We start from the raw sequence: 72,089 nt of genomic DNA, 5'->3' as shown, positions 1-72,089 counted from the left end.
TTAAAATTTTGTTATAGTCATAATCTAAGGTATTTAAGTTTATAACTGCAAATAATGTTTTCACAATTCTTCAAATTCTAGAAACTTTCGTAAAGTTATAATAAATTTCATTTTATTTACTAAGTACTTTTTATTTCATGGTTTTAAATAATATTTTTTTCGAGGTCGAAGTACGTCTTGAAAATTGTTTTTAAGTTGAGGTTCATTTTAGAACCAAAATGAAAAAATAAATTGTCTATTTTAATTTTGAGAAATTTTCCCTCCCAAAATCTTTTTTTTGGTTCTATTCTTAGTAAACTTTATACTTTTCGTTAATTTTCAGTATTATTACTATGTTATATTAACAATTTTATCTTAGTAAGCAATTCAAACGTTTTTAAATTCGTAATAATTTAAATTCTTGTTTCTGAAGCTAGTATGTATTTTGTACTAAAATTAATTTAAAAAAAATGTATATTATCTAACTAAGGAACTATTATAATTTTGTTATAAATATACTGATAGTATAATATTAAAAATACGGAAAAGATATCTTACAAAAGCAATATTTTTAATTTTCGTTTCAATTTATTTTCTTTTGTTTCGTTTAATTGATTATTTTATTACTAAAGATTTAAATATTAAGATAATAAAAAAAATGTATACTAGTTCGTAAAAAATTTATAAGCACGAGGTGTACGACTTGATAACCGAAAAGTTTTTTTTGTACACCAGGTCCTTAAAATAAACTTTTTAAGCGCTTATTCTGTATTGTTCAATAAACAATACAATTCAAAATTAGTTCCTTTAAACAATTGAGAAGCTTTTATTTTGAACTTTAAATGTCGAAACTTGTTAACTTTGTGCAAGATTACAATATTCGTTTGAATAACTTCACTTTAGTAAATTTCAATAAAAGTATGTATCAAATAAATCAGTATTTTGTTCTTATACTATTTAAAGGACAATATATCTACTGTAATTCTATTGCATTTAACTAGTAGTACTTTACTTATTTTTTATAAGAAATCACAATACACAATAAATAGTAAAGTTAGGAGAATATTTTTTTTTTACTCACCAACGATTAGTTGTGTAAGTTACAATTCTCTTATAATTTATTTTGTTTACTCTTAATCATTTCCTATCAAAAGATATATTGCTAAAAATTTTGATAAAATTGTAAAATAAGTTTGGAGTTGTTTTCAACAGTTACATTCCAATCAAATGTATTTTACTGTTTAATTTATTAGTTGTAAGATCTTTAACATTTTTAAGTTTAGTTTAGTAGAGTAAGTAGCTATTTTCAACACATTTTGCAGTTGTAGCATGATAAATGACAAAAGATTTTTTTATTTATTTACATCAATTACTTTTATCCATTTTACATTTATTTAATTTTTTTTTAAGTAAAAGGAGACTTAATTGGTTACCTAAAAAATACAGCACTTACTTATTCAGTAAAACAGTCACAACAGACTAACAATAATTTAATTTTTCTTGTTTTACAACCTTGTAAGAATAATATACAAAATGGATAATTAACTAAAGGTAAAAGATGGTGATTTTTTTGGATGTTACTAAAATTTAAATGTTTGTTTTTGAACTTAAACGTAAAAAGCATTGTGTGAAACAAAACAGGAGTATTTTAACCTGAAAACACGTCAATTAAAAGATAAAAAGAATAAAAACTTGTAATCTAACTAAATTATAATCATACCTTACAGTAGAATTGCCAAGATTTTAAAAACAAAAGGATCTGAATACCGAGTATACGATTGTAATTACTTCATTTATAAAAAAAGTTTTGAATAATTATTTAACCAGTTTCTGATAGAAATATGGTAACTAAAATTTAAACTTTCACAATTCTAACTATTTTTCTAAAGTATTTTTGATGTTTAATTAAATGTTAAATGAAAATGCATAAATGGATTAAAGGTACTTGAAGTAATTGTTAAATACAATCGTAAAAAATAAATATGATTTATATAAGATTATACCGTTATTGTTCAGTTTTAATGTATAAAATCTATAAAAAAAAATATTTTATAATTTTGGTGTGTTTTTATAAAACATACTTTACTAGTTATTATATTTATAAATGTTTAGTATTTGACAGAAATATTTATACCTTCACTAACAGATATAAGTAGTATTTAATAGTAATTTTTTTTTCTAGTTGTGACTTATATTATAATTTATTTTACGACATAAAAAAAGACGCTAAAGATAGTTAGTCCTAGGACCTGGTGCACGAAAAATCTTTTGGTTATCGACACACCACGGAAACCTTTCTAGTCGAGTCGCACTATATTTGAAACGCCTTGTCCAGGACAATATTATAAACTTTAAATATTAGGTGAAATTAATTCACCTACGCTAGCAGACATAAGTATTATTTTTTAGTTAAGATTTTTTTTTCTCAGTAGTCATTTACTCAATAACTAACACAGTATCAGTATGATTTTTAAAAGTAAAAAGATAGTTTAAAGTTTTAAAACTTTCTGTAGAAATTCTTATTTCTTATTCTTACTATGTTTGCACCATTTGAAAAATCAATATAAGTATACTTATAAACAAGTTACTTAAGTAGTCCCTAATGACGTAAAATATGGAATTTACATTTTTTGACGTTTTTACAATACAATGACAATATATTGATTTATAATCTTTGTTTACGAGAAAATATTTTCCAGGGCAGAAATCATTATTACGTCATAATGCGGTAATATGCGTCAAAAAATCAATAAATTGGACTATATAGTAATATAAAATATGTACATTAAATTATTATTTTACTTTTTTTAACATTTTATTGTTATTCAAACGATGGTAAGTAACAGTTTTTATTTTGATATTACTTTTACAGAAAACTATATAAGCTTTACATAATAAATAAGCTATATATGAATCTAATTCATTTATTGATTTGGTTAAAAATTCAAAATAGGTGTTTTTATACAAATCTTTAAAAAACTTACAAACTTATTAAAGTTGCCTGTACCTAGACTATTTGCCAAACTTGTTTTAGCATCTAGCATTTTGTAGAATGTTAATTTTTTTTTAGCTTTTATGGATTCAGAATACAAATGCAATATAGTTTCATTATGTTTATAACTTGATTAAGATTTATATTTGTTTTAGGTGTAATTATGGTTTAATAAAAATTTTAATGAATAGTTGATTTTTAAAATCCAAATAACGACAAGATTAACTTAAAACTATATTTAACAAACTTGATTTTTTATGATATGCTTTTTATAAAAACATTTGTGTTGGTTTTTTTCAAAACGACTACAAAATGACAGTTATATTTAATATGCGATATAAAAACTAATCTGTATTTATTAAGAAAACCTAAAAGTTCAAACTTATTGAAATCATTATTAAATTTTTCTTACATAATTTAGTTTTTTTTACATGAAAAATTTAAAAATATTGTTTGTAAATTAAACTATGTACAAAGCTTCTGCGAATAACGCATTTAGTTAAGAGGATTTTGAGCTTATATGTCAGCTTACATTTGTTTATGTAAACCAGGGTTTCCCAAAGTGGGCGATATCGCCCCCCTGGGGGCGATTTTAGTAATTCGGGGGGCGATAATTAGTAAGGGGGCGAAAGGGTGGGCGATAACTAGTAAGGGGGCGAAAAGGGGGCGATTTTAAAATTTTGGGCTGTCATAAAATTTTTACTTTTTATATTGCTATTTTACTAAATTTTAGCTTGCTATTAAATATTTGACCCTGAGGTAAAAATTTAACAGAAAAATTTTATTTTGTTATGTAAAATATAGAGAAAGAAATTCAAGTGTTTATGACTCCTACTTTTAAGTAAATTACATATTTTCACTGTATATTATACATTTTCTTATTTAACAAATACATAGATCATAGACGATCAGAATCCCTCTCACCATTTTATAACCTGATATATATGTTATTTGGGATCATAAATGGTTTGTAAAAATGTATGTTATACATTACTAAATTTTTAGGTAAACTGGCAACCCTGTATACTTTTATTTTTATTGGAATTATCATGAGGTGATAGTTATATCACCTCATTATATTTCCAATTTTGTTTTGAAAAGTCACTAAGTTAGACTAAAAATTAAAACTATTTATTTAGTTTTATATTTTAGTTGAAACTAATTTACCTAGTAACCTGGAAAAACTTAAAATTTGACAATTTAGGCAAAAAAAACCTAAAAAATCTGGAATTTTTAACATCAACATATTACAGTAGACTACCGCTAAGTACGCACTTTTTTTGGTACGCACCTCGCCTTAAGTACGCACTTACCTAGAAAGACAAAAAAAAATTAAATTTTCTTAGACTTATATTTTTTCTAAAGACTTGTTCCATAGAGTCATATTTTGGCGCTTTCCATCCATTTTTTTAAATTTCTAATTTTTTTTTTATTCAAAAACGTTCAGAATATCTGCAAAATAAAGGCTAATTTTAATGTGACATAATATAAAACTAGTTAACCACAAAAAATAGTTACAATTTTTATTAATTCAAAATAAACATATAAAAAGAAGCAACAACAAAAAAAAACTAAAGTTAAAAAAATTAATGAGCATCTTATCATTGTGCACTTATACTATAAATGTTTCTACTGATATAAACTTTCTCACAAAAACAGTCCTGAAAAGTTTTTCTTTCATATAAAAAAATCAAACACTTTTTAGCTAATGGAAAATTATAGTAAATGTATTAACTAAACTAAACTTAGCTTGACTAGCATTATGTAGAAACTTTTTATAAGAAAATTTATCCTTTTAAAATATATTAAAAATTTTTGCAGTTTTGAATTATTTATCAAATTTTAATTAAAATAAAACTACTTTTTATTTGGTTTAATTATTTGGTAGCTAGTTGTAAGAAAGAAAACAAACAACTAAATTTCATATTATACTATATCGTCAAAAAGTACGCACTACCCGTGCTAAGTACGCACTTTTTGGTCGGGTTCAATTTGCGTACTTAAGCAGTAGTCTACTGTAAGTAGGTAAGTTTTGGTTTGACACAAAAAAGCTATCATATAGATAAAAATATGGATCCCTTTGAGGCAGATCTTTTTGAAGTAAACGACTTACAGGAGACTTCTCAGACTTACAAACTGACCTTGAACTTAAAGTAAATTTTTCCAAAGAACGATATGAAAGCTTTTTGACTCAACATAAACTAAGGCAAAAGTATCCAATCATTTGAGAGGAATTTAGATTGTTGTTTGTAGTTTTTCATTATAGCTATGTTGTTGAGAAAGCTCAGTTATCAACATCTTGAGCAAAAGGTCTAATCTATATATTTGTAAAGGAGGCTTTATTTTACTGATTAAGAATCAGATTAAGAAAATTGCAAATAGTCATGAATCCTTCAGATTTTATTAGACTTCAGTAGCAGACATTATTTTATAAAATTTATTTTATGTTATTTGATCTTTTAAAATACTTCTAATTTAATCTGGTTTGTTTTGTATTTAAGTAGTCTTTTTAAATAAAAAACTTATTAAGTTATTTATTATACAACAAGTTTGCATATTGCCTAATGAGTAATAATTACGGTAGACTTCCTCTTGAGTTCGCACTTTTTACCCAAAATAAAGTGCAAATTTATATTTTCTAAAATTTAACTTAAATAAAGTCTATTGCTATCTAAGTATTAATAAAACAAAAAATACATAATATTTGATAGCTTATATAGATCTATTTTTTTAATGAATGTTTGTTTTATATTTTAGTTGATTTCACGTTTATGCATAACGTTATTGCATATAACATATTTAAACTTATCAAATTGTAGAAAAATTTGGGATTATTTTTTGAGTTTGCACTTTTTGATTTTGTTCAAAGATTTTATAAATTTGATGTCTCTGTTTGAAATGACTTCAAATGTTTCATTTAAAATATTCTCATACTCAATTTTATTTTCTACCTTGATTTATTATTGTTAAAAAGTTTATATATCAAGGAACTTTAAACTATTTATACAACTATTTTTTGTTTTATCTTAATTTTTAATATGTTAGCAATTAGAATGTGTTGTTTATTTTAATAGTTCAACACTAGCTTTTAGTTTTTCACTATTTTCCTCTGGTAAATTATTATAGGCTAATAACTAGAGAAAAAAAAATTAAACAATATTTAGTAAGATCAAAAAGACTGCTACAAGTACAAAACAAAATTTTTAGCTAACAAAGAGAATTTTTGATCGATTACTTTCTGTTGACAGAATTAACTGTAAAACTTTTGATTGTTTTTAAATTTAAATTAAGAAAATAGAAAATGTTTAAGTTAAGGTTTAGTTTCCTAAAGGTTATTCCAAGTCAATTACTATTTAATGGTATTCTACTACAATACATATAGTTAAAAAAGTTTAAAATTAAGTTTTTAACTTTACAACTAACTTGCTTATAATATATCTTAGCAATGAAATCAATAATTTTACTGCATTAACTGAAGCTGTTGATGAAACCACTTTTCATGTGAGATAATCAACCAGTCGGTTAAACTTCCTCGAACTAGATCAGAAATTATGTTTTAATAGTTATTTTGTTATGTGTAAAATAAACTGTTCATTCTTTTGTAGTTTTTAAATCTCTGGTATAGTAATTTTCGAATATGCCTATTTATAAAATTATTTAAGTATTTTGTGCGTCTTTAATAAGTTACTTAATATTAATTTCTAAATGTCAGAAATTCGTTATATGAGAGATTATTATAATGTCAGGTTTGAGTTAAGATTTCAGATGGGTAACGTACAGTTAAGATCCAGTTGAATTTCGACCCGCTAATTAACTTGAAAACTACTTGTGCAAAATAAACAAAATTTAGTTTTATGATACATAATATTTTAAAATACGCTTTCAATTTGGTTTTCGTTCACAATAGTATTTTCTAGATCACAATAATACTAAATCATTTTATCAAAATTTTGCTCGGGTTTTTTAATTTTCATATATGTTATTATTTTAAATTATTTAGCCCGCAATTTTATTTTTTAAACGAGTTGAAACTAGAAAAGATTTTTAGTAAATATGAATTGCTGATTACAAATATTGTCTACCACTACCCTAAAAGTTTCATTAGTTTCAAAACAATTCATATCTAAACAAGATTGATTACAGATTACACAAGGCTTTTTAATAATTAAGTATTTTAATACAATTTACTGGGCTTATAAGAAAACAAATGTAACTTATTTTCTCAAGCCCTGTAAACTACTTTGAACACAGCCCAAAAGTGCGTGCATAAGAAGTTCTAGACTAAATTACATTTTGAACACAACTTTTTCGGCTCAAAAGTTTGTACTTAATAGAAAAACTAATTTTTAAAATCATGGGGGGCGATTATTTTTCAAATTTCTGAAAAGGGGGCGATTTAGAAAATGAGTTTGGGAAGCCCTGATGTAAACAGTTTTGTAGTGTAAAAATTATGTAATTGTATTAAAAAAATTTTGTGCTTAATTACTTAAACTACTTAATAGGTTCGAGTTCATAAAATAGCAGAACATTTTTTTAAATTTTTACTTCACCTTGAAACTAAAAAAACATAGCACTTTAGTGCCATTAAAACTAAGCAGTTCAGAATATAGGTTGTTAGATAAAATTTAAGTATCTTTTTTAAGTTCAAACTATAACGAGCTAGCTCACTTTTGTTTTTAATTTCTTAGCAATTTAATTACAAGCCTGAAATGTTAGTTGGTCTATATAGTTAACTTGTAAATATTTGAAGTATCACATAATATATCGTAAAACTTAAATACTTGGTGTATTTAGTATAAAACATTTAAACGTTTTCATTTAGTTTATAACATACTTTATATAATTCAAATATCTTTTAACTAACAAAATAAAAATTTTGTTTTAAACAATGTAATTACGAATGTAATTTTTAAATAGTTTCTTAAAAGATTCTTATAAATTTAGTAAAACGTAAAAGCTTTTATGTATACATAAAATATTTTGTATACTCATATTATTTTAATTTCATTACATATTTTAAACGATTGCTTATCAAAACAAGATGTCAACAAGATGATCAAACATTAAAAATCTTTAAAACAACTTAAAGCAAATAAAGACTACTAGTTAAACAAAGATTGAACTGCTATAAAGCAAACAAATTACATAAAGAAAAATGTTTGTAACAATTTGATATTATTAAGGATTATCTACTAACTAAATAAATTTAAATTGATATTTATTAGAAAACAAGTTACATAAAGATTATATAATAAAACCTTCTCTCTAGTTTGCAAAAAGTGTGCAATAAAATTTGTATTGTCATGGGACGAAAAAGTTTTATTGTTGATATTGTTAAAGATCACAAGTTCAGTTTTACCTTTGCTTGATATAAAAACAAATTACATAATGAAATTATTCTATTTATATAATAATTTTTTGCTGTTTTGATTTTAACTGATTTTTTTGTCAATTCTTTTGTTCGAGTTTGTTAATTGTAACTTGTTGTTTTAAAATCCATCAAAAACTTTTTTTTTTACAAATAACCTAAGTTACTTTATTACCAAAATAATTTTTATTTTTAAACATATTTTGTTAGACATTAAACATTAAGTTTTGTTAAAACTTAGTAAAGAGTTTATCAATATTGTTCATAAAAATTCCACTTCTATAAGAAGTTTTTTGTGTATGAACAAAAATAAGCTTTTTTATTCATATTTATTTAACATATTGTGTTAGGCTTTAACTTACTTTATATTTAATAATAAAAACTGTAGTTGAAGCCAATGAAAGAGTTTAATTAGTTATTTTTTATTGTTAAAGCAATACTTTTTAAACCAATTTACTGCAAACATTCTTATTGACATAATAAAAAGATTTCACTTCATGGCTAGACTGTTATATTTTCAGTATTCTTGTACTCTTTAAAAACACACCCTCTTTATGTTTAATAATTGCAAGTATTAATGACAGACTAAATTTTTAAATACACAAATTTACAATAAAGCTAACATTCAGTTTTAAATCAAAACTAAAAAGACCGTTTAATATAGAAAAACTTAACATTTTTACAGAAACAAAGATTGTCAGCGTTTTATTTATTAATCGGCTAGTTATAGTTAAAAAAGTCTTGTTTGTTAATTTCTTTAGGGTTTAAAGGAGATATACGATATATAATATTCCTTTTTATGTATTAAACTTTTAACAGATATCTAAAGTAAAATAATTTTTATTTGTGACATTGTTAGTTTGTTAGACACAAATTTTAAAATAAACTAATTCTTAAAAAACAAGTATAAATTAAGTCAACATATTGTTAAGAAAAATTGAATATCACTAATCTACGTATAAAAAAAATTACGCAATTTATTTATGTTATACATTTACATATTTATTTAAGATCTAAAAGCAAGTTAAATTTATTATATTTCAACATATTTAGTACAATATCGATTCGTGAAAAGTGTACGATTTCAAACCTTTATATTTTATTTAAATTCAGCTGAATTTTGAAACTGTATAAAATAAAAGTTGTAATATATTTTACATAACCTACAAATTAAAATCTCATTTTTTGTGTTTCTGTAAAATCTTTTCTTTATAAGCTAGGGATGTTAAGTAACATTTGAACAAAACTTTTAGTTACGATGATAATTTATTCATTACTTTACTGGAAAAGTTTACTTTTGTTTTATGGTTACTACTAAAAACTTTTCCAGTTACTAAATTATATAAGGCTTAGTTTGCTGTGTAATGGTTTTAAGCTGTCAACTACTACATAATTTTTTGCTTAAACTCGATTAATATTAAAAACTTTTAATGATCTATTGTTTTAAGAATTTATGTACATTTTTTTACACAACCTTGACAAAACGGTCAGTTTTTAGAACGTTTTAGGTATTAAGTATCTGAGAAAAAAAAATTAAGTATCGATAAACGCATTTTTTACTACTGTGTAAGGCACTTTGTTACTAATAGATACGAAAATACAAATTTCAATTAAAAAAATAATACTACTGAAGTTTTAAATTTAAGATTAATAACATGTACTTTCACTGATTTAACAAACATACAAAACCGTTAAAACTTTATTACCAATTTTATTTTCCGTTAGTAAAATTGACTTACCCACGGTAAAACAAAATAATTGGAATTAAATAAAACTGTTTTAACTAGAATCTAAGTATATTTCAAATTTGAACTTTGTTTATGCTTTTTAAAACGAAAATGCCCAAAACGTTTAAATTTAAATTAATAAAAAGAAAACTTTGTTTACTTTAAGTTAAATTTTCTATTGTTGCTAGTTTTAACATAAATGTCATTACCATAGTTTTAAACTGAATAGTTATGTTTAATACTATTTTTTTTTAAAGTTAAGTGCAACATTTATAATATGAGATTTTTACTGTTGATTGTATTTAATTAATATTATTTTGTTGGTTACTAAACAATCTACTATTAAACTTTACTCTTTTAGTTTTTGTGCGTTTTATCTAACCTTTCTAATTACTAATAAATAAAATTTTAAAACTTGTCTTGAATTTATTTCGTCTTTTTTCCTCAAAACTTTTCCAGTTATTTTCAACGATTTATTTTAAATTGTAAAATCCGCTTGGTTCTGTAAAACAAAGTGACAAGTTAGAAGGAAATACCGAACTTTCGATCAAACTTTCTTTGAAATCCCTATAAGATAAAAAAAGCTTAATACCGGCCAAATAAACATAAATTGAAACTGTTAAAAGATATTGACTTAAAAAACAAATTATATAAAGACCTCCAAAAGCCATTTGTTTATTTTGTCATAAAAACGTAATAGGTTTTTAATGTCGTGGGGTGTAAAATTTTATTGTTGTTATTGTAAATAATCACAAATTGAATTTTTGATAAAAACAAATTACATAACAAAATATTGGTTTTGGTTTTAAAATTTTTTTTGTACTGTAGTTCTATTTTGAAAATAACTTATTTTTTTTAAACCATATAATACATTGATATCATTGTAAAAAAAACACCTTAATGTTTAAAACAAGTAGAATTGTTTAGAAATAGAAATAAAAGTTATTAATATACATTAATGCGTAACGAAAACGAAAATTAAATTTTGATAACGCGTTTACTTAAAAAAGTTCTTTTCTTATAGTACTTTATTATTTGAATTAAAGTAATTAGGTAATATTAAGTTAGAGTCAAACTCTGATAACTATTTTTTTGTTCAAAACCACAATCTTTTAAATAAACTGTTGCAAATATGTGTTGCAACCTGATTGTTTTATTATATGATTTCATACCATGCCAAGACATATGACAGTTTTATGTTAGATAATTGTTTTCTCTTTCAAACACACCCTTTTAAACGATTGTCCTTCGATAATCATGAGTTTTAGCGAAAAAGTATTTGTATTAACCAATAAATTTGTACTACAAATAAACTTGTGTTTTTTTTTTAATTTGTTTTTTGAGCTAAATCAGTCGGAGGCTAAAACTTATGTTGTGTTGTATTTGATTGCTAATACTTAAAAGTATTTGATGTTGTCTTATAAGTAAAATAACTATGGTTTAATCAAAAACTTTTTACAACTATTAAAAAGTATTTGATAAGAGTAAAGAAATTAAATTAAATATTAAGCTGTTAAATATTGTCTATTTAAAAACACTTTCAATGAAATCGTTAAAGTTAAAGGCTAAATAATTTAAAAAGCTTATGTAAAAAACTAGAAAAAAAATTTATTAATGAAATTAAAGTTGAGAAAATTTCTTTAAATGAACATTTTAAAACATATATATTAAAACGTTAACTATTATAAAATTTTATTCATTACTTTACTAGGAAACAAATTATTTTAGTTTAATCTATAAACTAAAAGACTTTACAGGTTTTGTTTCTTTTTTGAAACTCTTATGTGAGACCTATAGTTATATATTTTTATTTCTATCTATTAAGAGTTGTCTAATTTAATGTAAAGTAGTATTAAATTACAAATTTTACTTTTTTATAAAACTTAAATTAAGTGATATAAATTTATTGTATACCTTTTCTCTTTAAATATTCGTTTTATACTTTTAGAAAAATATTTTTAAATCTTTTTAAAGGTTGATCAGTTTTAATGATCAAGTTTTGCGAGAGTTAAACAAAATTTACAACATTTTCGCGTTAAATATAATTTATTTAATATAATAATATTATATGAATACATAGAATAACTAAACCAAACTACAAAATAATTTTTCATACTGTCTCTATATATTTTTAAATCTAAAATGCTTTATTTCCAATAAGTCTTTTTTTCTATTGGTTTAAGTATTTATTTTTACTCAAACTACAACGGGACCCGATCATTTCTAACCCGATCACTTCTAACCCGATCACTTCTAACCCGATCACTTCTGACCCGATCACTTCTAACCCGATCATTTCTAACCCGATCACTTCTAACCCGATTACTTCCAACCCAATCACTTCTAACCCGATCACTTCTAACCCGATCATTTCTAACCCGATCATTTCTAACCCGATCACTTCTAACCCGATCATTTCTAACCCGATCATTTCTAACCCGATCACTTCTAACCCGATCATTTCTAACCCGATCACTTGTAACCCGATCATTTCTAACCCGATCATTTCTAACCCGATCACTTCTAACCCGATCATTTCTAACAAGATCATTTCTAACCCATTTTACTTATGTTACGTTTTTAAATCGGATTTAATGCAAAAACAAACTAGTCTTCATGAAGTTATTAAAATAATAATAAAAAAAATAAACTTTTAGTTACTTTAAACATAATGATTTTATTGTGTTACGTAAAATTATTTTTAGTATAAATTTTAATTTTAGTATTAACTTAACATAATCTTAATATATTTTTATTATCTCATTATCCTACACATATGTTTAGTTTTTTTCTATTTTTTTTTTGTTTTTTCAATACACTTTAAGAGACGTTTTTCGTTAATCATATACAATTTACTAAATTGTTTACCTTAAAGTATTTTGAACTCTTCTTTGTAGGATTTTAAAATAAGCAGTGATAATTATATCTTAGTTGGATCTTATTGCAATTAAAGTGACTAAAATAGTTTTAACATAAGCTAATTTTAAAAAGTTAACTCTTACAGTTGTAATATTCGGATACAAAAACTTTTATATTACGGTTTAAAAACTGCATTGAAAGTCTTACGTAAATGTTTTGTTATTGCTTACTAATGTATTAACCTTTTATAGTAAGGTAGTTTTAAGTTTCATCTTAATAACTTATACAAATTGTTATGAAACTTGCATAGGCCTATTAAGATAATGGAATTCAAACAAAGATTAGGAGAATCTAAAAACTTTTATTATATTAAGTGGAAAAGCATGGTTTTTAATAGAAAATAGCTATTAAAACAGTTATGTCATATAACTAAACCGCAAAAGTTGTTATGTCGATTGACCGTCTGGATTTCACATCATTAATAAATTCCTACTTAGTTTTAGAGCAAAAAAAAATGTTTAATACTAACAGTTAAACAGACAAGTTTATTTGTATAACAAGTTCGAGGGTAATTAAATCTCGCCTTTGTTTTAATTGCGACTTAAATTAGTACTTTAAATGACAAACACTTCTTTAAAACTACTTTATTATAAGCAGTTGAAATAACGTAAGTAAAAACAAAATAAGTATTAAAAATAAAACATTTTGAAATAGAATAATAAACTAATTATAGTTGAATTAAGTATAATTACGAGCAGAACTTTATAAAAACTCCATTAAGTTCTTTGTTTGTTTTAATCAAATATTTTTCCAGATGATTATTACACAAAACATATTTATTTTTATTCATTACGGTAAAGCCAGTTTGCAGTCTATTGACTTTATTCTCGGTGGTTTTTTGCTCCGCTAAATTTCTATAAATATGATGAGCTTTTTGTTTATTAAAAACTTAAAACTACATAATAGATTTCACAATACAAACTGGTTTTATTATTTTGTTATAAGTTTTTAAGTTATATCGTTTAATCTAGTAATTTATACTTACATTTCAAATATAATGATCGCTAAATAATCTAAAGTTTTTGTGTTTTTGAAAACATGTAAAGCAATAACTTTCAAAAGATATCAAGAAAATTATTTTAGAAATATCTACTATTAATCGTGAGAATAATCGTGTTTTTGCAAGTTTAAATTTTGAAAAGTTTTAAATTTTAATGAAAAATATAAATTTATTTTGCCCTACATAAATTTTGTTTCAAAAGAAATACTTAAAATGCGTAATAATAAGTTTTCGCCACTAAACTTTCATAGTTAAGTTTATTATAACTAAATATAACTTAATTACAGTTAATTTTTATATACAATTTACCAGTTGATTTAAGAATTAAAATTAAATTAAAGTTCGAGTAAATGACAAGTTCTGAATATTTAAAAAACCTTCTACCTCTACTTTTGGCTTTGTATTAAACAGTATACACTTTCGTTTAAGAACTTAGAATTTAATGATATTAGTTTTAAATGAAACCACCATTATAATTACAATTACTAAATTTTATTAACTGTATTATTTAAAGTTTCATAAACGCTGATATTAATATTTTTAAAAAGTTGTATTTCATATAAATTCTCCCTGAATTTGGAGGCAAATTTGTAATCTGTTTTCTACACTTAAAAAAATATATTAACCATATAGAATCATTTCAAAAGAAAATACAGAATAGACTTTAACCGCTGCGATACTAATTATATTTCTTACGTTGACGACTATCAAAACTTATTATTCAATCTTTAGAATACAAAAGACTTATACTTTTCCTAATGCTTTTTAAAACTAATTAACTACATTTGATTAATAATCCAATTTTAAACCTTATTGTAAAAACAATAAATGAAAAAATTAATATAAACAATTAATTTTTAACTAAAGCTATCTAAAAATTAGGTTTTATTTTAAACAAAATAAATTATACTTCAAAAAAAAGAATTTTGTTGAGATTATTATTTTTTTAAAACAAATCCTTATCTTTAAAAATAATAAATTAATATATTAATACAGATCGGCTAAATAAATTTCGAGTTAGATATGATCGGATTAGAAACGATCGGGTTAGAAATGATCGGGTTAGAACTGATCGGGTTAGAAATGATCGGGTTAGAAGTAATCGGGTTAGAAATGATCAGGTTAGAAGTGATCGGGTTAGAATTGATCGGGTTAGAAGTGATCGGGTTAGAAGTGATCGGGTTAGAAATGATCGGGTTAGAAATGATCGGGTTACAAGTGATCGGGTTAGAACTGATCGGGTTACAAGTGATCGGGTTACAAGTGATCGGGTTACAAGTGATCGGGTTAGAAGTGATCGTGTTAGAAATGATCGGGTTAGAAATGATCGGGTTAGAAGTGATCGGGTTAGAAGTGATCGGGTTAGAAATGATCAGGTTAGAAATGATCAGGTTAGAAATGATAGCGAGTTAGAAATGATAGTAAACCAACTACAACAAACCTAAAATTATTGTTTATAGTATTCTAAAAATACTGGTTTAATAAACAAAATTTTAAAGTACTTTTAATACGTTTTCTGAACATTTGTTTAAAAAAAAATTCATTTACCATCAAAAAAAATATCTATTTACATAACTAACTTTATTGTGGTAGCATTTTAGATTATAAAGTAGGAAATTGTTTAAAATTTCGTATTATTTCACAATAAACATTTAAATATTGAAAAACATATTTTTTGTTGCTTTATAGTTGTTTTAACCAAAATCGTTTAATCATACGTATAAGTCGTCTCTGAAATACGAAAACTCTTTATCTTATGAAATAAAAACATTTTGGTTTTTACGTAAAATTCTTCTTATTTAGTTTTTTCTCATGATAGCCAGTTAAGCTCATTTTTCTAGAAAATTATTTCGAAAATTTTATTAACTCTGATCGTGTTCGGTCAGAAAACTATGTAAGAATTTTTAAAATGTTTTAAAAATAAAGATTGTTAAAATAAAAAGTTTTAAGAAAGTTAATTTTGCTTACAATATAGATGTTGTAAAAAATATTAAAACTAAGAGATAAAAAATTAATATTGATTAAAACACTAGTGTATAAAAAAAATCTTAGCTATTTTAAGAAAATTCTGAGAAGATAATTTCACTGATTACTTAATAATCCGTTTGGCCTAATTAAAACCACAATTCACGTAAAAACAATACATTATATAATATTATTTTAAAGATATACGGCTTTAAATTACAAACGTGTAGAGTATTATATAACTTTTAAACATTTTGTCAGATTTTTTTTTTCTACAATTAAAAAAAAAAACTCTTGAATATTTTACACAAAAGTTATTTCCTAGTTTTTAATTAACTATATTCTACTTTTTGTTACATTTTGTATATAACTTATCATTATTATTTTTAAACGTTTATTTGAAAAACGCTTTATTTGCTATCAAAAGTAAAAGTGAACAGTTTTATTAAGGAAATTTATAAATTAATTTTTTAAGTATGTTATTAATTTCTTGACATCGTAAAACGCAACAAGTAATCATATTGTATTTACAACTTGTTTCTTTAGATTTATCATTGCTTGACTTAACAAAAAAAAAATTGTTCGGAAATTCCTAAAAGTTAATTTTTCAAGAAAATTATAGTTCGAATGTTTTTTTCGTTCGAATATTTTTGCTATTAATATTTTAAAAACAATTTTTAATAAAATTTTATTTAATTTAAAAAAAAACTAAATAATAAAGAATTCAATTGTTTAATATACAAAACATCATACGTCTTTAAACAAAGCTAACCTTTTACAACATTTGAAAATGTTTTCGATACATCTTGTGATTGTAAGAAATAATGTTTTTTGCATAGTAAAGGAAAACAGTGAATTTAAATTATCTGAATTTATTTAGTAGTAGTTTTTTTTAAGTTACTTGACGTCTTGAAACAGACGCGAAAACAACAAATACTAAATATTTAACTTGTTTTTTAAGATTTATCTTAACTTGTACGCATTTAAACTTGCTTGAAGTGAAAAAAATAAAACATTTTGAAGTTTATAATTTCTTAAACTTAATTTAACCAAAAAAATAGTTCACAGAATTACAACGCTTAGGTTTTTTATATTTTTCAATATGCTATCAATATTTAAAAAACTATTTTCACAAGCACTATATATAAACTTACAGAAATTAAAGACTAAAAGTTTTATTAGTTAAACAAATAAACAATGAACTAGCTTTTAACAAAGTTAACCTTTTTTAATTCACAATATTTAAAAGATTTTTTAAATGTTTTATTGTTCTAGAAAAAAACATGTCAGCAGAAATTAAGAAAAACAGTTAATTTAAAGATTTTTTTAATTTGAATTGTAGCTATACTTTTTAGTTTTTTATACTTACTTGGATAAAAGCTTTAGTAATTTAGAAGTTTCTTGAATGTTGATGTACTAGAAACAAAACATAGTCAACGTAAATACAACGCTACAATGTTGTTTACTTTGCCATGAACCATTAATACTTATATTACTATTTCTTTGTAATTTTAACAAAAATTAACGACAAAAATTTCAATTGTTTAATAAATAAACATTTAACTAGCTTCAAATAAAGCTTCCTACTAACAAAGCTAACTTTCTATAATTTACAATGATTGAAAATATTTTTGATACATTTTTATAAATAAAACATTTGTTTGCATTAGTAATGGAAAACAACATGATTAAAGATATTTTTTATTTCGAATTTAGACTATTAATTTTGAGATTTTTCTTACTTGACAACGAAAAACAAACGCAAAAACAACATACATTGAATTTCTAAGTTGTTTCATAAGGTTTTTCCAACTTGTACTCATTTAACCTTACTTGACTTTACAATAAAAAGAATGTTTGAAATTCGGAATTTCTTGGAAGTTAATTTTACCAGAAACAGAATATAGTTCACATAACTGGAAGGCTAAATCTTGTTTACTTTCGTGTAAGTCATTGAAACTTATATTACTATTTCTGTGTAACTTTCACAAAAGTTATAGTTTAAAGACTTCAACAGTTTAATTTAAAAAATCTTAAACTTGCCTTTACAAAACTTATTACAAAATTACAGAGTTATTTGAAAATTATTTAAAAACATTTTTTTGTACAAAACTTATTATATCTGAAAAAATATTGTAGATAAAGTAATAAATATTGATATTGAGTTTATTACCTTAAATTGCTAAGTTTGAAAAAATGTTTGCTTATTAATTAGTATTTCCATAAAATAAATCATTAAAGTAATTAATTCAACAATAGTTTATCTTTTTGTAAAGATAGATAAGTGATTTTAACTTATACTCTTACTAACTTATATTTCATAATTGTATGATAAAAGTATTTACTGTAAACAGTTCCGGTCAAGACAGTTATCTTAATCGCTAAACTTATCAGTTACTTTTATTAATTTGTGAGAAAACCATCAAATTTCAAGTTTCCTTGTTTAAGCAAATTACTCTTTTTAATTCAAATTAATATTTATCTATTTGTCTAGACAAGAAAATAAGTAAGTTTATTTATAAAAGTTCTTGAGATGTGACTTAACAAACAAAATAAAAAATATAAGAAATTATTAGCAAAAATCTATAAAACATTAAATTCCAATAATTTTTAATTATATTTGAAATTTTTATAACCTTAAGTGCTCAAAAGTTGTGTTATAATAAATAATGTATTAATATTATAGATAAAAATTGTAGATTCTTCGTTGCACATAAGTAATATGATTACTAATAAGTGAATGAATGAAGTTTTATATCACACATTTTAATTTTTATTCAAAATTTTATGAGCTTGAAGTTTATCGCTACGATAGTTTAAAACATCTATTTACAGCAATACAACAAATATTAGGTAGTATTACCTAATATTTGTTGCAAATAAAACTTTAATGTCCTGGACATGACGTTAAACTATTTTGGTGTATGACTTGATAACCGAAAGGATTTTTCGTGCACCAGGTCCTTGGGCCAAACTTTTTGAGCGTTTTTTGTCGTTCAATAAACAATAAATAAAACAGTCTTAAATATAAAAGTACTTTTTCGCATAATTTTAAATTAATTTTAACAAACTCTTACAAAAATTATACTTACACAAGTTACCGTACTTCAGTAGCATACATCTAAATAAACTTAAATAATAATAAAACTAATTTTAAATTTCTAAACTTGTCAAAAAAGCTGTTAAGGAATAAACTAAATAGGACTAAATAAGTAAACTACACAAGTAAAACGTATATTTACTGTTAATTAAGTCTGACAGCTTGATAAGTTGGAATGCCTGTTGATTTGTGTGAGAAAGAAAACTCTTTCGTAAGCAAAACGGGTATTTCTGTCAGTAAGTTTGTTGCATAACTTGAATGTTATACTTTTAAATCGATTTTTTTTTTGTTTAAACAATACATTTAAAAGCTATAATACTGATTATAATTTTCTAAAAAGTAATTATTAATAGTTTACTTTTATGCTCAATGAATACAGTGTAGTAAAGATTACAGTAAAAAGGTACTTTGAATTCGCATATTTTTGTATTAATATTCTAATTAACCGTTGTGTGAACCAAACACTGACAAAATATTTTATGCTATACAACTTAAATTCCATGAAGTTTTATTCGTTTTGTTAAGAAAAAAAAATTAATTTAAAATTGTAAAATAATTTTTACATTTAAAGTTGTTTAATTAGAATAATAGATCAGAAGTTATAAGATATAATTTTACTTTTTATTTATAAAACATTTTAATCGGAAAAGGATGAAATTATTCTAATAAGTGGCATTATAAACAGTTTTCACTATTATAATTAAGCATTTATATGTAAAATTTAAAAATACAAAAGTTAATTAAATATACGTTGTATATCTGTCACTATATAGTTCAAGAAATTTTTAACTCCAAATTTTTATTGGTCATTTAGTAAAAGCATTTAAAAAATTAATTAAAAACACAATAACATGTATAATACTATAAAAAGTAAACAAATCAAAAGCAAAAGTACGTAAGAGGCTTTTAGTGCTAATTCAGATTATTGTAACATGAAAGAGCCTTCAATGACTTTTTGTAGACTTTTGTAACTAAAGCACTGAGAACATTAACAAAACAAAAAGACATTAATGTTTAAAACTCGTAGAAGAAATAGTATTGTTATATAACATGAAATGTAATATTATGTTGTGCAATTATAGAACACATTGTATAACTATAAAATATTCAAAAAATGTGATTGCCATCTTAAACATTTGTATAACCTTTAAACTTTTAACATGTAATTCGTTTTGAATTCCTTTAAAAGACAACTAGAGGTCAACTATTTGATCTATTACTTTTTTAATTTATTGATTTGAAAAAAAACATAATAGTTAACAATTTAATGACGAACAAAATAGTAAAATAAATTGATTTAGAAGTACTTTAACTGAGATGCATTAAATTAAAGTTTTTGTATTGTTGTTTTATATGTTTTATTCAATTTTATTTTAATTTTATAAACTTTGATTGATTAAATAACCTCTCATCACAAATAGTTAAAACTTTTAAAGTATTAACCTTTACTTTACAACTTTAAGTAACTTTTAACATTTTTATCTAAAATGAAAATCTATAGTCAAAATATACTTTATCAAACTTTAATTAACACATTTTTAAAGTAAGTTTGAAACTTAAAGCTAATGTTTTTTGCATAACAAATATACAAAAAACTAATGCTTATAGTTATAGTTTACTAACAAATATTTTCATATTTAAAGTTTAAGGTCTAGTTGAACAACTTTTGATGTGTTTAGAGAATTTTTTTAAAGAACACAATTATAGCTTACTATAACTTACACTTGTTTGAAAAAATATTATAGAAACTTTATAGTTTTTACTATTTAGATTTAAAAAAAAATATTATCAACCAAAAAGCTTGTCTGCAAAATAACGGCATTATTTACAAAGAAGGACTTTTTAATAATTTAATTTACTTCGGTTCAATTTATTTTAACAAGTTACAGTTGAATAATGAGTATTAAAGGTAAATAAAATTCAAATTCAAAATTATATTAAGATTACGTAATGCAGTATTCAAGTAAAGTTCACTTATTTCTAGTAAACATATTCAACACAATAGATCGTTAAGTCAAGAGAATTTACTCGAAATTATTTAGCAAAACAAATTATGTAAATTTAGTTTTGTTTATTTTTAATTTATTTTGCTCACTTACGACTGTTTTAATTTAAATTTTTGTACTTATTTTTTATAAAATAGCAATTGTTTATTATTTTTTATTTTCTAGTGTAATTTCTTTTTTTAAATCTTTTATCTTAATAGAACTTGTTTGACAAAAGTAGCAAAAACAAGATTAAATTTTTTTTGTTTTGTTGTAACTAGCAGAAATACTAATAGTACTTAGAGTCTAACATGTTCTTTAGAATTACAATTAAAAAGTTTTTATTTGATGAAAATGTAAATTCTCTCGACAAAAAGTTTTAATTAATACTACAAAGAAACTTTCGTTTAACATTTAACTTTATCACAATGTTAAAAATCATTTATTTGATTTTTAAAATAAATTGTATCTTTAACTTTCGAACTTTTGACAACTTAAACCTACGTTTATAAGTTTAATTCATATTATTTTGTCAAGTATTTATTACATCCACTCAAAACCTTTTTAAAATCAATAGTTGTCGTTTTGAAATTGAATGTAAACTTCCTTGAACTTTTAAAAGTTTTTAATGTCAGTTAAGTTCATGTTTTTCTTTAAAGATGAATAGTTCACTAATTTTAACTTCAATATTTGTACAAACTTTTGTTTTCTAATCTACTGATATTTTATTAAAATAAATACTTGCTAGTAATTGTTTAAAGTTTCATTCTTAATATAAATACTTAGTTCCATACATTTGCTTAGTTTATACTATGTTATAAACATCTAAGTAAATACAACAATAAAACGCAAACAAATAAATATTTTCATTTCCTTTTTGCTAGTTTTATTATTTTAGGTTTCTGCTACTCTTTAACAGTTTAATGAAGAAACGCTATTCTAAGTATTTTTGTTTTGATTATAATAAATATTTAAATTTTTAAAACTCCAAAATTTGTATAAAATTAACAAATACATTTCTTTAATATAAAATTTTTGTTATAACTGTTTGAATTGATTGTTGGTTATTTTAACGTATTCAAATTAAATAAGTTTTTTTTTTAAATAATTTCTTTTAGAATTTAAGCATCCTAAAAGCCAGAATATATAACACTAATATTATATTCAGTTAATATTTTGTTTTAATAGTTTTTGTAATGTCTTATAGTAGTTAGGTTGTTTGTTTCTCTAATCAGAATTTTCTTATATAGATAAATAAGAAATACAGTTTTTTATTGAAAGTTTGATTTGGCGGTAAAGGTAAAATTTAGTATTTCTTTCTTTAACAATTATGCAAATGAGATTAATTAGTATAAAATTACAACAAACATAAATAACATTTTAACCCAATAAATAACTAATTTTACCTTAAAATTTAAAACTATAACGTTACCTTATACTAAATGTACCCTAACAAAACAGTACATGAAACAATAGATACAAGTTTTTTAAATATAAAAACTTAAAATAATTAGAATTCAAACTTGAGCCCAGAAACATCTTTGGAAGTAAAACTCTTAAGACCTATTGATCTTTAATTTATAAAATGTTTCTATGTAGAAAATATATTTCTGAACAAAGAACACTATTACGTACAAAGAACATCAACGCGACAGTAATCAATAAAACGAAATAATCCAAACTTTGAGTTTTCTTTTTATACTATGTATGTTTTTGAAGGTTAAGTTTTATAATTAGAACTGGTTTGTATTTATCTTGATCTATAAATATACGTTTATCAACTATATGTAAACAAACTTAAAAAGAAAAATTTTGAAATTAAAATAACATTTCCTAAAAATTATGTTAATATAAACATATTCAAAATCTCATTTTAAGTAGGGATCAACTTAAATATGTATCAAGTAAATCGAAATTTAAAAAAGTGTTCCTCAAGAAATCTGTGAACATAAACATATATTAAAATTCATTTTGAAATCTGAGTTTATATAGGTTTTAAGTATTTTTCAAAAATTTATGCTTAATTTTTTGTTATATTCATATACTTAAGTATTTAAGTTTATAACTATAAATAATCTTTTAAAAATTGTAGAAAAACTAGTAACTTTCGTAAAGTTATGATAAATTGTTATTTATTATAAGTATTTATTTTGTTTATGGTTTTCAACACCTTTTATTTTAGAGGTCTAAGTACATTTTATAAATTAATTTTTAAGTTTGAGCTTCATTTTTGTAATTTGTCTTACTCAATTTTGAGAAGTTTACCCTCACAAAATTTGCTTTTATATTTAGTAAACTTTTAATGTATTAATTTAAAACCTTTTATTTATTTCCAGTATTACAACTATGTTATCTCAACAATTTTATTTTAGTAGACAAATTAAAACATTTTTTATTTTGTATTATTAAAGTTGTTGTTTCTGAAGCTAGTATGTACTTTTTACTAAAAATAATTTTAAAAAATATGTTTATTTTTAATTAACAAACTCTTTTAATTTCGTTTATCTTAGAAATAGAATAAAAAATACGGGAAAGATATCTTACAAAAACAGTATTTTTAGTTTTTGTTTAATTTTTTTTTCTTTTTGTTTAATTGATTGTTTTACTACTAAAGATTTAAATATTTAGAAGATAAAACAGTATGTGCACTAGCTCGTAAGCAATTTATAAGCATGTGGTGTACGATTTGATAACCGATAAGTTTTCTCATAGGTCTAAAGACCAAACTTTATGCTTTTTTTATCGTTCAATAAACTATGTATATAATGCAAATTAGTTTCGTAATGACAATTGAGAAGCTTTTATTTTGACCTTTAAATATAAAAACTTGTTAATATTGTGCAAAGTTACAGTACTTCTTTTAATCATCTTCACTGCAATTAATTTCAGTAAAAGTTTATATTAAACAAGAATTCATTTTGTTTAAAGTTCATTCACGACTAGTACTTTACTTATTTTCTACTAAAAACTTAGAACACAATAAGTAGTAAAAACAAGATAATTTTTATTTTTACTCACAAATTTGAGTTATGTAAGTTACAATTCTCTTATGATTTATTTTGTTTACTATGCAACATAATGCAAAATAAATTTGAATATATAATAAAAGTATTCTTGAAAACAAGTTACATAAGTAATCCCTAATAACCTATATCTTACGATTGTAATGAAAACAAAAATCATTGACAATATATTGATTTCTAATCTTTATTTTTCGAGGAAATATTGATCCTAAGCAAAGAGCTTAACTACGTCATAATGCGGTGACATGCGTAAAAAATCAATATCTTGAACTAAAATATTTACAGTAAAGTATTTTTATATATGTTTTTAACATTCCATTGTTTACAAACAGTGGCTTTCAATTAAAAGAATACAAATACAGTATAGTACCATTGTGTTATATGTTTTGATTTTTTGGAGATCACTGCTTTCAATGGGGAATTCAAGTTATTTTGAAAGAAAAGTTTGTTCTTTCAAGACTCTAAATACTAAACTAAGTATTGGTCAAAAATCTCGTCAGTTCTTACAACAGCGTCATTATGTTGATCACTTGACTAACATTTTATATTTGTTCTGGGTGTAATGTTAAACATTAAATGATAACTTTCGGTTTTATTATAATACCTTCATTTATAATAATATACTTGTACTAATTCATAATTCATAATTTTATGATACTCCCAAAATAAAGATGTATTTACTGTAACCAGTTCTGGTCTAGACAATTATCTTAGTCTCTAAACCAGGGGTCGGCAGGCAGTTGGTGCTCGCGGGCCAAATTTCAAGTTTCCAAAATCTTCGTGGGCCAAAGTTTTAGTTCCAGTGATATTTAAATATTCTTTTAATTTTAGTTTTATTCACACTAGAGAAAGTTTTACATTTGTTCACTTTATTATTTTAAATGACGTTTAACTACACATTGTATCCCTATTTAAATTATAATAGTTTATTGGTATAAAGTTTCCACTGACTAATATACTAAAGTCATAATAAACTATGCACTTTCTTAAACTCTTAATAATTTAAACTTATAATTTTTATAATTTTACTTACAACCTAATTTTCTATAAAAACCGAGCTTAAAAAACATTTATGGGTCACTTTTATACATTTTTTTATACAACAAACCATTTTTCATATTTTTAAAAGTGTTAACTTTTGAAAATAATGTTTACGTTTCAAATAGTTTGCTCTCTTTAAAATATTCAGCAATTAGTTAACTAAACAAAATTGTACTTAAAAAAAGCCAAAACAAATTCTTTAATATAATTAATGCTCGAATACTTTAATTAAATACCTTATTATTAATTAATTAGTCTTTTACATGGTTGCCACTTTAAAAGTAGAAATATCTGAGTTATATAATATTAGCTCAAGTTTATTAAAAGTTGAAAAAGCTAAAAACTTGCTAGTAATTAAGGTTGTATACCTAATTAAAGTATTATCATTATAAAAAAGTACAGAATATGTAAGTAGATATTCTGTAAAATACATTTAATAAACTACACTATAGTCATAAAAACTCTACTGAGAATTAAAAAATTATTCGAAGTGTTTGTATTAAAAGTTTTATACACCTAGGTTTTAAAAAATGCCTTAAACAGGTAAAACCGAGTTTGAGTTTTTAAAGTTTTTAAACTAGCCTTTTTTTTTTTAATTTTTATAAGTCAGTTTGAATGACAATTAAGTTTCTTAAATGATTTTATCAATAGTACTAAAATTAAATAAGCAATTAATGACATAGAAAAACTTGTTTTTTATTAAGCATTATAGAAAATGTTTATTTGCTATAAAAATATTGCATTTAAAAAGAGTAAATATAAAATATATGACGAGTTATAAGAATAAAATACGTTGGTACTTATAAAGTTACTGCGAGAAACGAAAAAAAAAAACAAATAGCTTATTCCAACAAAGCTTATGTATATCTTCAGTAACTACAGACGGATCAGAAAAAGCTGTTAAGGCAAATTATAAAGTGGCAAAATTAATTACTAAAAAAAAGATACCGTTTAGAATTTTTAACTTTTTAAAAAAGCTTGTAATGGCGTTTGTAAAAGATTTTTGTTTATTTCTTCAGTGACAATTAGAATTCTTGTTTAGAAAATATCTGAAGATTATAAAGCCGCATAAATCTAATTTGAACTTTATCAGTCTGTTAAGATAAGAGAACTAATAGAACAAATATTGCTAATCTGAGAATTTTTATGATAAGTGTTTTTACTAATTTCGACCTTTCAGAAGAATTTCTAGGTTTAGTTCCAATGCAAAGCACAACAATAGGTAAAGACTTGTATAATACCTAACATTTATGTTCTGTTCTACTAAGCAAATTTAATTTATAATTAAGCATTTGTTTTTAATTAATAAATGGTGTGGTGTCTATGTCAAAATTAGTTTCTATAGCCTTTTACAAAACCATGCATTTGGTGCTGTAATGGATTTCTTCTTCTGAACAAAAATATATTCAACGCTTGCTGTGCAAAGCAAAAATTTCAGAAGAAGAACTTAAACTAAAAAAAAAACGTCAATTAAAAATTAGTGATATGTTTACTAACTGATTCGTCTTAAGTGTAAGCTCTATATTTATTAAGTATCACTGCTACTTTTTGCTAAGAAGTATCATTACATTTCTTTTTTAGATGTTTATTCATATATAGGGCAAAAAACTGGTATTATTTATTTGTGTTTAAAACTCTCATTATTTATATTTCTTCAGGAGTTTTAATTTAATCGCTTATTGTTAACAAAATTTGTGATATAATGAGGTATAACTAAATGTTTATCAATTAGTCAAGGAACATAAGTTTACAAAGTCTAAAGATATAGATAGGTGAATTAGCATTTAAAAATATATTATAAATTAAAAATATACAATAAACATTAAGTGTGCAATATTAAAAATAAATTTTGTTTTTTTATTTTTTTTGACTTCTAAAATGCGTAACTAAACGAGAGTGCGTAACGTCACGAGTCCGTAAAGATTCAAGAGGTTACTGTACTTCTAAAGTTATTATACTGCTGTTACTTAAAACAAATTAAATAAATGTGTTATAGCTAACTTCTATATAAAATTACACAACATTTACGTATAAAATCTAAAAATGAACAAACTTTATAGAAGTTAATAAACTTAAAACAATATTACTTTCAACAAAATAATTTGTCTAAAATACCATAGGCGAAAACAAAAATGATCATCTGTAAAAATTTAAAAAAAAGAAGATGGTATTGTTGGTTTACTAGCTTAAAAAACCAATAATGAATAAAAGACTTGAAATTTTTAAAAGACTTGGATTTTTTAAAATTATAATCTAATTTAAGTCTGTCAAAAAAAATTATATATAATAAAAAGTGATGCATAGTAATTCAGCTTAAAATCAAAATAGTAAAAGTTCTGTTTCGTATTTTAAAAAGTCTTAATTTAAATAAAAGTTTTGATATATACAGTTTAACAACTTTTTTAAATTTAATCCATCAGTATTTAAGTCTGTTAAAATCTAATCTGTGAAAAAAATTCAAATAAACAGATTTTTTGTTTTTATTAATCAGATGTTAGTTTAATTAATAACTAATTGTTTAACAAAACTTTAATAAAAAATATTTTTCTGTACCTACATATTTCTATGTATGTGAATACATTTAAACCTTAATTCTTAAGTAGCTAAAATAAAATGGTTAAACTTATAAATTAAATAAAGATATCCTCATTATAAAAAAAGAAAACAACTTTTAGATACCAATTAAGTTTCAAAAAATTTTATTATAATAACCATTTTAATTTTATGAAAAACAATTTCTGAGCTTGTGTATAGAACAAACAATTTTAAAAACTAACCAAGAGTCTAAAATTTTATAAAGTGTTGTTTGCAATTAAAGTTAGTGTAATTAAATAAAGAAACAAGTTCAGTAGTTTTTTAAAGAATCAGTTTATATTCTGTAAAAATTACTATTCTTTAAATATTGCTATATGTCCTTTTTGAATGGTTAATCAATGATTTATAACTAAGGTTGTAAGTAAATTTCATTAGTAACAAAAAAATGACAAAACCTTGTCGAGGCATGTTTTCAGTTTTGTATGAAAATCGTTATTGCAATCAAGATGATTTTAACGTAATTATTTGTGGGGGTAGAAGCAAAAATAATGCTGCTACAAATGAAGTCTTTGAACTAAAGGGTCCTCAATTTCAAATTTCAGTTAAACTCAGTCCAATGTTAACACGAAGAGAGTCATGCAAAACAGCTGTAAGTGGTTCTGATATTTATGTAGTTGGTGGATATGTAAAAGATTTTTGTCTGTTTTCTTTTGAAATGTATTCCGCAAAGAAGAAATGTTGGAATGCGTTGAAACCTCTTCGTAGTAATTTGAGATGTTATAGTTTATGCTCACATATGAAAAGTATATATCTAGTTGGCGGTAAATTTAGAATTCGCCCTTGTAATGATAATATCTATTACAATGAATATAATTCAAATTGTTGTTACAAATATAAAATAAATGAAAACAAATGGTATAAAGTACAAAGCTTACAAACAAAGAGAAGTAATTCTGCTTGTACAGTTTTTGAAGGCAAAATTATTGTTACCGGAGGTCGCGACAAGTTTGACGGTTCAGATTTTGAAACTGGTTATTCTTATTCGTTGAAATCAGTTGAGTCTTATGATCATCATGATAACAAATGGACATATTTATCTAATATGAATGATGCTAAATTTTCACATTCGTCGTTTAGTATGGGTAATAAAATGTTTGTAATTGACGATGGTCATCCAACTAACTGCGAGGTATATGACAATTTTTCGAGAAAGTTTACAATGTTAACTTTTAATCTCCCAATTAAAAAACAATATGCAAAGATTCAAACGTTTGGTGTAAATGATATGACTTATATTATTGATTGTGAGCTAAACTTGTATGCTTATAATATTAAAGAAAACAAGTTGATATATAATTGTTCTGTGCTTGAGGGTAGCTTGAAAAATTCCGCTTTGCAAAAGTGTCCGAAGTTTTAGGATAACTTGTTTTAGTAGGAAAGCTTCAGTTGTTTGTAAACAAATTGTAAAAAATCTTCTGTTTGTTTTGTGTTTCTAATACTTTTTGAACTTGATTTAAATATGTTTGTATGAGGTTTTTTTTATTGTATATAAACGTTTTGTTGTACATTTTTGTGCTGTTTACTGTCACTCAATAAAATTTATCTTGAACTAAACTTATCCTGTTCATAATTTAATGGTTATATCTCAATAAGCTATAGTTAACATATGATCAAGTAAAAGAACGTATTAAGATGTAATATCCGTATAAACAGGTACATTATAAAATAAGAATAATATCTACAGAAACGTAAACATTTGAGCGAAAAAACTCGCTTTTTTTTCGATTATTCAGATCTTAAAACCTAGTTTTTTCAGCTATCAGTATTCGTTTATACTTATTTTTGCACTCCTGAAAGATAATTTTTATATTAACTGTACTTTATAGCACTATTAGCTTTTAATTATTGAACAAATTGAATACATCTAAATTGTAGTATACAAATTGCATGGTGTAGCTTCCTTGTATCAAATAGATACTATAGTAAAAAATCCATTTGAAAGCTGTAAAATGATGTAGTAGAATAAAGAATAAAAAAGTGACTGTGAGAGAGGATTTTATACTATTGAAATGTTTGTGGTTAGTCAAATGAACTTTAACGTTTTTGAGATTTACATTATTTTGTGTTACAAAATAGCAAATACAGATTGAAGATATATAACAAGATGCATTTTAAAGTAAATGAACCTTAAAATAAACGAACATAAAGATTTAACTTTTGTTTCAAATCAAGTTGAGTCTCTGAGTTAAATGTTTTAAGATTAAATTCCTGTTGTTGACAAATATACAAAAATGAAAAACTTTTGAAACAATGATGATACCATGATTTCCTGAAGTTTTATCAAAAAGATTAGAATCTATTAAATAAGAAAAAACAACACAATAAGACATATAGCTTGCAACAAGAAGAAAAACTGAAAAACTCAATAATATAAACATTTTTTCAGAATAATATAAACAAATTATAGTTTTTTTTTAAATTATTTTAGAATTTTATTTTTTAAATAAAACTTGCTTTAAATATTTTATAAATGCCTAGGTTAGTTAAATTTTTTATTTTTTCTAGATTAATATATACAAATTATTGTTTTTTTGTTGTATTTTAGAACTTTACTTTTTAATTAGAACTTGTTTTAAAGATTTGAAAATGTTGGGACAGATCATCTGGTGGCACATTAAATATTTAGAAAACTTTTTTTTTAAATGTTATGAAGTGCAGTTAGGTGAGTTTTTTAGTAATATTTCTGAAATTTATCCTTTAATTAATATTAATAAGCTTAAGCTACAATTAAACATTTATTACCAAAGGGATATCTAATGTGAAGAATCATTGGAAAAATTTATATAAAAGTTTATAATATACATCAGTTTAATTGTTTAATCAATGTTTTATAAATGATTGATGGTTTTAAAATAAGTTTTATACACCTTTTTCAATCTAAGATAAAAAAAATAAGTTAATACTATTCATTTTATCAAGTGTATAGTTCTATTATTAATTCTTAACAAGTTTAAAATAAAAAATAATATATTTTATGTTTTGAAATCTATGTCTAAATTTATTTATGTGTTTTAAATTGTATCTGAAATATATTGATGTTTAATATTTAAAGTTTACGTTTATTTAACTAAGTCGTTTTATTAAACAATTTTTTTTTGTAAAAAAAATTGTTTAAATCGTTTTTATAGCTTTTATTTAACAAATTTTTTTAGTAAGAAAATGTTTCATTCTTTTTACAGCTTAAATCTTTATGCTGCCAAAGGTAAAAATAAAATTTACAAAGACGTGTACTCTTCATTTCATTATGAAATATTGTTGACGATAAAAAAGTAATTGTACATCTGAATTTTATCTAATATTGTGAACATTTTTATCTTATATCTCTTTTGTTTTTTATTCAACTCTTAAAGTTTTATATTTTTATCTAATAAAAGCAACTACTTTTGCAAATGTTTTCTGAATTTGGGAAACTGTTTTCAAAATTATATATTATAGGCCTACCAGTGATACTATTAAAAATAAATTCTTAACTAATATTTTTATTTTAAATGAAAGGTGTTATAGGTTTTTAAAAGTTGCAACACGTAAAGAATTAAAGGGGGTCAAAAGCAGTACAAATTGCCTTGTATTAAGTTATTCATTATACTTCAATTTATTTTAAATATTTAACAAAACTTCACGCTTTCAAAAAAAATTAAAGGTAGTTAAAACTACTCTATTCCCGCTATGACGTCATCACACGTTATTCTTAATAAACTTAATTCTCTTATCCTACTGTTATTCTTAATAATTTTTTTTGTAGATTCGTAACTTTTTTGAGCTAGCCACGTCCCTGCTGCATATGTATAGCACGAAAAAATTATTCTATATTCGACTTTACACAACATAATTAAGGTTTAAGAAAAAACTCTCGTTAGAAAGTTAAATCAATATAATGGATTTATCTTAATGCTGAGTTAAATTACTAACTCTACTGAAAGTTTTGTTTTACAATTATAAATAAACTGTTGTAAATAAACCACAATTTGTAATTAAGTTATTAGTCACTACCAATGTAAAGAGTAAGACAAACAAACAAAATATATTTTTTTTGTAATTTTGAATATATTAAACAAATCAAAATACTGATAAATTATTATAAAATACTATCTTATAACTATCTTTTTAATCGCTGAAAACAAAATACTTATACAAAATTTACCTATCATTTAGTTTTTCAAACAACGAAAATAAGAAAGTACATATATAAAAGTATAGTTATTTCTCATCAATTTAAGTTTTTCTACTTAATATTATTTAACTGGACAAGAATTTAAAATGTATTCGTGGTGTATGACTCGATAGTTGAAAGGTTTTTATGAAAAACCAGGTCATTAGCCCAAACATTTTGAACGCCTTTTTAGTCGCTAAATTATTTTGTTTAAGATATTTAAACTATATAGTTTATAAATAAAAAATATAACTGATTTGAAAATAATTTATCATTGAAGAGTATTTTTGTGAAAATTAAAACTTGTTTCCAGTTTAAATTTATAAAATAAAATTTAATTTTTCATTTGTTAAAATTACCATTTTTTCAAAATAATTTTTACTATACCTGTTTTTATATAACTATATATAAGTATAGTAACTGGTTGTGTCAATGATTTGTCTATGACTTTTAAGGAAAAACTAAACACACTCCTACAATTTTAAAATGTTGATAGAAATTTCTAGTTATTAGTTTTTAGAATTAAGTAAAAACTGTAGCAAAAAAACTTACTTTTAACCTACTGTAATTTTGCTCATTTGAACGTTAAAAGCTATTATTTTTGTAGAGATAAATTAAAATTGCATTTTGTTTTTAGTTATTGTTTATCTTATTAGCTTATAATAAAAGTTTTTTTATACAAAGTTATTGCTTTGAAATTTCTAGAATTATGACTAATTCATATCTAAATCTATCTTTAAAGTAGCTTTATCCATCTGCAAGTCTCAAAACTTCAAGATAAACTGTTTATTAGGTTACAATGTTGTTGTCACTTATTTGTTTACTTTTAATAAACTATAAATAAACCTAAAACGTTCATTATCAAAAAATAAAATTGATAAATTAATATGCTTTTTAAATTTTGAAGAAATTTACTTAGTGAAGAGAAATACTTACACAGTAAACGCAAAGATAGCAGTTTATTTACTATAAACTAAAACAAAAAAGCCGTATAGTTTAAACTAATATTATACAACAGAAACAATGTATGTATAAAATTAAATATGAAAATTAATAACATTTATGAAATATTTTTTTAGTATGAAGTTATTTTTAATACACAAAAACTTTATCAATACAATAACCTTTCAACGGCGCCAACTGACACAATTTCTGCTGTAGATTAAAATAACAAATTGCAGAAATCTGCAAGCTCTAGAATGTGGGTGGGTGTCACTTTTGCACGAGGGGACACTTTTGCACGAGCGTCACTTTTGCACAAGAGACACTTTCGCACAGTCGTAACTTTTGCACGCAGGGTCATTTTTTCACTGCGTCATTTTTGCACGAGAAGAAACTGTTGCACGGCGACACTTTTTCACTATGACAGTTTTTTACGGCAGCTTTGTTGCAAGTAAATACTTTTGCACGGGAACGAGTCACTTTTGCACGGCGTCACTTTTACACGCAGGGTCATTTTTGTACGGCTTCACTCACTTATGCACGGCGACATTTTATCTCGATGACAATATGATACGGCGAAATTTTGCACGATGACTTTTTGCACGGAACATCAGTTTTGCGTTCAGGCCGATTAAAACTAGTATCAAATCTGTACCATAAAAGAAACTAAAAACTAAAATTTTATACATATTTATATTAAAGGCAAAAAATGAAAGATTAAAAATCTTAAACAGTAAAAGTTAATGTTAGAAATAAATTAACGAAAAGATAAAATAAAATTATTTATAAAAGATTCACACCAGAAACAAAAATTTTATTTATTTATAAACTAAGATAAAAAAATACTTTAAGTGTAAGTAAATTGTTATAGTTTATTTTGAATTTTAACATACTAATTAACAACTATACCTTTTTATATATTTTACTATACGGTTACAAGTGTATTGTCCATATGATGGACCTAGGCATCAAAACGTAGACAACTTAAACTGAAAGACACATAAAAATAAAATAAATTTAACAAAAACTGTTAGTTTATTAAAACAAAGATAAAAACATAATTCGGTATAATAAGACATAAGATAGTTTTTTTTCTATTTAAGTTGTTCAAATGCATAATTTTATAACTTTGTTAGAACAAAAAAATAATTATTGACTATAGCTTTTAAATTTTACAAAAATTGTGGCAAAAAATTTACATATGATATTTTTCTAATTATATACAAAGCAGTAAAATAAACATATAACTTTTGAATTTTATTCACCGTATTTTGAGAATAAAAACTCATTTAACTAATAGCAAATATTTTAAAATAAATAAGGAAATTACAATTAACTTGATATTTTATAGTATTTTATAACTTTCATATGAAATATAAAAGTTGTATATGAATATTGTTACAGAGTTAATAATTAGCGTACGTAGGCGCGTAATGATTTGATTTTTTTATCTTAAAATCTTAAAAACTTCATACAAACTTAAATTTAGTACTTTTTACGTCATTTTGTATTTTTATAATATTTGATTAAAAAAAACATATTTTACTAGTTGTTTTTTTCAGCCACTGTTTAGTTTTAAAAAGAAAACATAAAACCAAAACCAATTTGAAAAAGATTATAGTAAGTAGGACAAAATAATATTCAATTCGTAAATAGAATGTTTTGGATTCTTTAAAATGCAAAATTTGTACGATTGCTTCTAGTATACTGTTGTAGTATATGCATTGTTGTATATATAATCGGTTAAAAATAGTAATTAAACTAAATGATATACTAGTAAACAACTGAAAAATCAAAACTCTATAAAATAATCAACTCTTTAATTGTTTCTTATACATTTTAAAAAATAAAGATTATTATATAATGCTAAGCATCACATATAATTGAACTACAGTTCTACAGTACTATTCTGTAGAACTTGCTGTTTAAATAATATTTTAGACTCATAAATATTTAGTTAGTTATGTCGAACTTAAATAGTTATAAAAAAATTTAGTCAATATACTCATAATTATACAATAGCTTCTAATACTACATAATACATACTTAGGTTATAAAAAATCTACACAAAAAGTATATTTATGATGTTAGTGATGTAAGTAAAGTTGCATATTTATTTAAGCAAATAATTTATCGTTTATATTTATTTCAAAGACAGCGACTTCAAATATGATAATGACTAAAACTAGAAAAAAATGTTAATTTTTATAAAAACGAGCTGATTCTTTTACATATGATTCTGATTGCTTACACATCTTTAGTTTATTAGACAAAAAAATTTTGAAACAATTAAAGATCTAAAACAGGGGTCGGCAGGCAGTTGGTGCTCGCGGGCCAAATTTCAAGTTTCCAAAATTTTGGCAGGCCGCAGTTTTAGTTTTAGTGGTATTTGAATAATCTTTTGATTTTAGTTTAAGTCACATTAAAGAAAGTTTAACTTTTGTTCACTTTATTAATTTTAATGATATTTAGCTACACATAGAATGCCTTTTTTAATTAAAATAATTTATTTTAGTAAAATTTACATTGACAAATATACTTAAGTCTTAATTAACTGTGTACCTTTATTAATATAACTAGTTCTCGAATACTCTAATATAGTACCTTACTAGTGATTAATTAGACTTTAACAGGGTTTCCACTTTAGAAAAGCGAAAAAACTTGCAATTAATCAAGCTCAGATGCCTAAATAAAATATCTTCATATAAAAAGTACACAATGTATAAGTAGACCAGAAAAAATTACAATTAGTTAATTACACTACAGTCATAAAACTGTTCTGAGAATTCGAAGATTTATTTAAAGTGTTTGAATTAAAAGTTTACCTGAGTTTCTTTTAAATGTCTCAAACAAGTTTAACCTAGTTTTTAATTTTTTAATTTTTAAACTAGACTGTATGTTTGGCAACCCTTTTTAAAATAAAGTCACAAAATTAAGAAATAACGAAGTTTATTAACAGTGAATTAAATATATAGCAAAAATAATATCATAAGTCAGCTTGAATGGACAATTACGTTTCTTAAACATTTTTAACAAAATTTAAAAATTTAGTAAGCCATTAATAAAGTAGAAAAACTTAACTTTTTATTGAACATTATAACAAATCTTTATTTGCAATAAAGATGTTGTATATAAAGATTAAATGTGAAACATAAGACGAGCTATAAAAACTAAAAAACGTTAGTTAGGAGTTATTGCGAGAAATAAAAAAAATAGCTAAAGTCAGTTTCAATAAAGCAAATAATTATATTTAGTTTCTACAGACTGATCAGAAAAGAATGTTAAGGCAAGTTATAAAGTACAAAAAATAATTACTAAAAAGAAGATACCGTTTAGAATTAAAAACTTTTTTAAGAATTTATTTTGGCGGTAGTAACCTTTTTTTTTGTTTATTTCTTATATGACAACAAGAAGTCGTGTTTAGTAAATCTCTAAAGATTATAAAGCAACATAAATCAAATTAGAACTTTAATCAATCTGTTAAGATAAGAGAACTGGTACAACAAATATTGCTCATCTGAGAGTTTTTATTAAAGGTGTTTTTACTGACTTTGAAATTTTAGAAAAGTTTCTAGGTTTAGTTCCAATGCACTACAAAAGGTAAAGGCGTTTTAAAAGCAACGATACAATGCACCTTCATAAAGTTTTTGAAAGTATAATTTTCTGCTTTTTTTAATATAGAATTAAATTACATTTAATAAAAAAACTGTCCTTCGTAATATAGCAATACTAAATAAATACTGTTAAACTACTTTTAATGTGTTTAAAAAAAGTATCTATATAGTAAATTTTTTGTGTCAAATCGAAATTTCATACTTACACGTAAAAGATGTTTAAAATTCCAGTATTTTTCACAACTTCTCAAGTTCAAGGTTTTTCTAGAATTTTTAAGCATAAATTATCAAAATTCAAGCTTTTCCGGGATTCAAGTTTTTTAGCAACACTAATTGTTCACATCTATATGTATACCATTATGTAAATGATAATTCAAATTTTATCAGCTGCAAGACTTGAAGTTTAATATATATTATAATTCAAACCAACACGAGAAATTGAACAAAACATACATCATAAATTTAATTTGCCACTCATAAAGCAAAAAAGCCTGCCTAATAACCAAAAACTAGCCTAATATTTTAGTATACAAATATTTATTCAAACCAAAAACTGAAAAAATGACTAAATTGACTTGAGATTTGAAATCTACAGGTAGTCATAGTTTAAGTGTGTGGCTAAGTATTTTGTGTTTTAATGTATTTTATCATCTGTTTAAGTATTTTTAGTTGTTTATTTGGTTGAATTTGAGCTATTTTGATTAACAATATACAAATCTTATAAATTTACTATCCCTAAATTTAATTTGTATTAAATAGATAGTTCAAAAAAACAGTAACTGTGTATATTAGTGTTTAAAAGTTAACTTAGTTTGTCAAAAAAACATTGTTTAAAAAATTAAGATGTTTACCTATCAAAAAATACTTTAATTTATATCATGTATTGTTTTAAATGTGTCTTTACACACTTAGATACTACATGTATAAACGTTAATTTTAGAAAACAATGAATTAACTAAACTTAATCTAATTTAAGTATTTAATAAAATGTGGTATAAAATGGGAACCGCTAATTTCCAACCCGTGATCATTTCCCACTCAATCAAATCCGAGAACCGCTTACCAACCAAGGGTTAGGGGTAACAGTGATGGTAAAACATAAATTAATATTAAATGAAAATAAAACAAAATATTAAAAACTAAAGGAATAAATAATAAAAGATAAAAAAAAGTTTTAGTGGTAATTGTGCGCGGGTGAGATTTGATCAGGTGGAAATTGTATGCCAATTAGAATATCAGCATCTTTGTACATTTGTGTGCATAGGGATTAGTTTAAAGTGCTAAAAAAAAATTATAAAAATATCAAAATAAGTAAAAATCAAAATAAAATAAACAATTTTTATTACTAATATTTTATTTTAAATGTTTTTGTGCACAATCAAATACAACTTTTAGTAATAAAACGTCTACAAAAGGAATTTAGTTTAAAAAAAAATGTAAAAAATACCTAAACTTTCTGTTGTAAAAAGAAAGTTATGATGAAACTGAGAAAAAACCTGGTGGAATGCTAATCTGTCTTTTTTACATTTTTATGCTGATACTGTAAAGTTTTTTGATTGTTTTTAAAGGGACTTAAAACCAATTTTATAAAATAAAACAAAAAACAAAAATAAGTTTAACTTTTTTTTTTTTTTGCTTAGCGGGCCACATTTACATGTTCGCGGGCCACAAAATTTTCTTTCCGCGGGCCGCATTCCATTCAAAAAATATACGTGCTCGCGGGCCGCAGATTTACCCTTCGAGGGCCGCATTTGGCCCGCGGGCCGCAGTTTGCCGACCCCTGCTCTAAACTAATAAGTTACTTTTATTAGTTATTAAGAAAACCATTAAATTTTAGTTTTTCTTGTTTAAGCAAATTAATCTTTTTCAATTTATTGTATATCTATCGTTTTGTCTAAACGAGAAAATAGGCTACTTTGTTAAACGGCTATTTATAAAACTTCTTAAGGTGTGTCTTAACAAACAAGATTGATCAAAAGTTACTTAAACATTATTTTTCACTTGTTTTCGATTTGTAATTATAAGCATTTTTCAAAAACATAGGTGCTAAAAAATATATTTATAAAAATAATGTACTAAAACTATAGATGCAAATTACAAACACTTTGTTGCTCATAAGTTATGTGATTGCTAACAAGTAGATGAATAAAGTTTTATGTCTCTTTTCAATTTTCATACATTTGTTTATTACCTTAAAGTTTATCGCTATGATAGTTTCAAACATGTAGAAAAACTTAATAACAAACGTTCTAAGCGATACAAGAAATATTAGATTGACGAAATATGAGTTGTAAGTTTACTTATTTGTTCCATTTAAACTTTAAAAAACAATCTAAAAGTAAAATATTTTTTTGTAAGACTTTAAGTTAACTTTGTTTGAGAACAAATATTGACAAAATTAACTGTACATCAGTATTCAGAAGCATACATCTAAGTAAATTTATATAATTAAAAAACTGACTAAAAAGATTTAGGAGTCGACCAAAATCACTTAGGGAATATATTAATTAATACTACTGCACAAGTAAACCGTACATCTATCATTAATTAAATTTGACAGTTTGATTAGTTGAAATGTCTGTTTTCTATAATAATAAGAAATTATTCTCTTTCCTATGTGAAACCGGTATTTTTGTTCATAAGTTTGTTGCATAACTTGACTGTTGTATTATTAAATCGAATTTTTTGTTTAAACAATAAGTTTAAAAGTTATTAAATTGTTTTTTATTTTCCGTAATATAAATATAACAATTTACTTTAATGCTAAATGTTTACATGTACTACAAATTACAGTAAAAAAGTACTCTGATACCACATCTTCTTGTATTAATATTTTATTAAACCGTTGTGTGAAGAAAATATTTACAAAATATCTTATGCTATACAAGTTTTTTCTAACGCTTTATTTGTGTTGTTGATAAAATAATTATAAGACACGTTTTGCATTTAAAGTCATTTGATAAAAATCAGAAAGTTTTAAGATATAATTTTACTTTATTTATAAAACTTTATTATAGAAACCAGTTTTTTTAGATAGGTATTCTGATAAATTGCAGAAAAAACAACTTTTACTATTATAATAAAACACAAATAGGTAAACTTTAAAAATATAAAAATTAATTAAATATATGTTGTATATATGTCACTATATAAATGAGAAATAAAAAGATTAATATTGAGTTTTTATTCGTAATTTAGTTAAAACTTTTGATATAAAATTAATTAGAAACTAGATATTCAGTATGTATAATACTAAGAAAAGTAAATACATCAAAAGCAAAAGTATATAAGAGACTAATTCAGATTTTTGTAACACATGAGAGCTTTTGTATAGTTTTGCTAAAAATACACTGTATACAGAACAAAATGACATTAATGTTTGAAACTAATGGAAGAACTAGTATTGTTGTATAATATGTTATGTAATATTATATAATGTTAAAATACATTGTATAACTATAAAATATTCAAATACATTGTATAACTAAAAAACATTCAAATAATACTATAGCCTCCTAAAACATTAGTATGTTCTTTAAACATTTAACCTGTAATTCGTTTTATATTTTTCTTAAGACAAATAGTTAGAGGTTAATAATTTGATCTGTTACATTTTAAGTATTTTAATTAAAAAAAAACATAATAGTTAATTTATTCAGTAATAAACAAAAGAGTAAAACAAGTTGATTAAGTAAGTACTTTAACTAAGATGCCTTAAATTAAAGCTTTTGTACTGTTGTTTTCTATGTTTTATTAAATTTCATTGTATTTTTATAAACGTAGATTGTTTAAATTACCTCTAATCTTACAATAATTTAAACTTTTAAAATATTAACCTAAACTTCACATCTTTAAATAACTTTACACGATTTTATTTGAACTAAAAATTCTATAGTCAAATGTATTTTATCAAACTTTAATTTAGTTTTAATACATTTTTAAAGTAAGTTTGAAACTTCAAAATATTGTTTTTTGCATGAAAAACATTACTAATATAATTCTTTCATATTAAAAGCTTAAGGTTAAATTGAATAACATTTGATGTGTTTTTAAACATTTTTTATTTAAAGAACACAATTACTATAATATACACCTGTGTGAAAAAATAATACAGAGACTTTAAAGCATTATTAGCGAAGATAGACTTTTCTTTCTAATTTAGTTTAATGGTTAAGATTATTTTATAAATTACAGTTGAATAGTGAGTATTGAAACGTACATAAGATTAAAATTTATATTATCATAAACTAGCGTAGTGTTCAAGTAAAATTCACTCATTTCTAGTAAACATATTTAACACACAGGATCGTTAAATCAAGAGAATTTAATCGAAATTATTCAGCAAAACAAATTATGTGATTTGAGGTAGTCCATTTTTAATTTTTCATGCTCACTTACGACTGTTTTTATTTAAATTTCTATACCTACACTTTTATATAAATTTATTTTATGTTATAACTTCTAAAGTAAAATCGTCAATAAATTTTGGTTTGAAAACAAAAATCAATCACAATTTATTGATTTATAATATTTGTTTTCGAGGAAATATTTTCCTGGGCAAAAAACATTATTATGTCATAATGTGCTTAAATGCGTAAAAATTCAATAAATTGAACTTAAAAAGTTGAATAAATAAAAAGTATCATATTTGTTTTTAATAATGTATTGTTATTCAAACGATGGCAAGTAAGAGTTTTAATTTTCAATATTATTACTTTTATAGTAAAAATATAAGCTATATATAATAAAAAAGTTTTATATGATTATAATTCATTTAATTTAATTTAATTTCAAATTACACAATAACTTTATGCTAGTAAAATCTAAATGTTTTTTTGGTCAATATTTTTGTTAGAATTCGTTAATTGTAACTTGTTGCTTTAAAATCCATCTAATACCTTTGTTTTTTACAAATAACCTAAGTTAATTTATTACCAAAATAATTTTTATTTCTAAACATATTTTGTTAGACATTAAACATTAAGTTCTATTAAAACTTAATAAAGAATCGATCAATATTGTTCAAAAAAGTTACACTTCCATAACAAGTTTTTTGTGTATGAACTACAAGTAAGCTTTTTAATTCATCTTTATTTAATATATTGTGTTAGGCTTTTACTACTTTATTTTTTAACAATACAAACTTTTGTTAAAGCTAATGAAAAGGATTTACTAGTTATTTATTTCATTGTTAAAGCCATGCTTTTTTAAACTAATTACTGCAAACAACCTAGTTCATACGTTTAGATGATTTCACTTTATGGCTAGACTGTTATATTTTCAGTATTCTTTGTACTCTTTGAAAACACACCCTCTTTGTTTATAATAATTGCAAATAGTAGGGACAGACTAACTTTTAAATACAAGCAAGACAAGCAATAAATATAATATAGCAAGACGCGCAACATTTAGTTTCAAATCAAAACTAAAAAGACGTTTTAATATATTAAAACTTAACATTTTTACAAAAACAAAAATTATTACCAACATTTTTAGCGGTTATTTTAGTAACGGGCTAGTGATAGATAAAAAAGTCTTCTTTGTAATTTTTTTTAGGGATTAAAGCAGATATACGGTGTAAATTATTCATTTTTAAGTATTAACTTTTAACAGACATTTAAAGTAAACTAATTTAAGTTCGTGACAAAGACGTTATTTTGTTCGACACAAGTCTTAAAATAGCTTATTTTTTAAAAAACTGGTATAATAAATTTAAACATTTATGAGAGACATAAAGTATAACTGATCTACGTATAAAAACATTTACCCTCTTCAGTTGTAACGTTATATATTTATATATTTACTTATGAAATGAAAACAAACTAACTGTGTTTGGAAGTTTATATTAGTTATAATTTAACGTATTTATTGCAACAATAATTTAATTTTTTTTAGATTCTATACATTTTATATTTTACTTAAATTCAGTCAAGTGTAGTTTTTAAACTGATAAAATTAAAAATTTAAATATATTTTACCGAACCTACAAATTAAAACCTAATTTTTTGTGAAGTAAAATTCTTCTGTAAAACTTTTTTGTTTAAAACTAAGGGTGTTAAGTAACACTTGAGCAAAACTTTTAGCTACGACGATAACTTATTCATTATTTTACTTGAAATGTTTGTTTTTTATTTATGGTTTCTACTAAAAGCTTTTCCAGTTACTTATGTTATATAAAAAAGTTATGTAAGGTTTAGTTTGCTGTGTAATGGTTTTAAGTTGTCAACTGATACATAAGTTTTTGCTTTAACTCGATTAATATTAAAAACTGTTAATTATCTATTGTTTTAAGAATTTATGTACAGTTTTTTTACACAACCTTGTACAAAACGGTTCGTTTTTTAGTTCGTTTTAGGTATTAAGTATCTGAGAAAAAAAATTAAGTATCGATAAACGCGTTTTTTACTACTGTGTAAGGCACTTTGTTACTAGTTTATACGAAAATACAAATGTCAATTAAAAAAATTGTACTTCTGAAGTTTAAAATTGAAAATTAATAATATGTACTTTCACTGATTTAACAACCATACAAAACAGTTTAAACTTAATTATTAATTTTATTACCCGTTAGTATAATTGACTTACCCCTCGGTAAAAGGAAATAATTGGAATTTAATAAAAGTGTTTCAACCAGAATCTAAGTATATTTCTTGGATTTGTAAAAACTTGAACTTTGTTTCTTCTTTTTAAAACCAAAATGCCCAAAACGTTTAAATTACCTACAAATTTAATTTAATAAAGACAAAACTTTGTTTATTTTTAGTTAAATTTTCTAGTGTTGCTAGTTTTAGCATAAATGTCATAACCATAGTTTCAAGCTGAATAGTTATATTTAATTCTAATTAAGCTTTTTAAGTTAAGTACAACCATTATAGTATGAGATTTTTACTCTTGATTAATACTTGTATTTAAATAATCAATAATTTATTTGGTTTCAAAACAATTCAATATTAAATTTTAATTTTTAGTTTTTTTTTTTTTGGTTTTTTTGATCTTTCTAACGATTGAGAAAAACTATTTTTAAATTCTTCTTGTGTTTATTTTGTCTTTTTTTCTCAAAACTTTTGCCACTTATTTTCAACGACTTGTTTTGAATTGTAAAAACCGCTTGGTTCTGTAAAAACAAAGTGACAAGTAAGAAGGAAATACCGAACTTTCGTTCAAAATTTCTTTGAAATCCCTATAAGATAAAAAAAAGTTTAATACCGACTAAATAAACACAAATTGGAACTGTTAAAATATATTAACTTAAAAAACAAATTACCTAAAGACCTTCAAAAGCCATTTGTTTATTTTGCCATAAAAACACAATAAGTTTTTTAAAATTGTTGGGAGTAAAATTTTATTGTTGTAATTTCAAATAATCACAAGTTTAATTTTTGATGAAAACAATTACATAACAAAATGTTGCTTTTGGTTTAAAATTTATTTTTAATGTAATTCTATTTTGCATATACCTTATCTTTTTAAAAAAACTATATAGTACAGTGATATAATTGTATAAAAACAATTTAATGTTTAAAACAAGTGAAAAAAGTTTAGAAAAAATAGCTATGAAAATTCATTAATGCGTTTTAAAAATCAAAAACTAAATTTTAATAATGGGTTTAAAAAGAAAATTTTTTCCCTTATAGTACTTTATTTTTTCAATTAAATTAATTAACTAAACTAAGTTAGAGTCAAACTCTGATAACTATTTTTTTTGTTTACGACGACACCCTTTTAAATAAACAGTTGCAAATATCTGTTACAAACTGATTGTTTAATTATATTATTTCATATCATGTCAAGAAAGCTTCATGCTAGATAATTATTTTTATTTTCAAATACACCCTTTTAAACGAATGTCCTTTGATAATTGCAAGTTTTAGCAAGGAAATATTTATAATAATTAATAAATGTGTACTACAACTAGACTTGTGTGTTTTTTAATTCTTATTTTAAGCTAAATCAGTAGGAGGCAAAAACTCATGTTTTGTTTTATTTAATTGTTAATACTTAAAAGTTTTTGATGTTGTCTAAACTGTAAAGTATTTAAACTTTATTTAAAAAACTTTTTTTCTAATATTATGAAGTATTTAATAAAAGAAAAAAAAAATAAAAGTAAGTAAAATTTGTTAAATAATGTCTATTAAAACCACTTTCAATAAAATCGTTAAAATTACAAGCTTAATAATTTAAATCACTTTTGTATGTAAACTAAAAAAAAATTAATAAAGCTAAAGTTAGAAAACTATTATAACAATTTGTTCATTAATTTACCTAAATATTAATTATTTTAGTTTATTCTTTACACTTAAAGCTTTTACAGTTATGGTTTATTTTTTTAATTTCTTATGTGTAATCTATATTTACATATTTAAAATTTTTAATTACCAAAAGTACATATTATGTACCTTTTTGTATTATACCCTTACACATAAATAAGTTTAAATTTCAATGTTATTCCGGAATAAACGTTAAAAGTTAGAGAAATATAATTTTGTGTTGTTTATAAGAATACAGAGTAATTTATACATTATTGAGGTTGTTTTTATGTTATGATTCAAATGTGTAGTTTTAATTAAATTTATGTTATTAGTAGCTTAATGATTGAAGTTTAATACAAAGCAATAAAATATATTAAATGTGTTTAATTAAACTTGTTTTTTTTTTTTATAATTACTTAAATAAATACTTTTTTTATTTTACCGTACTGTTCTAAAACAACAAAAAATTGAAAAGTAATATTTTACAAATTGAACCTAAAGCAATTTAGTTTTATTAACTATAGCAACTATAATTGTTTAATGATTACTAATAATCATTGTACATAAATTTTATATAACTTATTTTGTTTTATTTTACAGCCCATTTTAAATATTTATCAATGTAAAAAAAAATTGAATAAATATTCACATGAATCAACTGTTTTATTTACTGTTTAATTTACTGTTTTATTTAGTGTCTAAAGTTTATTAAAAAAAATTAAAGGTGGGAAAAAATAGTGAAAGTCAACAGTTAACACAACAAAGGTTTGGTCGCATATAAAACATTTTATTTTAGTTTATTTTTATTACATGTTATTATGATAAATTAAAGAAATCACGCCTTTCGTTTAGGAAAATTGCTCTAATTTAATGATTTTAAAAATGTTTTTTCGTGAACAAAAAAGCAATTAACAAACACTTTTTGGGCGTGTTTAAGTCATTTGTTTGAATACAAACATTTTGACATTTAAATTATCTAATTTTTATGTGTATTCAAAGTTTTATAAACTAAAAATTATTATTATTATTAAAAATCATTTAATTTTTAATTATGATAGCCAGTTAAGCTCATTTAACAAAAAAGTTGTTTATAAATTCTATTAATTCTGGTTGCCTTCGGTTCGATAACTTAGTAAGAATTTTAGAAATATTTCAAAAATAAATATTGTTAAAATAAAAAGTTTATATAGAGTTAATTTTGCTTACAGCATAGATGTTGTAAAAAAATATGAAAACTAATAGTTGGAAGAAGATTTATATTGATCAAAACTAATAGTGTATAACAAAATCCTAGCTGTTTTAAGAAAATTCTGATAAACCAATTCCAGTGATTACTTAATAATCTGTTCGGCCTAATTGAAACCACAATTTGCGTAAAAACATGTATTGTATAATAATATTATAATAATATTACATAAGATTTACGGGTTAAAATAAAAACGTTTAAAGTTTTATATATCTTGTAAATATTTCGGCGAATTTTTATTATACAATCAAATAAAAACATTTGAATATTTTAAACCAAAAGTTTTTTTAAGTTTTTAATCAACTATATACTACTTTTTGTGTCATTTAGTACATAACTTATCAATCATTAATACTTTGAAACTTATATTTGAAAAGCGTTTTATTTGCCATCAAAAGTAAAAGTAAACAGTTTTATAAATAAAAATTAAAAATTTATTTTACATTTTTTACTTAAAGTATATTTTTATTTTACTTACTTGACAACAAAAAACAAACGCAAAAAAAAAACATATATTCAATATTTAACTTGTTTCATAAGACTTATCTTAACGTGTACTCGTATAACCTTGGTTGAATTAAAAGTAAACAAAAGTTTTTGGAAAACATAGTTTCGTGAAACGATGTTTTACCATTGTTTTACCGATGAAAGATAATTCACAGAAAAACAACGCTATAATGTTGTTAACTTTCCAATTAGCCTTTGCTATCTTAAAAATATTTCTCACTTTTATCATATTAAGTTTTAAGAGAAATTAAAGACAAAAGAGTTTAATTATTTAATAACTAAACAGTTATATGTCTTTAAACAAAACTAACCTGATTTAGTTAACAATGTTTAAAAAAGATTTTCCAAGAACTTTTACGTAGTAAAATGTTACATTTTTCTGCAGAAAAATGGGAAAACAGTGAATTTAAATCATATGTATTTATATAGTTGTAGTTTTTTTTTTACTTACTTGACAACGAAAAACAAATGCAAAAACAATATATATTGAATATTTAGATTGTTTTATAAAATATTTCTTAACGTGAACTCATTTAACCTTGCTCGACTTAACAAAAAAAAAATTGTTTTGTAAGATTTATCCAAACTACCCTCATTTAACCTTGCTTAACTTGGCAATAAATATAAATGTTTGGAATTTCCTAAACGTTTTTTAACTAGATCAAGATACAATTCACACATTTTCAATGCTTAAATTTTGTTTACTTTCCTACAAGCCCTTAACAATAAAATTACTATTTTTTTTGTAACTTTGACAAAAATTAGTACTAATGATTTCAATTGTTTAATAAATAAAAATTAAAATGTATTTTAAGAAATCTTTTTTACAAAACTTACTTATCTACAAACAAACTTTAGTAAACATAATAAATATTGATCTTTAGTTAGTTTGCCTTAAACTACTGAGTTTAAAAAAAAACTTAAATAAATGTTTATCATTTAGTATCTACATAAAAAAAAGTATTAAAATATTTCAATTCATATTAAATAATATTTCATTTAATGATAATTTATATTTTTGAAAAGATGTTTAAATGGTGTTGTATAATTGTTCTAATTTATAGTTCATATTTGTATGATACTACCAAAATGAAGATGTATTTACTGTAACCAGTTATAGTCTAGACAGTCTTAATCACTAAAATAATCAGTTATATTTATTTATTTTGAGATAACCATTAGAGTGTAAGTTTACTTGTTTAAGCAAATAAGTCATTTTGAATTTACTGTATATCTACCTACTTGTCTAGACAATAAAATTGCTACTTTAAGAATTGATTTATAAAAATGTTTTGGATGTGATTTAACAAATAAGATTGACCATAATATACTTAAAAAATATTTTTTAAAATTGTTTTTGATTTGTATTTATAAGCTTTTTTACAAAACCAAGGTGATAAAATTATTTAAACAAAAACTAATATGGTAAGGTGATAGATGCAACTTATTACTTTTTTGATCATAAAAGATGTGATTGCAATAAATTGATGAATAAAGTTTAATTTCACACTTTTTTTATTTCCATAAAATAACTTGTAAGCTTAAATTTTATCGCTAAGATAGTTTAAAACGTAAAAAAAAGCTTAATAACAACTGTTTTAACAAATACAGCAAGTATAAAGTTCACGAAAAATGAATTGTACATATACACTTAAAAAAAACAATCTAAAAGTAAAATTCTCTTTTTCGCAAGATTTTAAATAAACTTTAATAAAGTTTAATGAACAGTATACTACAGAAGTTACTGTACATCAGTATTCAGTAGTATACATCTAATTAAACTTATATACATCTGATAAAAATGTTTAAAAGTTGGCAGAATAGCTCTTGGGAAATAAGCTTACTATCACTACTACACCAACAAACGGTTTATCTATTATTTATTAACTGGTAGTTTAATTTGTCTGGTTAAGATATGTGTGAGAGAGAAACTTCTCTTAGTGAGTAAAACCGGTATTTCTATTTTCTATAAGTTGCATAACTTGAAGCATGTTATTTTTAGAATAATTTTTTTTCTTTTAACAATATATTCAAAAGTCTATATCTGTTTATAATTCTCCGAAAAATAATCATTACAAATTAACGTTATTTTCTAAAAAAGTACATTATACTAAAAATTACAATGAAAATTATTACGATATCGATTTTTTCAATTAATTGTTGTGAAAATCAAACACTAGTAAAATTTTTTATTCCAACTTTGATTTTTTATCAAGCCTTTTGCGTCTTGTAAAGAAAAAAAAAAAATTAAATTGTAACATTTTTTTTTACTTTAAATTTATCAAATAAAATCATCAGAGTAAAAATAAATATCATTAAGATAAAATTGTATTTTTTATTTATAAAACTTTAAAATCAGAAAAGTTGTTTTTGTCACATAAAGTTATTCTAACTAGTTGCGATATAAAAAATTTTCACTATCATATATAAGGAGATAAATAAAATTGTAAAATTTAACAAAATTAAACTTTTATTAAACATACATCGTATGTTTGTACCCATATAATTTGAAAAGTTTAAAACTTAAAGTTTTTATGAGAAATTTAGTAAAAGTATTTGATAAAAGTTAGTTAAAAACTCAATTATGTGTAAAATACTAAGAAAGGTAAATAGTGTTCCTCAAAAGCAAAAGTACATAAGAGCTTTTTTGTTAATTCAGTTTATTGAAACACATAAGAGACCTCAAGGGCTTTTTGTAAACTTTTGTAAATAAGACATTGTATACAGAATAAAGAACGGGAACAATATACAGAGCAAAAAAGACACTAATATTTTAAACTAATGGAAGAATTTGTATTGTTATATAATATTATGTTATGTAATATTGTATTATGCAATGCTAGAACACATTGTATAACTATAAAAAGTTCAAATATATTGTATAACTATTAAATATTCAAATACATTGTATAACTAAAAAATATACAAATAATACTATAGCCACCTAAAACATTAATGTATCCTTTAAGCTCTTAACCTGTTTACTTTTTTTTAAGACAAATAGTTATAAATCAACATTTTTATCTGTTAGTTGTTTAGTTTGTTAAATTAGAAAACATACAATAGTTTAGTTATTTTATATTGAACAAAATAGTAAAACAAATTGATTAAGTAAGTGATATAACTAAGATGCAAAAAATTAAAGAGTTTTTGTACTTTTGTTTTATATGTTTTATTTAAATTTATTGTATTTTTATAAATGTAGATTGTTTAAACAACCTCTATTTACAAAATTATTTAAACTTTTAAAAAGTTAAAATCAACTTTACAACTTTAAATAACTACTTTAAACATTTTCATTTGAACTGAAAATCCTAGTCAAAATATACTTTATCAAACTCTAATTAACACATTTTTAAAGTAAGTTTGAAACTTAAACTACTGTTTTTTTTGCATAACAAACATATAATAAAAACAAAATCTTGTAGTTAGATTTTACAAATATAGTATATTCACATAAAAAAATTTAAAGTTTAATTAAACAACAATTGATGTGTTTTTAAATATTATTCACTTAAAGAACATAATTATAGCTTACAGTTTAACTCTGTACTTTAATGCACACTTGTGAAAAAAATATTACAGAAGTTATATAGTGTTTACTATTGAGATAAAAACATAACATTGTTTATTAGCCAAAAAGCTTGTAAGCAATTTACGAAGAAGGACTTTTCATTCTAATTTAATTTACTTCAGTTCAATTTATTTTAACGAATTACAGTTGAATAATGAGTATTGAAATGTACATAAAATTCTAATTCAAATTATTATAAGCTTATGTAACGTTATATTCAAATAAAATTCATTTGTTTCTAGTAAACGTATTAAACACAATAGATCGTTAAGTCAAGAGAATTTAATCGAAATTATTCAGCAAAACAAATTATATAACCTAAGATTTTGTTCATTTTTTTGCTTATGACTACTTTTATTTAAATTTTTGTACCTACTTTTCTACAAAAAAAATATGTATAATATTTAATTTTCTAGTATAAGTTTTATTTTAAATCTTTAATCCTAACAGAGCTTATTAGAAAAATTTATCAAAAACAAGCTTGAAAATGTTTTGTTATCATAGTAACTAATAAAAATACTAATAATGCTATAACACATTAGACTCTAACATGTTTTTTAAAATGACAACTTAAATAAAATTCATCAAGTTAGGAAATGTTAATAACAAAGTTAATTAAAAAAACATTAATATGGAATGCTTAACATCAAAACAAAGTACTAGTTTTTAGGTTATGTTGAAAATATTTTTATTTATTTAGCACTATTTATTGTCGAGACAACAAGATATTAAGATATGCATTTTATTAAAAAAGTTTTTGTTTTGTACAGCATAATCATTTATTTATTCTTTCGTACACTATATTATTAAATTATTGTTATTTGTAAATAAAAACAAAGAGTTTCAAAGAACTTAAAAACTAACAAGCTTAATTTACTTTTAAGTACAATTTTTAATCGGACTATTAGATTGTCTTTATACTCTTTTAGCTAAAAAGGTTTTAGTACAAAGTTTGTTGTAGTCATTTCAGAAAAAAAAAGTTTTCATTCAAGTAGTTGATGTAAACAAATTTATTTACCACTTTATATATTAGTTTTATTTTGTATATACTACCTTTATTTTAAACAGTAATAAAAATGCAAAATAAATATTCTATTCATTACCAGGTTTAATAAAAAAAAGTTTGGTCTCATAATTTCATAGAAAATTTTATAGAAAGATATTAATAAAACAATAAACTTAAATAAGCTAGACTACTTAATATATTAAATTTATTAAATTTATTTAGATGAACTTTATTACTTTACAGTAAGTTTAGCAATACATTTATTATATAAGTATGATTTTGAAATTATATTGACTTTCGAACTTTTGACAACTTAAACCTACGTTTATAAATTTAATTCGTATTATTTTGTCAAGTAGTAACCCTAAACATTTTCAAAATCAATAATTGTCGTTTAAATATGAAAGTAAACTTGCCTGAACTTTTTAAACTTGATAATGTCAGTTAAGTTCAAACTTTAGTGTAAAGTGTGATAATTCATAAGGTTTAACTTCAATACTTGTACTTTTTTTTCTAATCTACTGTTTTTGATTTAAAAAAAGTATATGCCACTAGTTAATTAAAGTTTCATTCATAATGTATATACTTATTATCATACTTTCGCTTAATTTATTCTATGTTATAAATATCTAAGTAAAGACAACATTTGAACGCAAACAAATAAATATTTTCATTTCCTTTTTGCTAGTTTTATTGTTTTAGATTTTTATTTCTCTTTAACAGTTCTTTAAATCTAAGTGTTTTTTGTTTTGATTATAATAAATAACTTAAACATTTTAAACTCCAAAATTTGAGTTAATCTAATTTATACGTTTCTTTAATAAAAAACTTATTATAACTGTTTGAATTGATTATCGATTATCTTAACAAATCTAAATTAGGCAAGTTTTTTTTAAGATATATTTTCTGTTAGAAGTTAAGCATCCTAAAATACAGAATACATAACACTAACATTTCAATCAGTTTATAGTTTGTTTTAATAGTTTTTGTAATGTCTTATAGTAGTTAGGTTGTTTGTTTCTCAAATCAGAATTTTTTTATAGATAATTAAAAATACTTTTTTTTTATTAAAATTTAATTCGGCGGTAAAGGTAAAATTCAGCAACATTTTCATTCATAATTACGCAAATGAGATTAATTAATAATACAACAGTACATAAATAACATTTAAACCCAATTAATAATCCATTTTACCTTAAACTTTAAAACCAAATGTTACCTCTTACTGAAATTACCCTAACTGAATAAAACTAACAATAAAACCTTTAACAATTTAAACTTAAAATAATCAGAATTCGAACTTTAGTCGATCAGAAGCATATTTGAAAGTGACAGTGAACCTATTGATTTTTAAGTTATACAATGATTCTAGGTAGAAATTATTTTCTATGCAAAAAAGATTATTACGTCATGACATCAACGCGGCAAAAATCAATAAATCGAAATTTATAAATCGAATTTTCCTTATGTTTTCTTTTTATACTATGTATGTTTTTGAAGGTCAAGTTTCATAATAAGTACTGGTTTTGTATTCATCTTGACTTTTAACTATACGTTTATCAACTATACGTATACAAACTTAAAAAGTATAACATTTCCTTAAAAATTCTGTTAATATTAACATAAACAAAAACTAATGAATTAATGCCTAAAATTTATGTAATATTTATAATCTAACTTAGTTAAGTTTATAACTGTTTTATAAAGGTTTTCAAAACCCTACAAACACTAATAACTTTCGTAAATTTATGATAAATTTTATATTTACTTACTTAGTACTTATTACTTTTATTTTATGGTTTTAAATAATTTGTTTTCATAGGTTAAAGTAATTTTTTTTTCAGTTTTGAGGTTTGTTTTGAACTAAAATTCAAAATTAAGTTGTATAATTTAATTTTGAAAAGTTTTCCTTTACAAATTTAACATATTTTTTTAGTTTTAATTCATAGTAAACTTTATAACTTTAATTATTTTTTAATATTATAATTATGTTATCTTAACTATTTAATTTTAGTAAAAAAATTAAAACCTTTTTAACATTCTGATAACAAAATTCTTGTTTCTGAAGCTAGTAGGTAATTTTTACTAAAATTAAATAAAAAAATAATATACATTGGTAACCAACAAACTCTTTTAATTTTGTTTCTCTTAGAAATAATATTATTTATACAGGAAAGATATCTTACAACAACGATATAATTAATTTTGGTTTGATTTTCTTTTCTTTTATTTCGTTTAATCGACTGTTTTATAACTAAAGATTTGAATATATTGATGATAAAAATATATGTGTGATAGCTCGTAAGAAATTTACAAGCATTTGGTGTACAGCTCAATAACCTAAAGTTTTTATTACTCACCAGGTCCTTAAAATAATTTTTTAGCGTTTTTTTATCATTCAATAAACAGTATAATTTGTAATTAACTTTTTTAAAAGCATTTTCAAGCTTTTATTTTGACTGTTAATTGTCAAAATTTTGTTAATTTTGTGCAAGTTATAATAATTCATTTCGTTATCTTTACTGCAATAAATTTTAGTAAAAATATATATTAAACTAAAATGCATTTTGTTTTATTAGCATTTAAAGTTTATTCACTACTAGTACTTTACTTTTTAAACTAAAAAATCAAAACACAATGGGTAAAAAAGTTAGGAGAATATTTTTCTACTCAACAAAGATAGTTCTATAAGTTACAATTCTGTTATGACTTGTTTTGTTTAACTTAGTAGTACTTTACTTATTTTTTACTACAAATCACTATACACAATATGTAGTTAAGTTAAGAGAACTTTTATTTTTTCTCACCAAAGATTAGTTGTGTAAGTTACAATTCTCTTATGACTTATTTCGTTTACTCTTAATCATTTCCTATCATAAGATGTTGTTACATGTTGTTTTGATATAATGGTAAAATAAATTTTGAAATTTTTTTAAAAGTTTTTTTTCAATCAAATATATTTTTACTGTTTAATTTATTAATTCTTAAAAATGTTTTATTTAAAATTTTTAAAAGAGTAAGTAGCTATTTTAAACACAATTTTCAATCGTATCATGATGAATTTAAAACGTTTAATTTTTTTAGTGTCAATTAATTTTATTTATTTTAAGTTTATATGATTTTTTTTTGAAAATCAAAACAGAAAGAATTTAAAGTAACCGTAGTATAAATAATATAGATAATTATGAAACAACAAAAAAGACCGCTTAAAGTCTTTTGTCCTAGGACCTAATGCACGAAACAAAACCTTTCGGTTATCGAGTTGCACATAACGGATACTTTTTAAAGTCTTAAGACAAATAATTATTAAACTAAAATCAGCTACTATTTATTTATTAGAAGTATTACAGCATACTTATAACAATATATTTTTAGTTGTTTTATATTTCTATAAAAATAGTATACAAAACAAATAGTGAACGAATATAGTTTTTCTTGTGATTTTAAATAAAAAAATAAAAAATAAAAAATATGTTGTTACTTAAATATAGAAACATTCTATAACACTGTTTTTGCATAGAAAATAAGAAGTGTTTAACATCAAAAAAAGACACATCAATTTCTAAAAAAATTTAGATATAAAAAACTGTGGTTTGTAATTTAGTAAATAACAATTATACTTTACAGTAGAATTGTCAAAATATTAAAAGCAGAAACTTTTGAATACCGAATAAACGATTGTTCTGACTATGTTCTTTAATAACTATTTGGTAAGTTTCTAATAGAGATCTTATAAGTAAATTTAAAGCTACTATAAATATGATTATTTTTCTAATAAAATAATTTTACATTGAAAATTTTTTTTAGATGTTTTACTGAAAAAAACTGAGAAATTCAAAGTAAAATACATTAAGTGTTAAAAGTTACTAAAAACATAGTTGTAAAATTTAGCTTTAAAACATAAATGTGAAGTTCTGTTAAACTAAATCGTTGTTACTTCTCTAAGAATTCTATTTGAAAACTTCTATGATTGTTTTCATAATGTTTACTATACTAGTTATTATAATAACTATAAACTTTTAATATTTACTGGAAATAGTTATACTTACAATAACAGATATAAGTCATATTCGATAGTAACTGTTTTTGCTCTAGTTATTATTTATATTATAGTTTCTTACACGACAAAAAAAGACGCTAAACATAGTTGGTCCAAGGACCTGGTGCACGAAAAACTTTTCAGTTATTGAGTCGCACTTTATTTGGATACCCTTTAACGTCTTGTCAAGGACAACTTTTAATAATATGTGAAAATAGTTTACCTACGCTAACGGGTCTAAGTAGTGTTTAATACTAAAGATTTTGTTACTCAGTAGTCATTTACTCAATAACTAACACAGTATAAATGTATAGTTTTGTATAGTACAAAATTATGTAATTGTGTGTGTTAAAACTCCTATGTTTAACTACTTAATCTTTTAAAATTACTTAATAGGTTTGAAGTCATAAAACAGCAGAACGCCTAAAAAAATTCAACTTTTTAAATTTAGTTAATTTTTAAGTTAAGAAAAACATAGCATTTTAGTGCCTGTTCATTAAAACCAAGCAGCACAAAACATAATGTATTAAATATTTTAAAGTAATTTTATTAAGTTCAAATTATAACGAGCTAGCACACTTTTAGTTAAATTTCTGAGAAATTTAACTAAAAGCCTGAAATATCAATTGGTCTAAATAGTTAAGTTGTAAATATTTGAAGTGTCACACTAAAACTTGGTGTTTTGATAACGCGCTTACTATATAACAACTTCGTTTAAACAATGCAAGATTATGTAATAACTTGTATAACGTAAGTGTTATATAGTGTGACAAACACTACCTCACTATTTGTCATTGTTTACATTCAAAAACAAATCAGCTTTAATGGTTATTGTGTTTTTATGAAAAAAAGTTTGTATATTGATTAAATACATTTTTAGTTTAATTTGTATGATGTACCATTTTTAATACTGCGTTGTAGTTAACGTTTGGTACTTGAAATAGAAATATTAATGACATATTGTAGTAACGATCAATTGTGTAACGTTTTGTGTTAAATTTTATTTTGTTTCGTCATTCAGTTAACTAAGAAAAATATTATTTTATTTTTTTAATTAAAAACAAAAAATAATAAAGTTAAGCAGTTTTTATAGCTTACTGCCCGGGTTCACCAGATAAACGTTCATCCTAAACTAAAAAAAATTAAAATAAATTACAAATAAAATGAGTAGGTAAATTGTATTAAAAAATATCAAAAAAGCTTTTTAAAAGTGAGTTATTGAAAAACAACTTTTTTAATTTTAGGTTGATATTAGTTTGAAATATTCACAAAACTTTGAAAATTAACATAGTTTATTTTTTTGTCGTTCAAAAAGTAGTTTTAAAATACACACAACACATTTTTATTATCGAAAAACTCAAATACTTACAGTACTTCGTATCAAACACTTTAAAGTTTCCATTAAGTCTTTAACATACTGAACAACTTTTTATAATTCAAATAAATTTCAATCAACAAAATAAAGTTTATATAGAACAGTGTTATTAAAAATATTGCTTCCAAGCATGTTATCAAAAGTTTTTATACTTTAAGTAAAAAGTAAAAGCTTTTATGTATTTATTATATATTTAGTTTTCTTATATTACTTCAATTATATTCTATATTTTTAACAATTTTTTTATTCATTGTTTGTTTTATCAAAACAAAATGTCAAACATTGAAAATCGTTGTAACAACTTAAAGCAAACAAAGAATACTAAGTAAACAAAGATTGAAATACTAGAAGTAAACAAATTACATAAATAAAAATGTTTGTAACTATTCGTTATTAGTATAGCTTATTTACTAACTAAATAATTTCAAATTGAAATTTATTTTGAAAACAAATTACATAAAGATTATATAATAAAACCTTTTCTCTACTTTGCAACAAAAGTACAATAAGATTTGTAGTGTCATGGGACAACAAAGTTATATTGTTGATATTGTTGAACATCACAAGTTTAGTTGTACCTGAGCTTGAGATGAAAACAAATTACATAATAAGTTTTTGCTATTTTGGTTTTAACTGTAACATGTTGTTTTAAAAGCTATTTGTAATCTTTTTATTTACAAATAACCTAAGTGACTTTATAACCAAAACATATTTTACTTTTAAATATATTTTGTTAGACATTAAATGTTAAATTTTGTAAACTGTTAAACTTAAAAAAGAGTGTATCAATATTATTCAAAAAAATCCCACGTACATAACAAGTTTTTTCGTGTATGAACTACAAATAAGCTTTTTTATTTATCTTAATTTAATGTATTGTGTTAGGCTTTTGCTTGCTTTATATTTAACAATAAAAGCTGTAGTTGAAGCTAATGAAAGGTGTTTATTAGTTTTATTGTTAAAGCCATGCTTTTCAAAACTAACTTACTGCAAACAATCTAATTGACATAATTAAATGATTTTACTTTTTGGCTAGAATGCTATATTTTCAGTATATATATTTGTACTCTTTAAAAACACACCCTCTTTATGTATAATAATTGCAAGTAGTAATGACAAACTACGTTTTTTAAATACACAATTTTATAATAAAGCCAGACGCACAACATTTAGTTTTAAATCGAAACTAAAAAAACGCTTAATATATCGAAACTTAATATTTTTACAAAACCAAAGTTGTCAGCTTTTTTATTTACGGGCTAGTTATAGTTTAAAAAGTCCTGTTTATTAATTTCTTTCTGGATTAAAGCAGATATACGGTGTAAGTTATTCATTTTTAAATATTAACTTTTAAAAGATATTTAGAGTAAATTAAAATGACAAAGACGTTAGTTTGTTCGACACAAGTCTTAAAATAGCTTATTTCTTAAAAAAACTGGTAAATAAATAAATAAACACATTTATGAGAGACATAAAGTATAACTGATATACGTGTAAAAACATTTACCATCTTCTGTTGTAACGTTATATATTTATATATTTACTTATGAAATGAAAACAAACTAACTGTGTTTATAAGTTTATATTTGTTATAATTTAATATGTATATTGCAACAATGTTTTATTTTTTTTTTACGATTCTAAACATTTTGTATTTTACTTAAATTCAGCCGAGTGTAGTTTTGAAAATGTATAAAATAAAAGTTGTAATACATTTTACAAAACCTAAAGATTAAAACCTTATTTATTGTGAAGTAAAGTGGTTCTGTAAAATCTTTTCGTTCAAAACTAGGGGTGTTAAGTAACACTTGAGCAAAACTTTTAGCTACGACTATAATTTATTCATTACTTTACTAAAAATGTTTGTTTTTTGTTTATGGTTGCTACGAAAAGCTTTTCCAGTTACTTATGTTATATAAAAGAATTATGTAAAGCTTAGTTTGCTGTGTAATGGTTTTAAGTTGTCAACTAATACATAATATTTTGCTTAATCTCGATTAATATTAAAAACTTTTAATTATCTATTGTTTTAAGAATTTATGTACAGTTTTTTTACACAACCTTGTACAAAACGGTTAGTTTTTTAGTAAGTTTTAGGTATTAAGTATCTGATAAAAAAATTAAGTATCGATAAACGCATTTTTTACTACTGTATAAGGCACTTTGTTGCTAATAGATACGAAAATACTAATTTCAATTAAAAAAATAGTACTACTGAAGTTTTAAATTTAAAATAATTAATTTGCACTTTCACTGATTTAACAAACATACAAAAGAGTATAAACTTTATTATCAATTTTATTTCCCGTTAAAATAATTGACTTACCCCACGATAAAAGGAAATAATTGGAATTAAATAAAAGTGTTTTAACCAGAATCTAAGTATATTTCTTGGAATTGTAAAAACTTCAATTTTGTTTCTGCTTTTTAAAACCAAAATGCCCATAATGTTTAAATTACCTACAAATTTAAATTAATTAAGTTAAAACTTTGTTTATTTTAGTTAAATTTTCTAGTGTTGCTAGTTTTTGCATAAATGTCATAAACATAGTTTCAAGCTGAATAGCTATTTTTAATACTAATTAAGTTTTTTAAGTAAAGTACAACCATTAAAGTATGAGATTTTTACTCTTGATTAATACTTGTGTTAAAAAAATTAATAATTTATTTGGTTTTAATATAATTCAATATTAAGTTTTAATTTTTTATTTTTTTCCGTTTTTTTTTATCTTTCTAACGATTGAGAAAAATTATTTTTTAATTCTTCTTGTGTTTATTTTGTTTTTTTTCTCAAAACTTTTGCCACTTATTTTCAACGATTTTTTTGAATTGTAAAAACCGCCTAACTGTAAAAACAAAGTGACAAGTAAGAAGGAAATACCAAACTTTCGATCAAACTCTCTTTGAAATCTCTATAAGAATAATAAAACTTAATACAATTCAAAAGCCAATTGTTTATTTTGAAATAAAAACACAATAGGTTTTTAATGTCGTAGGGTGTAAAATTTTATCGTTGCTATTTTAAATAATCGCGAGTTGAGTTTTGATGAAAACAAATTACATAAAAAAGTATTGCTTTTGCTTTTAAATTTATTTTTTTATTGTAATTCTCCTTTGAGTATACCTTATCTTTTTAATAAAAAATATATAGTACAGTGATGTTATTTTATGAAAACAACTTACTGTTTAAAACAAGTGAAAGTTTTTTAGAAAAAAATGCTATTAAAATACATTAATGCGTTTTGAAAAACAAAAGCTAAAGTTTGATAACGCGGTTTAAAAAAATGTTCTTTTTTTATAGTACTTTATTTTTTGAATTAAAGTAAATAGGTAATATTGAGTTAGAGTCAAACTCTGATAACTGTTTTATTGTTTAAAACCACACCCTTTCACATGATCTTTTACAAATATCTGTTTAAAACTGATTGTCTAACTATATTATTTCATATCATGCCAAGACAGTTTTATGTTAGATAATTGTTTTCTCTTTCAAACACACCTTTTTAAACGATTGTCCTTCGATAATCACGAGTTTTAGCAAGAAAATATTTAAATTAATTAATATATGTTTACTACAACTAAACTTGTGTATTTTTTAATTGTTATTTTGAAATAAATCAGTCGGAGGCTAAAATTTATGTTTTTTTCATTATAAGATAATACTTTAAAGTATTTGAAATGGTATAAACTGGAAAGTATTTATACTTAAAAAAAAAATTAACTATTAAGAAGCGTTTGATAAGAGAAAATAAATGTAAATGAATAAAGTTTGTTAAATAATGTCTATTCAAAAACATTTTCATTAAATTGATAGAATTAAAAGCTTAATAATTTAAAACACTTTTGTAAGTAGACTAGAAAAAAAAAGTAAAATAATTAAAGTTAGAAAATTGGTTATAGAAGTATTAAAAAAAAAAAATAATTGAATCGTTAACTATTGTAACAATATGTTCATTAATTTACTTGTAAATAAACTATTTTATATTATTCCTTCCACTAAAAGCTTTTACAGTTATTGTTTTTTTTTAAATTCTTATGTAAGACCAACATTTATATATATATATATATGTATATAGTTGTCTAATGTATTCTAAAGTACTTAAATTGGCAATATTTTATTTTATGTAAAAACTTTAAACTGGTGAAATCAATTTATTGTATATCTTCTCTCTTGAATTAAATGTTTTATACTTAAAATTAAAAACTTTTTTTTAATCTTTTTAAACTTTTATCAGTTTTAATGATCAAGTTATACTGATTTTCAACAAAATTTTTAACTTATTCCTGTTAAAAATTTATTTTTTGATAAATACATTTTTACTTATATGATCAATAAACACTACGAATAATTAAACCAAACTACTAAACAGTTAATTATACTGTTCCTATATATTTTTTGAATCTCAAATGCTTTATTTAAAACAAAACTTTTTTTATTGGTGTAAGTATTTTTTACTCAAGTTACAGCAAATTTAACTTAAATTATTGTTTATAGTATTCTATAAATACTGAGCTATTCTCTTAAAAATAAATATTTTAAGTATTTTCAATACATTTTCTGATCTTTTATTTGAAATAAGTTTCATTTGCCATCAAAAAAAAACATTAATTTACATAACTCATTTTTACTGTGGTAGTATTTCAGCTTAAAAATAGGAATATTTTTTCAAATTTGTATTATTTCGAGATAAACTTTTTAGTATTAACAATTCTAGTTTTGTATTGCTTTGAAGGTGTAAATTCCCAAATAATTTAAACATACATTTTAGTTGTCTCTGACGTTCAAAAACTTTACATATAATAAATTAAAAACATTTTAATTAAACGCTTCCTACTTCTTGTTACGTAAAACCGATTAAAGTCACATTAAGCACTTCAGTAACGTGAAAAGTAAAAGCTTAATTTGGGAGAAACCTTGGTATTCATCTAATTCGAATTCCAATGTCGGGAATTCACTGTTGCGTCTTGTTCCGTGTGTAAAAATTCTTTAACAATTGTTATGTAAGACTTTTAGAATCTTCCAATTTAAATCACAAAAACAACATTAATTGCATTTGCACTAAAATATCTAGATGGTCTTTAAAGTTTTAAAATCTTTTATACTATCATCCTATTTTGTACTTACATTGAAATCTTATTCAACATGTTATTTCAGATAGCTGTGACTTAAATAAACCTTAAACTTTTCAGAAACATAATTTGTACGTTTTGTTGCGTAACTTAAACTTTTTCAATATTTTGTTTCAATTATCAAGTTAAGGTAACTTTCAGCGATGAAATGAGATGAAAAAAAGAATAAAACAGTTTAAATAACTTCAGTATATATTTTCAAAAGTTTTCTATTAGAACATTAAATTTTCAATTGTTTTACTTTTAAACAGTTGATAGAAAATAAAATAAACAATTATCCTTATTGTTTGAATTTATTCTAAACTTGAAAAGTGTTTAAAAAAAACAACTTAAAACGTTTCCATACAAAATTTTAGTTTGTAAATTATATATGGATTTAAAATTCCTATTGACATTAATTCAAATGATTCATTAGTTAATAAAAATTAATAAAAAACATTCTGTTTCTGTGTCTACAAATAATTTGTGTTGTAAGGTTTTTTGAACTAAAGTTATTTTTAAATGTATAAAGTTGGTATGTTTAATTGTTGTAAAATAATAAAAACTAAAAAAAGCATGTGGTTAATAGTTCATATATTTATGTTGTTATTGTTTTTTTTACGGTACACAACGGTTTGTCTATACAATTTTACCTAAAATAAATAAATTTTTTCGTACCTATCTGTTTCATACCCTAATAAACAAGTTGCTTAAATTTCAATGTTACTTCTTAGGTTATTTTTATGTTATGGTTCAAACGAGTACTTTTTATTAAATTTATGTTATAAGCTTAATAAAACTAAATTTGTTTTGTGAAACTTGTTTTTTTGTTTTAAGTTATTTGATTAAATATTTTATACTTTAGCATAGAGTTTAAATGAAACTAAAACAGCAAAAACTTGAAAATACTTTACTAATTGAACCTATAGAAACTTTAATTCTTTAATACTTGTTAATGATCATTGTACATAACTTATTTTGGTTGATTTTACAGCCTATTTTAAGTATTTATCAATGTAGAAAACGTTTAAATAACTTTACTTTTAAATTTATTTATAGTACAAGTATAAGTTATCATACTGTTTTAATTAGTGTCCAAAGTTTATCAAAAAAAAACATAAACGTGAAAAAAAAAGGTTTTAAAAGTCAACAGCTAACACAATAAAGGTTTAATCACCTATAAAACATTTTATTATTTTATTTTTAATTATTTTTCATTACATTTATTTTGCACAATAAAAGAAATCACGCACTTCGTTTACAAGAATTGCATTTATTTAATTACTTAAAAAAATATTTCTCTTAAACAAAAAATAATTTACAAAGTTCTATTTTGGCGTGTTCATCTCATTTGCTCGAATACTAACGTTTTTACATATTATTTTGTAATTATTGTGTCTATTTAAAGTGTTCAAAACTAAAAATTATGTTTATAAAAATTATTTAATTTTTTTATTACGACAGCCAGTTAAGCTCGTTTATTTAGAAAGTTGTTTAAAACCTTTATTAACTCTAGTTGTCTTCGGTTTAATAACTTAGTAAGATTTTTTGAAATATTTCAAAAATAAAAATTGTTAAAATAAAAAGATTATATAAAGTTCATTTTGCTTACAACATAGATGTTGTGACAAAAATATGAAAACTAATTGATAGAAGATGATCGAAACGGATTAAAACAGAAAACAAATCCTAGTTATTTAATAAAATTCTGAGAAAATAATTTCACTGATTACTTAATAATCCGTTTGGCCTAATTAAAATCACAATTTGCGTAAAAACCATGTATTATGTAATAATATTATATAAAAAATAATATTATAACAACATTATATAACAATTACGGCTTAAAGTAAAAACGTGTTAAGTATTATATAATTTGTAAATATTTCGGCAGATTTACTTTTTACAGTAAAAAAAAAAAAACTTGAATATTTTACACAAAAAATTTTTCTTAGTTTTTAATTAGCTATATTCTACTTATTGTTACATTTTGTATATAACTTATCATTAATAATTTGAAACGTTTATTTAAATAAAGATTTATTTATCTTTAATTATTTTTTATTAGTCATCAAAAGTAACTGTAAACAGTTTGATTAAAGAAAGTTATAAATTTATGTTAATTTTTTTTTTAAAGTTTATTCTTACTTACTTAACAACAAAAACAAACTTATAATAATCATATTGGATTTTTAACTTGTTTCATAAGATTTATCCTAATTTGTACTCATTTAACCTTACTTGACTTAACAACAAATAAAAATGTTTGGAATTTATTGAAAAGTAATTTTTCCAAAAACAAAGTATAGTATACATAATTGTAACGCTTAAGTGTTTTTTTTTCTTTTTAATTAGCCATTAATGTTCTAAAAACAATTTTCACTAATATTTTATGTAATTTTAAGAGAAATTAACAACTAAGGAATTCGATTGTTTAATAAACAAACCACTACACGTTTATTAACAAAACTAACCTTCTTTAGTTTACAATATTTAAAAATATTTTCGATACATTTTTTGGTTAAAAGAAATCTTTTTTATTTGCCTAGTGTAGGAAGACAGTGAATTTAGATTATATGATTTTATATATTAGTAGTTTTTTTTTTACTTACTTGAAAACGAAAAAAAAAAACGAGAAAACAACATTAATTGAATATTTAACTTATTTCATAAGAATTTTCCTAAGGTGTACTCATTTAACCCGACTTGACTTAGCAATAAATAAACATGTTTGGAATTTGGAATTTACTGAAATGTTTTTCAACTAGAAACATATTATAATTCATAGAGATGCAACTCCTTATTTTTTAGCGTTTCAATGTAAATTACTATTTTTGTGTGACTTTAACAGATGTTAGTTACTAAAAATTTCAACTGTCTAATAAAAAAAAACTCAACTTGATTTTAACAAAGCTAGCCTTCTTTAATCTACAACATAAAAAAGAATTTTATAGCTTGAATTTAAGCTATACGTTTGAATATTTTTTTTTACTTACTTGACGACAGGAAACAAAGGCGAATACAACATATATTGAATATTTAACTTGTTTAATAAAACATTTCCTAACGTGTACTCATTTAACCTTACTTGACTTGACAACAAACTCTAAATAAAATAAAATCTTTTGAAATGAAAAAATTTAAAAATTAGAATTTCTTAAACGTAATTTAACAAAAAAAAAAAGGTTCACAGAATTACAACGCTTAGGTGTTGTTTATTTTCCAATAAGCCATTAATGTTTAAATTAACATTTTTACAAGTATTATGAGTAAACTTATAGAAATTAAAGGCTAAAAATTTCTTTTGTTAAACAAATAAGCGATGAACTTGCTTTTAATAAAATTAACCGTCTTTAATTTACAACATTTATAAATGATTTTAAATGTTTTGTTGTTTTAGAAAAATACATTTAACAGAATTAAACAACACCAGTTAAATTATAGAATTTTAAAATTTGAATTTGAGCTATATGTTTAAATTTTTGTTTCCTTACTTGAATAAAATTTTTAGTAATTTGGAAATTTCTTGAATGTTATTTTACTAGAAACAAAATATAGTCCATGGAAATACAATGCTACAATGTTGTTTACTTTCCCATAAGCCATTAATATTTAAATTACTACTTCTGTGTAATTTTAACAGAAATTAAAGACTAAAGACTTCAGTTGGTCATTAAACAAACATTGAAGTAGCTTCAAGTAAAATTTCCTACTAACAAAGCAAACATTCTATAATTTACAACGTTTAAAATGTTTTTGATACAATTTATAAATAAAAAAATTGTTTGCAAACAATAAGTGAAGGAAAAAAATAAGTTTAAAAATGTTTTCAATTTCGAATTTGGACTATATACTTTGATATTTTCCTTACTTGACAACGAAAAACAAACGCAAAAACAAAATATATTGAATTTCTAAGTTATTTCATAAGATTTTCCCAACTTGTACTCATTTAACCTTACTTGACTTAACAATAAATAAAAATGTTTGGAATTTGGAATTTCTTGGAAGTTAATTTTACCAGAAACAGAATATAGTTCACATAATTGGAACGCTAAATATTGTTTACTTTCCTATTAAACATTGATATTTGTATTACTACTTCTATGTAACTTTGGAAAAAATTAAATATTAAAGACTTCAATCAATAGTTGAATTATAAAAAACATTGAGCTTGCATTTAACAAAGCTTTTTTACAAAACTTATTTTGACTTAAAAATTCTTGTAATTATAGTAATAAATATTGATCTTTATTAATTCACCTTAAATTGCTAAGATAAAAAACAAACTTTCAAAAATGTGTACTTATCAATTAATATTTCTACAAAACAAACTATTAAAGTATTTCATACAATAATAGTTAATCTTTATGTAAAGATAGATAAGTAATTTTAACATATACTTGTACTAATTTATATTTCATAGTTGTACGATATAAAGTATTTACTGATAATAGTTCTGGTCTAGACAGTTATCTTATTCGGTAAACTAATTAGCTATTTTCATTTATTTCTGAGAAAACCATTAAAGTGTAAGTTTTCTTGTTTAAGCAAATTAGTCTTTTTGTCTAGACAAGAAAATAGGTAAGTTTGTTTATACAAGTTCTTAAGATATGACTTAACAAACAAGATAAAAGTTTAATAAATTATTAGAAAAATTCATTTAAACATTAGCTTCCAATTTCTTTATATTTACATTTGAAAATTGTTTTTTAAACTTAGATGCTAAAAAATTGTGTTTTAATAAATAATGTATTAGTACCATAGATGCAAATTATAGATGCTTTGTTGCTAATAAGTTGATTATCATTGATATCACACTTTTTATTTTCATACAAAAATTTTTGAGCTCAAAGTTCATCGCAACGATAAAAATAAATATAAAGAAAACCTTAATAAAAGATTTTTAAGCAATACAGCAAATATTAAACTGACGATCAAAAATGAACTGTACATTTACTTAGTTGTACGTTTTCAAATAAAAAACAATCTAATTTTTTTTTTTAAATTAAATTTATCAAATTTTAAGAATAAGTATACTTACAGAAGGTACTGTACATCAGTATTCAGTAGTACACATCTAATATATAATAAAAAACTGATTGAATGTTTTTTTACATGTTAGAAAAGCACTTAGGGAATAAACTAATTAGCACTACTACACAAGTAAACCGTATATCGCCTGATAATTAACATAAAACTGTCGATTTGATATGTTGGAATGTCTGTTTAATTTGTGTGTGAGAGAAAAAATTATCTTTTGTGAGTAAAACCGGTGTTTCTGTAATTCTATACAAGTTTGTTGCACAACTTAAAATTTGTAGTTTTAAAATAGATTTTTTTTTATACTATTTTGAATTTATAGTTTAGTTTATGATTTTCAAAAATAATTATAATGAGTTTTTTTTTTCTAAATAAACAAAGTACACCGAAATTTACTGTCAAAAAGATATGATATCACAACTTTCTGTACTAATACCTGGTAAACCGTTATGTAAACCAAACACAATATTTTATGCTATACAAAAATGATTTTATATCAAGCTGTATTCGTTTTGTTTAGGAAAAAAACTAAAATTTAAATTTTAACAATTTTTACTTTTAAAGTTTTTTAATTAGAATAAAGATCATAAGTTTTGAAATATAATTGTACTTTTATTTATAAAATTTTATTAACAAAAAAAATTGTTAGATGAAAATATTCTAATAATTTGCAGTATAAAGAGTTTTCGCTTTTTACTTCAAGCACATATGTAGTATTGTAAAATTAAAAAATTTAATTATTAATTACATAAACGTCGAGTATTCGTAATATATGACTCGAATTAAGATGTGCAAATTAAATACTTTATTTACAATAAGTTTTGGAGACAAAAAACTGCGACTTCTTCTATATTCTTTACAGTTCTATATTATTATTCTTTATAACAATTTACTATTTTATTTTACTTAAAGAGATCGCAATTTTTCCCATCGAAGCTTATTCGTAAATAAAATATTTTTTTTACACACCTTTACTTAAATGAGCTCTTTACATTTCAGTTAATTTAGCAATTTTGTTTAGTTAAGACAAATAGTTCTATAAAATGTAATTTAAGAAACTTAAAACTTAATGTTTTTTTAAGAAATATAGTAAAAATATTTGTTTAAAAGTCAATAATGTGTTTATTCTTTCAAGAATTTATTTTACAAACAAAGTTCCGGTCAAACACCTCGTCAATGCTTAAAAAATCATTAATTATATTATTATATTATTTTATATTACTAGATTTTTATTTAAATAAATTTTATTTAAGCACTGACGAGTTCTTTGGCCGAAACTTTGTTTGTAAAACAAAGACTAGTTGAAGAAATTGTATTGTTATATAATAGGTTATGTAATATCATGTTATGTAATGTTGGAACAAACTGTATAACTATAAAATATTATAATAGTTTGATTTATTTCAAATTGTAAAATATTTTTCTAAGAGATAAACAGTTAAAAGTTAACAAATTGATATGTTACTTGTTTACTTTGTTAATTTAGAAAACATATCACTCGGGGAATAAAGTAATTAGCTAAAAAAGTAATTAGTAATACTACAAAAGTAAAACGTATATCTACTGTTAATTAAGTCTGACAGCTTGATAAGTTGGAATGCCTGTTGATTTGAGTCTGAACACTTCTCTTTTGTAAGCAAAACCGGTATTTCTCTTAATAAGTTTGTTGCATAACTAGAATGTTGTATTTTTTAAACTGAATTTGTTTTGTTCAAATTATACATTAAAATTTCATAATGTTGTTTATAATTTAATAAAAAAATAGTAATTACAAGTTTACGTTTTTTCTAAATGAATACAGTGTTTTAAAATTTACATTTAAAAAAACTTTGATATTACATTTTTTATATCTATATCTTAATTAACCGCTGTGATAATAAAACTCTGAAATATACAAGTTATGCTTTTTTATCAAGTTTGTTTATTTTATTGATAACATAATTTTAGTTTTGTTTTTTTGCATATAAAATCATTAAATAAAAATAAAAATAGTGCACCAGATGTTTTAATATATAATTGTAAACTTTATTTATAACCTTTTATTATCAAAAATATTTTTTAGTAAATGAAAATATACTAATAATTTCCAGTATAAACAGATTTCACTATCATAATTAACCACATAGATGAATTTGTAAAATTTAAAAATGTAAATATTAATTAACCATACGTCGTCTGTTTGTTTTATATAATAAAAAAAATTTAACTGAAAACTTAAAAGTAAAATTATTAAAATCATTTGATAAGGAACTAATTAAAAACTGAACAATGTATTAAATACTAAGAAAAGTAAATAGTGTTCATCAAAAGCAAAAGTACATAAAAGCTATTTTGTTAAATCAGATTTTTGTAATACATAAGAGACTTCAATGGCTTTTTGTAGACTTTTGTAAATAAAACTCTGTATGATCAAAAACAATATACAGAACAAAAAGACATAAATGATTATAACTTATGGAAGAATTTTATATTGTTATATAATATTATGTTATGTAATATTATATTATGCAATTTTGGAATACATTGTATAACTGTAAAATGTTCAAATACTTTGTATAACTATAATATATTCAAATGATACTTTAGCCACCTAAAACATTGATATATCGTTTAAACTTTTAATATGTACTTCGTTTTTATTTTTTAAAAGACAAAAAGTTAAAGGTTAACAATTTGATCTGTTATTTGTTAGTTTGTTAATTTAGGTAACATTTAAGAGTTTAGTTATCTAATATTGATTAAAAGATTAAAACAAATTGATTAAATAAGTACCATAACTAATATACATTAAATTAAAATTTTTGTACTGTGTTTTTATATTTAATTATTATTGTATTTTTATAAATGTAGATTGTTTAAATAGTCTCTAATCACAAAATAGTTTATACACTCAAAATATTAAAATTAACTTTAAAACTTTAAGTAATTTTAAACAAGTTTACATTTAAACTAAAAATCTATAGTCAAAATATACTTTATTAAACGTTAATTAACAAACGTTAGTTAACTTATGTGAAAAAAATAATACATAAGTTTTATAGTGTTTACTATTGAGATAAAAAAATAACTTTATTTATTTGCTAAAAAGCTTGTATGCAATTTACGAAGAAGGAATTTTCATTCTAATTTAATTTACTTTGGTTAAATTTATTTTATAAGTTACAGCTGTATAATGAGTATTGAAACGTACATAGGATTAAAATTTAAATTATGATAAACTAGCGTACTATTCAAGTAAAGTTCATTTGTTTCTAGTAAACGTATTAAACACAATAGATCGTTAAGTCAAGAGAATTTACTCGAAATTATTCAGCAAAATAAATTATGTAACCTTAGATTTTGTTCATTTTAATTTACTTTGCTCACTTACGACTATTTTTATTTGAATTTTTGTACCTACTTTTTATACAAAAAAGTTGTATATTATATTTTTTAGTGTAAGTTTTTTTTAAATCTTTAACCTTAACAGAACTTTTTAGAATAGCTTAAAAAACTTTGTTATCATAATAACTAAAAAAACACTAATAATACTAAAACATATTAGATTGTAACATTTTCTTTAGAATGACAATTAAAAACATTTATTTGATAAAAAATTAAATGCTGTCCACGAAATGTTTTAATCAATACTACAAAGAAACTTTCGTTAAACATTTAACTTTATCACAACGTTTAAAATATATTGTATCTCTGACTTTGGAATTTTTGACATCTTAAACCTACGTTTATAAGTTTAATTCATATTATTTTATCAAGTATTTATTACATCCACTCCAAACCTTTTCAAAATCAATATTTGTCGTATTGAAATTGAAAGTAAACTTGCCTGAGCTTTTTAAAGTTTTTAATGTCAGTTGAGTTCATGTTTTTCTTTAAAGATTGATAGTTCACAAGTTTTAACTTCAATGTTTGTACAAACTTTTGTTTTCTAATCTACTGATATTATATTAAAATAAATAATTGCTACTATTTGATTAAAGTTTCATTTATAATATAATTACTTGGTTCCATACATTTGCTTAATTTATTCTATGTTATAAATATCTAAGTAAATACAACAATAAAACGCAAAAAAATAAATATTTTCATTTCCTTTTTGCTAGTTTTATTATTTTAGCTTTCTTAAACAGTTTTATAAATAAGCCCTAATCTAAGTATTTTCTGTTTTGATATTAATAAAAATTTTAAACTTTTCGGATTACAAAATTTGAATTAACTTAAAAAATACGTTTCTTTAAAATATAACTTTTAGTATAACTGCTTAAATTGATTGTTGATTATTCTAACGTAATTAAATTAAATATTTTTTTTTAAATATAATTTCTATTATAAGTTAAGCACCCTAAAATACAGCCTATATAATACTAATATTTTAGTCATTTTATAGTTTATTTTAATACTTATTGTAATGTCTTATAGTAGTTATGTTCTGTTTTTGTCTATAATAAAAATATTTTTATGTAAATAAATAAAAATTACATTTTTTTCTTAAAAATTTGGTTCAGCTGTAAAATGAAAATTTAGCACAATTTTCATTCACAATTACGCAAATATTATAATATAGCAGTAAATTAATTACATTTAAACCCGATTTGTTTTAAGTTTTGAAGCTGAAATCTTTCTCCTCTCTAAATTTACCCCCAACAACAAATGAAAAATTAGATAAAAGCTTTTAACAATAAAAACAATAAAAACTTAATATGAAACTTGACCTTCAAAAACATGTATAAAAAGAAAACATAAGGAAAACTCGATTTATCAGTTTTGACTTATTGAATTTTGCCGCGTTGAAGTTATGACGTAATAATATTCCTTGCTCAAAATTCAAGCTTCAGCCGATCAGAATCATCTTTGAAAGTGAAAATCTTAAGACCTGTTGATCTTGAACTTATACAATGTTTCTTTGTTGAAAATATATTTCTGAGCAAGGAACATTATTACGTCATAACTTCAACGCGGCAAAATTCAATAAATCGAAATTGATAATTCGAATTTTCCTTATGTTTTCTTTTTATACTATGTATGTTTTTGAAGGTCAAGTTTCATAATAAGTACTGGTTTTGTATTCATCTTGGCCTTTAACTATACGTTTATTAACTATATGAAAACAAACTTTAAAAAGTATAATTTCGAAATTAAAACGATTTTTCCTTAAAAGTTCTTTTAAGATAAACATATACAAAGCCTTATTTTAAAAACTGAGGTTAAACAGGTATCAAGTATTAAAAAAAATGCTTAAAATTTTTGTTTTGCTCATAATCTAAGGAAGTTTAGTTTATAACTGTAAATAAGGTTTTCAAAATCCTACAAACACTATTAACTTTCGTAAAGTTATGGTAATTTTTGTATTTATTTACAAATATTTATTTTATTTTATATTAAAAAAAAAATTAGAGGTTTAAGTACATCTTGAAAACTATTTTTTAAGTTCGAGGTTCATTTTTTAACTAAAATGCAAAAATAAGTTGTGTGATAAAATTTTGAGAAGTTTTGCCTCACAAAGTTTTTATTTTAATTTCTATTTTTAGTAATATTCATACC

This window comes from Thalia democratica, chromosome 2 (assembly GCF_965202585.1).
Source record: "Thalia democratica chromosome 2, ktThaDemo2.hap1.1, whole genome shotgun sequence".
NCBI lineage: Eukaryota > Metazoa > Chordata > Thaliacea > Salpida > Salpidae > Thalia > Thalia democratica.
The sequence above is the reverse complement of the archived record's forward strand: the minus strand, read 5'-3'. Positions refer to the sequence as shown.